The sequence below is a fragment of the Dendrobates tinctorius genome, unplaced genomic scaffold (genome assembly GCF_039654945.1).
Source record: "Dendrobates tinctorius isolate UK_male_01 unplaced genomic scaffold, ASM3965494v1 ptg000251l, whole genome shotgun sequence".
NCBI classification, from domain to species: domain Eukaryota; kingdom Metazoa; phylum Chordata; class Amphibia; order Anura; family Dendrobatidae; genus Dendrobates; species Dendrobates tinctorius.
In genome coordinates this window covers 10,305,418-10,376,628 of record NW_027361918.1, presented here as the reverse complement: position 1 = coordinate 10,376,628, position 71,211 = coordinate 10,305,418, and the positions used below count along the sequence as shown (strand labels likewise).

General features: G+C 52.1%; 1 protein-coding gene across 1 annotated transcript; it reads left to right on the top strand.

Annotated features, from left to right (window-relative positions):
• Nucleotides 1-22,474: 22,474 nt before the first annotated feature.
• Nucleotides 22,475-64,766, top strand: TMEM214 (transmembrane protein 214). Its single transcript, XM_073557861.1, has 17 exons — nt 22,475-22,733; nt 28,194-28,399; nt 29,328-29,478; nt 29,579-29,713; nt 30,113-30,195; nt 31,021-31,126; nt 31,807-31,888; nt 32,034-32,135; nt 32,377-32,518; nt 34,353-34,444; nt 57,275-57,323; nt 57,560-57,670; nt 60,502-60,619; nt 60,811-60,907; nt 60,983-61,151; nt 63,716-63,867; nt 63,971-64,766. The coding sequence occupies exons 1-17, from the start codon at nt 22,607-22,609 to the stop codon at nt 64,095-64,097; spliced, it is 2,049 nt and encodes a 682-aa protein (XP_073413962.1). The 5' UTR covers nt 22,475-22,606; the 3' UTR covers nt 64,098-64,766.
• The last annotated feature ends 6,445 nt before the right edge of the window (nt 64,767-71,211 follow it).

Below are 71,211 nucleotides of genomic sequence, written 5' to 3'. Positions count from 1 at the left end.
AAGACACTTCTGAGCAGCAACTGGCGATGTTAGAGCCCAGGGTCAATCAGGGTGTAGGCTGAGGCCTAATTTCATCAAGTTTACTGTTAGCATGGGTGATCTAGAGCAGAAAGCTCCGGGAGTGGACCCTCTGGACCGTGGCATCGAGAGACCCCGGGCGAGCTGCCAGGTGGAACCGACCCCTATACAGGGACCGTTAGGAGCAGGCCCAGGGGTTTGAGTACCACGGTAGCCGGTACCGAGAGGGGCGGTTCAGGATGGACCGGAGTAAGACTGAGACTTGAGTACGACGGCAGGAACACTGAAGGCAGGACTGGAGTAGGACGGCAGGCGCACTGGAGGCAGGACTGGAGTAGGACGGCAGGAACACTGGAGACAGGACTGGAGTAAGACGGCAGGAACAATGAAGACAGGACTGAAGTAGGACGGCAGGAACACTGTAGACAGGACTGGAGTAGGACGGCAGGAACACTGGAGACAGGACTGGAGTAGGACGGCAGGAGCAGTGGAGGCAGGACTGGAGTAGGACGGCAGGAACACTGAAGAATGGACTGGAGTAGGACGGCAGGAACACAGGAGACAGAACTGCAGAAGAGATCAAGGAACACGGGTAGCAGGGTTGAGAAGCTGCTGCGGGGAGCAGTCGAGAACAGAACTGCAGGAGCAGAGTGCACACGATGAAGCGAGGCCAGAGTGCTAGGAAACACAACGATCAGGCGCCTCCCTCAGGGGGAAGCAGCCTGATTTGGCCTCATCTGGGCAGCCATTGGTCCAAAGGTGCTTCCGGGTCAGGGCACAGCCAGAGCATAAGAAGCAGGAAGGAGGCGCGGCCGCGGCCTATGGCGCATGTGCATAGCATGCAGGGACGGCATCGGCCGCGAGCCCATCTCAGGTGACCGCTGCGGCCGTCGGGTGGAGAGAGTCTGCGGCGTCGGAGCGGAGGCCGACTGCGGCGTGGGAGCGGAGGCCGGGTGAGTATGGCGGAGCGGTGTAACAGTACCCCCCCAAGCCGCCCTCCCCGTAGGTTAGCAAGAAACCTCTTGAGGATACGGGGAGCATTGATATTCTCCCGAGGCTCCCAGGATCTCTCCTCAGGACCAAAGCCCTTCCAATCAACAAGAAGTCCTACCTCTAATCCTTTTCACAGCGAGAATGTCCTGCACTTCAAAAACGTCATCGGCACCCACCGGCTGAGGACAAGGATCAAGCGAGGAATGGAACCGATTCAGCACCACAGGCTTCAGGAGAGAGACGTGAAAGGTGTTTGGGATCCGGAGCGAAGCAGGCAACCTCAATTTGTAAGCGACTTTGTTAATACGTTCCAGAATTTCAAACGGACGGATATAGCGTGGGCCCAATTTGTAGGAGGGCAGTTTTAATTGGATGAATTTGGAGGAGAGCCAGACCTTGTCGCCAACACGATACGGAGGAGAATCCAACCTCTTTTTGTCTGCATAGTTCTTCATCTGATCAGCGGATCTCTTGAGTGATGTGTTGGTCTCAGCCAAAATCTTAGAAAATTCCGAGGAAAAGGAGTTGGCCGCGGGTACCTCAGAGGCAGGAGTTATCGGAAGAGGAACACCAGGATGTCTGCCAAAAACAATGAAAAACGGAGACTTGGCCGAAGACTCACCAGCATGGTTGTTATAGGCGAACTCTGCCCAGGGGAGCAAGTTGACTCAATCGTTCTGGTGGGCATTGGAGAAGTGACGTAAGTACCCCGTAAGCGTCTGGTTGGTACGCTCTACCTGTCCGTTGGACTGTGGATGGTAGGCCGAGAAGTCGAGGGAAACGTTCATGAGCTTACAAAGCGAACGCCAGAACTTGGAGGTAAACTGAACCCCTCGGTCAGACACAATGCGTCGAGGTAGTCCGTGCAGTCTGAAGATTTGACGAATGAAGATTTTGGCCAGCTCCGATGCTGAGGGAAGACCGGGCAGAGGGATGAAGTGAGCCATCTTGGAAAAACGATCCACCACCACCAGGATGACTGTGCAGCCCGCATAGCAGGGTAGGTCGGTGATGAAATCCATGGCGATGTTTTCCCAAGGAACCGTAGGGACGGGCAACGGAAGCAACAAGCCGGACGGAGGTCTCCGTGGCACTTTGTTTTTTGCACAGGATGGACAAGCCACAAAGTCGAGTACATCTTGGCGAAGCGTGGACCACCAGTAGTGACGTGTGATAAGGTCAAGGGTCTTCTTAGTTCCGGCATGGCCAGCCAGTTTGGAGTGCCCCCATAGAAGAACCTTTCGCTTGAGATTCTCTGGCACAAGCGTCTTGCCAGGCGGGGGAGTAAGCCAGTTCACCGGAGCCACGGTGATGATCCTAGTGGGATCAATGATATGCGAAGGTTCCTCCATGGATTCGTGTGGCTGGAAGACCCTGGACAGGGCATTGGCTTTGGAATTCTTGTTGCCAGGATGGAATCGGAGCTCGAAATCAACTCTGGCGAAAATTAGGGACCATCTGGCCTGGCGAGTGTTAAGTCTCTGGGCAGACTGGAGATAGGCCAGATTCTGTAGTCCGAGAAGATGACAAACGGATGGACAGCTCCTTCCAGGAGGTGGCGCCACTCCTCCAAGGCCGACTTGATGGCCAAAAGTTCCCGGTCGCCGATCGAGTAGTTACACTCAGATGGAGAAAAGGCCTTCGAGAAGAAGCGACAAGGGTGCAGGCGACCGGAGGCGGTTCTCTGAGACAGTACCGCCCCGGCACCCGTCGAGGAAGCGTCCACCTCGAGTACAAAAGGTCGATCGCTCTCAGGGCGATGCAGGACAGGAGCCATGGAGAAAGCCCATTTTAGGGTTAGAAAGGCCTCCTCTGCCTCAGGAGACCAATCCTTGGAAGTAGACCCTTTACGGGTGAACGCAGAAATGGGTCTTGTGATCGCGGAGAAGTGGGAGACAAATTGCCGGTAATAGTTGGCGAACCTGAGGAATCGTTGTATCGCCTTCAATCCGACGGGGTGAGGCCATTTGAGGATGGCAGACAACTTCTTGGGATCCATCCTTAGACCAGCGTCGGAGATAATGTATCCCAGGAATGGCAGAGAGGTCTGTTCGAAGAGACATTTCTCGATCTTCGCAAACAGACGGTTTTCCTGAAGACGCTGAAGCACCAGGCGGACACTCTTTCTGTGGGACGAGAGGTCCGGTGAGAAGACAAGGATGTCGTCTAAGTGTTAGGGTCGGCAGAACGCACCAAATATAAATAATAGTAGGTGCGTTCGCCGCTCGGGGTCCACCGTGCGGTAGATGACAAGACCGCTGCTGAACAATGGCAGATGCACCTAGTAGGTGCGGGACTGCGCTCGGGTTAACGTCACCTGAACGCTAAAGCAAAGGCACAGGCCCTGTTAGCGTCACAGAGACCTACGTGTGGCGTCGCAGCCGCGAACACCAATAGTTGCTGTTGCTACAGCGCAGCGGCAGAGAAAAGCCGCAAGCGTCGGCGCCGAGGACCGGGCGCTGACGGACGCTAGTGTAGGTGTGGAGCAAGTGGCGTGTAGCTTGCCACCACCCTGGAGCTGACTATTCACACTCGGTCACGACTCGTAATATCAGAGGGTAGGGGTTTCAAATGAGTCAGACACCAGTCCATACATCCATCACCATACACACACAGAATAATATGCTACACTAGCACATGGCCGAGCCGCCATGCAGGCTTTTTATAGCCATGCGCTTCCGGGACCTTCCAGTACTTTGGGAAGGACCAATCAGATCCGACATAATACCTGCACCTGTGACCCCTGCTCTCCACTGAGAGGACAAGTTGCGGGCATGCCCAGTAGCACGGCACGAGGACTTAGCCTCTGGAGCAGTTCCCTGCAAAGCAGGTTGCGCTACCATTGCTGCACCAGAGGTGGCAGCAACATCCAGGCTCACAGAACGAGTCTGAGGGGAATGCTTGGCTCGCTGTGATTGCTGAGCAGGAGTCTGAGAGGTCGGAGGAGAATGGGAGACCGCAGGATGTCTGGCTCTGAATTCCCGCTGTGCAGTGCTAGGAATCCGACGCCCAACATTACCCCCCCACCTGAGCCTCACCGCGCTCAAAGGCCACGATCAGGAGCGGTGCATGAATGTTTTCCACCAGGTCCGATCCTCGGGCCCATGACCCTTCCAGTCCACCAAATTTAATTTTTTGCCACGGACAAACCTGCGCCCCACGATGGCGTTAACCTCAAACTCATCAGACGATAAGTCTGATGACCCGGCAGATGACTCAGAAAACCGGACCATGTGAACTGGTTTGAGGAGGGACACATGGAACACGTCCGAAATGGCCAAATGTGGAGGAAGAGCCAGGCGGTAGACCACCGAGCTAAGTCGCTCGAGGACCTTGAATGGTCCAATGTATCGCGGTGCGAACTTGAGAGACTCGACCCGCAGTTTAATGTTTCGGGTGGAGAGCCATACCATGTCGCCAGGGGAGAAGCTTGGCGTGGGCCGCCGATGCGTGTCGGTGGACGCCCTCATCCTTTCTTTAGATGCCCGGATAGCATCCTGAGTGCGATCCCAAATGTCCCGGGCCTCCACTGCCCAGTCTGCCACCCTGGAGTCGGTGGAGGACACTGGCATCGGAACAGGGACGCGTGGATGTTGACCATAGTTTAGGAGAAAGGGCGTCTGACCAGTGGAATCAGCCACCGCATTGTTTAGGGCAAATACAGCCCAAGGTAGCAAGGATGCCCAGTCATCCTGCCTGGCAGAGACAAAATGCCGTAAATAGGTGACCAAGGTCTGATTGGCTCTCTCGACCAAGCCATTCGTCTCGGGATGGTAAGCGGAGGATAGATTTAGCTCGATGCTGAGTAAACTGCAGAGCTCCCTCCAAAACCGAGACGCAAACTGGGGACCGCGGTCACTCACGATTTTGTCCGGCATGCCATGTAAACGGAATACGTGCTTAATGAACAAGGTGGCCAGACCTCGAGCGGAAGGCAGGCGTGCGAGTGGCACCATATGCACCATTTTGGAAAAATGGTCGGTGACCACCCAGATGACCGTACTGCCACCAGACTTGGGCAGGCCAACTATGAAATCCATGCCAACCATCTCCCAAGGTCTATCCGCCACTGGCAGGGGAAACAACAGCCCCGCCGGCCTCTGTCTAGAGGGTCTGTTCCGAGCACACGAAACACATGCTTACACGTATTCCTTGACATCTCGAGCCATATGTGGCCACCAATATGACCTTGCCAGGAGTTCAGCGGTCCGTTTATTACCAAAATGGCCACCCACCCTGGAGGCATGTGCCCAGGCGAGGACCTCCGGCCGTAGCTGAGGAGGCACCAAGGTCTTGCCCGGTGGTACCGACTCGAGAGCAACTGGAGCCACGGTCGTAAAACTCTCCGGCGGGAGAATTAACCGAGGCTCAGCTTCTCCTTCTTCCGCTGAGACCACTGAACGTGAGAGCATCCGCACGGACGTTCTTCTCTCCAGAGAGGTAGTGGAGAGTGAAGCGGAATCGGGAAAAGAAGAGCGACCACCTGGCCTGACGGGAATTCAGGCGTTGGGCCATCTGTAGATAGACCAGGTTTTTATGGTCCGTATATACCTGAAAGGGAAACCGGGCTCCCTCCAGGAGATGTCTCCACTCAGAGAAAGCCAACTTCATGGCTAGCAGCTCCCTGTCGCCGATGGAGTAATTTTTCTCCGCCCGTGAGAAGGTTTTGGAATAGAAGCAGGGATGCTTCCGACCTTGAGCATCCTTTTGATAAAGGACTGCTCCTGCACCGACGGAAGAAGCGTCTACCTCAAGGATAAACGGCTTATCCACATCGGGACGATGTAATATGGGAGCGCCAGCAAAATGTGATTTTATAGCCGAGAAGGCCTTGGAGACATGTTCTGACCAAGCATTGGGGTTAGCTCCCTTCTTGGTGAGAGCAACCAAAGGAGCCACCAGTGTGGAAAAGTGTGGTATGAACTGGCGGTAGTAATTCACGAACCCCAAAAAGCGCTGCACCGCTTTGAGGGAATGGGGTTCCTGCCAGTCCATTACCGCTTGTAGTTTGGCAGGATCCATGGCCAGCCCCTGAGCCGAGATGATATAGCCCAGGAACGGCAAGGACTCCTGCTCAAACTGGCACTTCTCCAGCTTGGCAAATAGCGAGTTCGCCTGCAGATGGTCGAAGACCCTGCAGATGTCTCTCCGGTGGGTGGTCAAATCTGGCAAAAAGATGAGTATGTCATCCAGATAGACCACCACCGAGGTAGAGAGCATGTTGTGGAAGACATCATTGACAAAATCTTGGAAGACAGCTGGCGCATTACAAAGGCCAAAGGGCATAACCAGGTATTCGTAATGGCCATCCCTGGTATTAAAAGCTGTCTTCCATTCGTCTCCTTCGCGAATGCGGATCAGGTTGTATGCACCCCGCAGATCTAATTTAGTAAAGATCCGGGCCCCCCGCAACCTGTCAAATAACTCCTAGATCAACGGTAGGGGGTATTTGTTTTTAGCCGTGATAGCATTGAGACCTCGGTAGTCAATGCAGGGGCGTAACTCTCCGTTCTTCTTCTGTATGAAGAAGAACCCTGCACCAGCCGGTGACACCGATTTTCTGATGAAACCCCTAGCCAGGTTCTCCTGGATATATTGGGACATAGCATCCATCTCAGGGAGTGATAAGGGGTAAACACAGCCTCGGGGAGGCTCTGTGCCTGGCAGATCAATCGGGCAATCAAAGGAACGGTGCGGCGGAAGCGTCTCCGCAGACTTCTTAGAGAAGACATCCGCATACTGGTGGTAGGGTTTGGGGAGCGCGGAGAGATCCGCAGGCACTTCAGTGGAAGCCACCTGAAGGCTGCCCCTCAGGCACCTTCCCTCACAGTCCTTGCCCCAGCCCAGTATCCTCCCCGAAGCCCAGTCAATATGAGGGGAGTGGCAACGAAGCCAGGGAACTCCGAGGAGCACCTGATCGATGCCATTGGGCATAATAAGCAGGGACAGAGTCTCCTGAAGTGAGGGTGAAATAGAGAGTCTGAGTGGGGCTGTCTGATGGGTCACCTGAGACGGTAACGGTGCCCCATTTACCACCCTAATGGTCAGAGGTTGGGAGAGTAACACCAGAGGGATAGCGTGTCTCTGGGCAAAAGTCGAGGACATAAAGTTCCCCTCGGCCCCAGAATCCAGGGTGACCTCTGCCTCCCAGGTGGAGGACCCACTCTCTAATGTACCCCGGAACACCGGTTTGGGTGAAAAGGGTCCCACCTTGGATTGACCACCACCTACGGCCACTGAACGTGGTCGTCTTTTCGGCCGCTGAGGGCATGTGCCAGCCGAGTGGCCAAACTGTCGGCACTGATAACAGCGCACAGAGCTTTGCATCGGATGCGACTTAGTGCCGGTGCGAGACACCTCCATAGGCTCAGAGGAAGGGAGCTCCTGTGCGGGATATATCAGCGGCTCGGTAAAGGTGGGAGCCAAATTAACCCTACGTCTGGTTTGCGCTCGTTCCAACCCGCGCTCCGTGAAGCGGAGATCAATGCGGGTGGAAACGGCGATCAACTCCTCCAGACTTGTGGGAATTTCCCTAGTAGCTAGAGCATCTTTTACGTGCTCAGCCAGGCCTCTCCAAAACACCGGGACCAACACTTTGTCCGGCCACTCTAACTCGGAAGCCAGTGTCCGAAACTGGACAGCATGATGGCTAACCGAAAGTGACCCTTGTGTTAAGGATAACAGTTGGAGAGCCGTATCGTGTGTGACCCGTGGTCCCAAGAAGACTTGCTTCAGAGCCGCGAGGAACTGAGCAGCTCCCTGTACCACGGGATCATCACGTTCCCACAATGGCGTGGCCCACTGTAATGCCCGGCCAGACAACAGGGAGACAATAAATCCCACCTTAGCCCGTTCTGTAGGAAACCGTGCAGCCAGCAACTCCAGCTGAATGGAGCACTGACTAACGAATCCCCTACAGGAGGCACTATCACCCGAAAACTTATCGGGGAGCGGGAGGCGAGACATTGTCGGCGAGGGCAAAAGTGTGGGCGCACGTGAGACAGCCTCAGCGACTGTCTGAGCAGCAGCTAGCGCAGCATTCGCAGCTGAGTTGGTGCTCTCAATAGCTGCCAACCTGCTCTCCAGCTGCCGAATGTAGCGCTGCAGCTGCTGCACGTCTGCCATTGCCAGCCAGACCCTGGCGCTAGTGTAATGTTAGGGTCGGCGGAACGCACCAAATATAAATAATAGTAGGCGCGTTCGCCGCCCGGGGTCCACTGCTGAACAATGGCAGATGCACCTAGTAGGTGCGGGACTGCGCTCGGGTTAACGTCACCCAAACGCTAAAGCAAAGGCACAGGCCCTGTTAGCGTCACAGAGACCTGCGTGTGGCGTCGCAGCCGCGAACACCAATAGTTGCTGTTGCTACAGCGCAGCGGCAGAGAAAAGCCGCAAGCATTGGCGCCGAAGACCGGGCGCCGACGGACGCTAGTGTAGGTGTGGAGCAAGTGGCGTGTAGCTTGCCACCACCCTGGAGCTGACTATTCACACTCGGTCACCACTCGTAATATCAGAGGGTAGGGGTTTCAAATGAGTCAGACACCAGTCCTTACATCCATCACCATCAGCCCTGACCTATTCAAGCGCGCTTTGAAAACCCATCTCTTCAAACAAGCCTACCACATCAACTACTCAGCAAGCTAACTTTGCCCTGTTCCCTCCTTCCAAATATTATTCTGAATCTGCACCCTACTATTCATCTGTCTCCACACCCTTCATGCACATGATAACTGCATTTGATACTTGTCTATTGCACTTAAACACACGGGCTGATGACCGGATCATGCAGCTTTATATGAAAATCCCTATTATAATTGCCAGACCTGAATTAACAAGCATTTCTCACCTACTGTGTCCCCCCATTTCCTTGTAGATTGTAAGCTTGCGAGCAGGGACCTCACTCCTAATGTCACTGTTTGAATTGTCTTAACTTGTATTGAATTTATTGTCTGTACATGTCCCCGCTTAATTGTAAAGTGCTGCAGAATATGTTGGCGCTATATAAATAAAAATTATTATTATTATCACCATACACACACAGAATAATATGCTACACTAGCGCATGGCCGAGCCGCCATGCAGGCTTTTTATAGCCATGCGCTTCTGGGACCTTCCAGTACTTTGGGAAGGACCAATCAGATCCGACATAGGACCTGCACCTGTGACCCCTGCTCTCCACTGAGAGGACAAGTTGCGGGCATGCCCAGTAGCACGGCACGAGGACTTAGCCTCTGGAGCAGTTCCCTGCAAAGCAGGTTGCGCTACCATTGCTGCACCAGAGGTAACAGCAACATCAAGGCTCACAGAACGAGTCTGAGGGGACTGCCTGGCTCGCCGTGATTGCTGAGCAGGAGTCTGAGTGGTCGGAGGAGAATGGGAGACCGCAGGATGTCTGGCTCTGGATTCCTGCTGTGCAGTGTCAGGAATCCAACGCCCAACACTAAGTACACAACCACACAGGAGTACAAGAGATCCCGGAAAATCTCATTGACAAACTCTTGAAAGACTGCAAGAGCATTGCAAAGACAGAAGGGCACGACCAGGTACTCGTAATTGCCATCTTGAGTGTTGAAAGTGGTCTTCCACTCATCACCCGCACGGATACGGACCAGATTGTAGGCTCCTTTGAGGTCCAGCTTGGAAAAGCCCTGTGCCCCTCTGAGACGGTCAAACAGCTCTGGAATGAGTGGAAGAGAGTACCTGTTCTTGATGGTAATCTCATTCAACCCCCTATAGTCAATGCACGGCCGTAGAGTTCCATCCTTCTTTTTGACGAAGAAGAACCCAGCTCCTGCGGGCGAAGAGGATTTCCGTATAAAGCCTTTGGCGAGGTTCTCTCGGACGTAGTCGGACATGGCGGTGGTCTCTGTGGGAGACAGAGGGTAGATTCTGCCCCTTGGAGGGGTTGAACCGGGAACAAGTTCAATTGGGCAGTTAAATAGCCGGTGTGGAGGGAGGACCTCCGCTTCCTTCTTATCAAAAACATCGGCGTAGGAGCTGTAAGCTGGAGGAAGACCCGGGAGGTCTGGAGGTGATCGAGGAGCGGCCGCCAGGCGGACAGGAGTCAGACAGCGAGCTTGGCACGGGTGCCCCCAGCGGAGTATCTCCCCAGAAGACCAGTCGAGAACAAGCTGATGAATCCTTAACCATGGAAGACCGAGTAGAATGGAGTGAGAGCTTAGGCAAAACGTAAAAGGCTATCTTCTCTCGATGTAAGGCTCCGACTTGCAACTCCACCTCTTCAGTGACCAAGGTGACGGTCACCTGTAGCGGTTTGCCATCTACGGTGGCAATCTGAATTGGGTTAGATAGAGTGACTACAGGAATTTGGTATTTGTCTACCTCTTCCGGCCGAAAGAAGCTACCCGCTGAGCCCGAATCCACGTAGGCCACCTCGGAACCACGCCTCCCTCCTGAAACCAAAAGCACAGAAATCGTAAGGGGTTGAGAGGAATCATCATCACCTAGGAAGGCCTCTCTTATCTGACCTAGGTGGAGTCGTTTCCCTGTCTCTTGGGACAGGAGCGGACATAGTGTGACGAATCACCGCAATAGAGGCACAGACGTGGTGCCCGTCTCTCTCTGACGCAACTTGGTCAACCTGAGACAATCTATCTGCATGGGCTCACCCGAAGAGAAGGAAGACCCGACCAAACGGGAGCTGGTAGACCGGGTGAAAGGAGACACTGACCTGGAGGACCGCCTGTCTCTCGCTGACTACCGAGTGCGCTCCAGGAAGCGCAGGTCAATGCGGGTAGCCAGTGAGATAAGGTCCTCTAAGGTGGATGGGGTATTTCGACCTGCGAGTTCATCCTTTATTCTACTAGAAAGACCGCGCCAGAATGCTCCCACCAAAGCCGCGTTGTTCCAGCCGAGCTCGGAGGAGATAGTGCGAAAGCGAATAGCGTACTGTCCGACCGTGAGAGAGCCCTGGTGTAAGTTAGAGTGACTCAGTGAGAGAGGCTAACCGACCTGGCTCATCGAAAACCTTACGAAACGTATCCAGGAAAACCGGAAGTCTCGAGACGACCGGGTCGTCACGTTCCCAGAGCGGGATTACCCAAGACAGGGCCTCTCCCTCCAGATGGGACATGATGAAGGCCAATTTGGCCCGAATCGAGGGATACTGCTGCGGCAGCCATTCAAAGTGGAGACTACACTGATTTAAGAACCCCCTGCAGACCATGGGATCCCCGGTGAAACAAGGTGGCTTGGCGAGGCGGGGCGTCAGGAGAGCAGTAGACGCGGGAGAAGTCAGCACTGCAGTGGCAGCCTGGAGGGCCGACAAGCGACTATCAAAGGAGGCCATGTAGGACAAAATGTGGGCTTGAGTATCTTGCTGCTGACCCAGCTCCTGTTGGAGACTGACCAGCTGAGTGGCGTTTCCAGGATCGGCCACCTGTAAGGCCGACAAACGGATGTCCATCGACTTCATGACTGACATAATGCGCCTGATTCTCCCGTAGGAATAGCAACTCTTTCTGGGTAGCAGCTGTAGTACCGGCGGAGTTCATGGCCTGATCGTACTGTTAGCGTGGGTGGTCTAGAGCAGGAAGCTCCGGGAGTGGACCCTCTGGACCGTGGCACAGAGGTACCCCGGGCGAGCTGCCAGGTGGAACCGACCCCTATACAGGGACCGTTAGGAGCAGGCCCAGGGGTTCGAGTACCACGGTAACTGGTACCGAGAGGGGCGGCTCAGGATGGACCGGAGTAAGACTGAATACTAGCAAAATCGTTGGCACAACCCTTTGTAGACCGGAGTGGTGCACAAGTAGGATCCCAATCCGTGAGTGACGATATATATAGACTTGGCACACACCCAAGAGATGATGTTGCAAAAAGGTGATTTTAATAGATGGCAGTACATACATACAAACGTTTCGGTCAAGGACCTTCATCAATGTACATGAGAATGTACTGTGAGCTCTTATTGATTGGGCTTTAAGATAAACCAGTACTGCAGGGAGGTAACTGTAGAAGTCCCACGTGCTATTTTGTGGCGTGTGGACACGGTAGGATCCGCGGCGGATACCGCGTCCACACGCCACAAAATAGCATGCCTTCTATTAAAATCACCTTTTTGCAACATCATCTCTTGGGTGTGTGCCAAGTCTATATATATCGGAGTAAGACTGAGACTTGAGTAAGACGGCAGGAACACTGAAGGCAGGACTGGAGTAGGACGACAGGAGCACTGGAGGCAGGACTGGAGTAGGACGGCAGGAACACTGGAGACAGGACTGGAGTAGGACGGCAGGAACAATGAAGACAGGACTGGAATAGGACGGCAGGAACACTGTAGACAGGACTGGAGTAGGACGGCAGGAACACCGGAGACAGGACTTGAGTAGGACGGCAGGAGCACTGGAGGCAGGACTGGAGTAGGACGGCAGGAGGACTGGAGTAGGACGGCAGGAATACTGAAGACAGGACTGGAGTAGGACGGCAGGAACACAGGAGACAGAACTGTGATGTACAATGTCTGTGAGGTATGGGGTTTTGTCTACAAAATATGATGTTTTCTGTTGTAACTTTCCAGAAAAATCCAGCCCTCTATGCCAATGCAGGCTGTCAGCTCATGCAGCACCTTCCCCCCTCCTCTTTTCGCCCATGGCTCACTCACACACTGACCAGTGCCCCCTGCCTGGGCTAGCTCTGAAACCTTAAACCAACTTCCTCTCGAAGAGCAGGGGGAAGGGATCCCTTTGTTCGGAAAAACACAGGCTGTATGCCGGTATATGGGAAACATAAAAGTCATATTACGAAAACCATACCAAGTAGAGATATGAAAATCATATTTTTGTAACCTGAGCGGTCCCAGCTTCGATACCGTGTCTCTTTCGAAGTTCCACCCTGCCCAGAACAGCTGCAGAGTCCGTGCTGACAAGAACTCCAGATGAATGGAGACGTGTGGCTCCTCCCCCCTTAAAGCCGCATGGTCTGCCTAAGGAACAATATGGAACTGTGAGTGTAATCTCTTTGTTTTCTCCACTTTTATTTTATACCTGTACTGTACATATTTTATGTCTCAATTTTATAGCAACTTTTATCTGTAATCACTGTCCTCTTTCGGAAAATAAATGAAATTATTTAGATCTGTCTCCATGCTCTAAGAATCGAACTATACGCCTTTGATAGATAATCGCTACTAATTCAAGGGGTTTGCCACGGACCCTCTTAATTTAACACTGTGAATTAAGTAACCGTGACTGGTGGCAGCGCGTTGTGTACGGCTATTACGGCTTGCTGGCAGTCTAGAAGGGTCTTATATTGCTGAGTAAGGGGCTTCAGCCACAGCATTGATAATTCCCTTACTGCAGAAGCCTAATTGCCGGTTCACAACAGGCAGCCCGTCCGGCGACTAATTATCCTAGGTGCAGTTCCATGACTGACCTGAGGGTAAGGGGGGCGCCGGAGAGCTGCGAGTTCCAAAGTGGAACTGAGAAAGTGGGATATACATAAATCCCCGCAGTACTTGGAAGATTGATAGCAGTGGTGGGGCATCCAAATTAAACTCCCCCTGCGGCAAATTGTAGAGCGAGATTAGCTTGCTGGATATTTTTGGTCACATGGTGCCAGTGTTGGGATAACTAAGATAAGCCCCACTGCGCCTGTGATAGCCGTGTGCCGGCATTGTGTCACGCCCCTCCGTCCGCTGATACACCCGTGTCAGTGGTGGGACTGTGACATAGTGGTGACACAGGGTCCGCTGTCCGTCGCGTTTTGGTGGCAGCGGGACCCCCGTTAGTCGTCGCCCGTAAGTGGACGAACGGCCGTGGGCTGTTCGTCACATATTGGTGGCAGAGCGGTGGGATAATCCTAGAGCATTAGTGATTTGGTTTGAGCAATCATTCCTCTCACTAAAGACCTGCACGGTTCCTGCGGGAATCCTGCATCATAGGTTTTGGAGAACAGACTCAGTGGTTACTAGTCCTGAGACATTAGTGTGTACTTGCAAGTATCCCCCTCCCGTTTCTTCGTTTTTCTTTTTCTATCTTTTATTTGGCAACCATGGCGGCGATGACAGTGGAGTGGTATCAGAAGCAGAAAAAGGACACCCTTGCTGGGTTATGCACGTACCGAGGCATAGACGCCGCAGGAGGAACCAAAGATCAAATGATCGCGGCTCTAGTGCAGCTGGACAACGACCAGAATCCAGCGAGCGCAGAAGTTGGCCCAAGTTGCCATGGGGCTGCAGCAGAGGCTCCACTCCTGAGCGCTGGCCCCACATTCAACCAGAACGGGGTGGACCCCTATCTGCAAATGGCCTTGGACGAACTCCCCGCCGAAGACAGGGATGGGCGGGTGAGGCTGATCCAGCAATATCGGCAGGAGGCCCAAGCCGAACGTGAGCGCCAAGCTGAGGCTGAGAGAGCCGAGCGCCAGGCGCAGAGGGCCCATGAACTGGAGGTACTCCAGCGGGGTGGGAATGCCCCCACAGCCCGAAGCAGTGAGCCCAGCAGCGTCCAGACTCCTAAACCCCGGCCAGAGCATTTTCCCGTGATGGAAAAGGATGGGGACTTGGACACATTTCTGCGAGCCTTTGAGAAAGCCTGCAGACAGTACCAGCTGCCTAGAGACCAATGGGCAAGGTACTTGACCCCAGGGCTAAAAGGCAAAGCCCTGGAGGCATTTGCTTCTCTTCCGCCAGAAGCCGATGACGACTATGACGCCATAAAGCAGGCGCTGATCGCCAAATACCGGCTGACACCTGAGGTATACCGAAAGAAGTTCCGACACCTCCAACGTGGCCCACACGATAGCTACAGTGATGTGGTGCAAGGACTCAGGACCCACTTTGACCAGTGGATCCATGGACTGTCCGTTGAAACCTTTGAGCAGCTACGGGACCTGATGATCAAAGACCAGTTCCTGCATCTCTGCCCAGCTGAGGTCCGACAGTTCATCCTGGACCGCGAACCAACGAACGCGGACAAAGCGGCGCAGATCGCCGACAACCACGAGGCCAACCGGAAGCCCGAGACGCGGAGGCCAGTCGCCACCAGCTGGAAAGGGGGTAAGCCAGCAACCAACCCCAATGCCCCAGCTAGCCGTCCCTCCGGAGGCCCTGTCCCTGTTGCCAACAACAGGCCGGCTACTGACAGTCGCCTGTGTCACCACTGCAAGCGGCCTGGTCACTTCTCTTACACCTGTCCGAATAGGCCGAAGAACCCCCCAGCCAAGGCCCCCGGGCCCAACGCCTCTGTTCTTTTGGTGGGAGGTGTGGTTGGGAGGGCTGACGACAACGTTCAACCTGTTCAGGTGGGGGCCCGTCTTGCTACAGGCCTCAAGGACACCGGGGCTGAACGAACCCTCATCCGTCCTGGACTGGCGGCCCCTGAAGAGTTTGTTGAGGGGAAAACCCTGACTGTCACCGGGATTGGAGGCACCCGTTGTCCCTTGCCAGTGGCACGAGTTTTTCTTGATTGGGGTGCCGGGAGCGGGTTGAGGGAGGTGGGAGTGTCTGAAAATTTGCCCACTGATGTTTTATTGGGGACTGACTTGGGGAGGATGGTTGCATACTATGTCCCTGACACCCTTCCCCAAACTGATAATAAGGGTAACGTTAACCCTGATGATGTTGATGATGGGAAACTGAATGTGTTACCTGCTAATGCCTTGATGAGTAATGATGCAACTAACAACCATTCTTTCCCCAGGTACGATGCTGATGCTGATGTGAATGTACCAAAGCAAGCTGATAACCATTCTTTTCCTAGGAATGATGATGTTGATGTATCTGTGCCGACTGAACCCGTTAACCCTTTCTTTGAAGCGGTAGATGTGTCCACAGGTACCGAAGTGCTCAGCCCCGTCACTCTGCGGAGTGAGACGGCTGAGGAACCCCTGGCAGGAGTAAGCAACGGTGCTCAAGGAAATGGGGAGGTGCATGGGGACCATGAGGAAGGTAATGCCATGCAGCTGACCAGTGCCACCGAGGAAGGTAACTGGCCCATAAGTAGCACTGCTCCTGAAGTGTTGGGGGTGGATGGGGAGGTAGAGCCCAGGGCAGCACCAGCTGGTGGGTCTGAAGAAATCCCCAGGGAGACAGCATACATAGCAGCTGTCACACGCAGTCAGAGTGCCCAGATCGCAGGTAACGCACTGTCTTCTGGACCCTCTGCTGCTACAGGAGAGACTGAACCAGAGGTGAACCCAGAGCCGGTTCCAGAGGGCCCCAGTAAAGGAGGTACCCTGACGTCACTTCTGGCAGCCTCCAGCATGGAGTTCCAGGCTGCTCTGCACTCAGATGCCAGCCTGGAGAAATTGAGAGGTCTCGCCGAGACGCCCACCTCCAAGTCTGATAAGGAGAGGGTGTTCTGGGAACGAGGAAGGTTGTACCGGGAGACAGTACCCGGAGATCCTAAAAAGGAGTGGTTGAGGGAAAGACAGCTGGTCGTCCCCTATCAGTTCAGAACCGAGTTGTTGCGGATTGCCCATGAGATTCCACTCGCTGGACACTTGGGGATCAGCAAAACAAAGGCACGGCTGTCTCAACACTTCTATTGGCCCAAGATGGGGACAGATGTAACACACTACTGCCGCTCCTGCGCCACCTGTCAAAAAGTGGGTAAGGCGGGGCCTGCTCTTAAGGCTCCCCTTATTCCTTTGCCGGTGATAGAGGAGCCTTTCCAGAGAATCGCGGTGGACCTTGTAGGACCGCTGTCCGTCCCCAGCAGCTCCGGAAAGCGATACATTCTCACCGTGGTAGACTACGCTACCCGGTACCCAGAGGCAGTAGCTCTGTCTTCAACCAGGGCAGATAAGGTGGCTGACGCACTGGTGACCATCTTTTCAAGGGTAGGATTTCCCAGGGAGATGCTTACCGATCAAGGGCCCCAATTCATGTCTCGCCTAATGGAGGCTCTCTGTGAGAAAATGCAGGTGACGCACCTGGTATCGAGTCCGTATCACCCACAGACTAATGGTTTGTGTGAACGTTTCAACGGTACCCTCAAACAGATGCTCCGCATACTGGTTGAGACCCAAGGGCGCGACTGGGAGCGGTACCTCCCACACCTGCTGTTCGCTTACAGAGAAGTTCCGCAGGCCTCGACCGGGTTCTCCCCCTTCGAGCTCCTGTATGGCAGGCGAGTCCGGGGACCCCTTGGGTTGATAAGAGAATCCTGGGAAGATGAGCCAAACCCCACAGAAGTGTCCATCGTGGATTATGTCATGCGCTTCCGTGACAAGATGCAGACCTTGACGCAGTTGGTGCATGACAACATGACGCAGGCTCAGGCTGACCAGAAGCACTGGTACGACCAGAACGCCCGGGAGCGGACCTACCAGGTGGGTCAAAAGGTGTGGGCGCTGGTCCCTGTACCAACGGATAAGCTTCAGGCAGCCTGGGAAGGCCCATACGTCGTCCACCAACAGCTCAACCCGGTCACCTACGTGGTCACGCTTGACCATGCTCGGGGTAGGCGCAAGGCCTTTCACGTCAACATGCTGAAGGCGCACTACGAACGTGAAGCTTGCGTCCTACCGGTCTGCAATCTGCCAGAGGATGGGGAGGAAGATTCCCTCCTGGACATGCTGGCCCAGGCCAAGGCCAATGGGTCCATTGAGGACATGGAGATAAGTGGTTCGCTCACCGTGTCCCAGCGGTTGCAGTTGATGGCCACCCTGGAACTCTTCCGGCCCGTGTTCACCAACCGTCCTGGGAGGACGGAGTTAGCGGTTCATGAGGTGGACACCGGGAATCATGCCCCATTACGGCGAACACCTTATCGGATCTCTGAAACGGTGCAACAAGTCATGCGCCAAGAGATCGATGAGATGTTAAGGCTGGGGGTGATTCGACGGTCAAAAAGCGCGTGGGCTTCACCTGTAGTCCTCGTGCCTAAAAAGGATCGAACCACGCGGTTCTGTGTGGACTACAGGGGGCTCAATGCCATCACAACCTCTGATGCCCACCCGATGCCGCGCATCGAGGATCTGCTCGAGCGGTTGACAAACGCCAACTACATATCCATCATGGATTTGAGTCGGGGATACTGGCAGATTCCCCTGAGCCCTGAGGCGCAGGAGAAATCCGCCTTTATCACTCCCTTTGGACTGTACGAGTCCACGGTCATGCCCTTCGGCATGAAGAATGCCCCTGCCACTTTCCAGCGGATGGTCAACCACCTGCTTCGGGGACTGGAGGAGTACGCCGTGGCATACTTAGACGATATTGCCGTCTTCAGTTCCACCTGGGAGGAACACCTTCAGCACCTCCAGGAGGTGCTCAAGCGTCTTCACCAGGCAGGCCTGACCATCAAGCCGGGGAAGTGCCAGATAGGCATGCACAAGGTCCACTACCTGGGGCACCGGGTAGGCGGGGGTTCCATGAGTCCGGAGCCAGAAAAAGTGGACGCAATCGTGTCCTGGCCCACCCCCAGGACCAAGAAACAGGTGAAGTCCTTCTTGGGCACTGCAGGGTACTATAGGCGGTTCGTACAGGACTATAGCGCCCTTGCCAAACCCTTGACTGACCTCACCAAGCAGAGGCTACCCCAAACAGTCAACTGGACAGATGACTGTGAGGCGGCTTTCCAAGCTTTGAAAGCCGCCCTGTGCAACTCTCCAGTGTTGAGAGCAGTCGACAGCAGTCGCCCGTTTCTGGTACAGACCGACGCCAGCGAGTTTGGCCTCGTTGCTGTGCTTAGCCAGGTCGACTCGGGGGACCAAGAGCACCCCGTGTTGTACCTGAGCCGGAAACTTTTGCCGAGGGAAGTGGCATACTCGACCATCGAGAAGGAGTGTCTGGCCATGGTGTGGGCACTGCAGCGTTTGCAGCCCTACCTGTATGGGCGCGCCTTCACGGTGGTAACCGACCACAACCCTCTGAGCTGGTTGCACACAGTGTCCGGAACCAATGGAAGGTTGCTCCGCTGGAGCCTTGCCCTTCAACAGTACGACTTCACTGTAAAACACAGGAAGGGCAGCGAAAACGGCAATGCCGACGGGTTGTCCCGCCGGGGCGAACCCGCTGAGGTGCGCATGGCCGATTACCGAGAGGTAATGCCTCCTTAGCGCCCTCTTAAGGGGGGAGGTGTGATGTACAATGTCTGTGAGGTATGGGGTTTTGTCTACAAAATATGATGTTTTCTGTTGTAACTTTCCAGAAAAATCCAGCCCTCTATGCCAATGCAGGCTGTCAGCTCATGCAGCACCTTCCCCCCTCCTCTTTTCGCCCATGGCTCACTCACACACTGACCAGTGCCCCCTGCCTGGGCTAGCTCTGAAACCTTAAACCAACTTCCTCTCGAAGAGCAGGGGGAAGGGATCCCTTTGTTCGGAAAAACACAGGCTGTATGCCGGTATATGGGAAACATAAAAGTCATATTACGAAAACCATACCAAGTAGAGATATGAAAATCATATTTTTGTAACCTGAGCGGTCCCAGCTTCGATACCGTGTCTCTTTCGAAGTTCCACCCTGCCCAGAACAGCTGCAGAGTCCGTGCTGACAAGAACTCCAGATGAATGGAGACGTGTGGCTCCTCCCCCCTTAAAGCCGCATGGTCTGCCTAAGGAACAATATGGAACTGTGAGTGTAATCTCTTTGTTTTCTCCACTTTTATTTTATACCTGTACTGTACATATTTTATGTCTCAATTTTATAGCAACTTTTATCTGTAATCACTGTCCTCTTTCGGAAAATAAATGAAATTATTTAGATCTGTCTCCATGCTCTAAGAATCGAACTATACGCCTTTGATAGATAATCGCTACTAATTCAAGGGGTTTGCCACGGACCCTCTTAATTTAACACTGTGAATTAAGTAACCGTGACTGGTGGCAGCGCGTTGTGTACGGCTATTACGGCTTGCTGGCAGTCTAGAAGGGTCTTATATTGCTGAGTAAGGGGCTTCAGCCACAGCATTGATAATTCCCTTACTGCAGAAGCCTAATTGCCGGTTCACAACAGGCAGCCCGTCCGGCGACTAATTATCCTAGGTGCAGTTCCCTGACTGACCTGAGGGTAAGGGGGGCGCCGGAGAGCTGCGAGTTCCAAAGTGGAACTGAGAAAGTGGGATATACATAAATCCCCGCAGTACTTGGAAGATTGATAGCAGTGGTGGGGCATCCAAATTAAACTCCCCCTGCGGCAAATTGTAGAGCGAGATTAGCTTGCTGGATATTTTTGGTCACATGGTGCCAGTGTTGGGATAACTAAGATAAGCCCCACTGCGCCTGTGATAGCCGTGTGCCGGCATTGTGTCACGCCCCTCCGTCCGCTGATACACCGGTGTCAGTGGTGGGACTGTGACATAGTGGTGACACAGGGTCCGCTGTCCGTCGCGTTTTGGTGGCAGCGGGACCCCCGTTAGTCGTCGCCCGTAAGTGGACGAACGGCCGTGGGCTGTTCGTCACAAGAACTGCGGAAGAGATCAAGGAACACGGGTAGCAGGGCTGAGAGCAGCCGAGAACAGAACTGCAGGAGCAGAGTGCACACGATGAAGCGAGGCCAGAGTGCTAGGAAACACAACAATCAGGCGCCTTCCTCAGGCGGCCGTCGGGTGGAGAGAGGCTGCGGCGTAGGAGCAGAGGCCGACTGCGGTGTGGGAGCGGAGGCCGGGTATGGTGGAGCGGTGTAACATTTAATATCTGTTGTAGACTACTACTGATTTCAAACGTGCTCCAACTAGGCCTCTGGCTCAACTCTGTCTCTAGTATTTCCCCTGGCCTCCAACCCCGCCAGTTGCTGCTCAGAAGTGGCGACTGCACAATCAACACTTGTTCCTGTGTTACTGGGGTTCAGTAACGTCAGCTGTTCCCCTGATGTGTGTCTGGCAATGTCTCCTGCTCTGTCCACATTCCCACTACTATTAGTCTTGGAGACGGGAGTGCGAGGTTCTGATTATTGAGGATACTAACCTCAGGTCATCAGCAGAACGGAGGGCGCGGGTAGGGTGGTATACTGAAACAAGGGAGGAGATGTAGGGTGGTGCTGAGCCATGGAGGGCTTTGTGGGTGAGGGTAATAAGTTTATACTGAATTCTGGAGTGGATGGGTAATCAGTGTAAGGACTGGCACAAGGTAGAGGCATCGATGTAACGATTGGTGAGGAATATGATCCTGGCTGCAGCATTCAAGACAGATTGGAGAGGGGAGAGTTTGGTAAGAGGGAGACCGATTAGAAGAGAGTTACAATAGTCCAGACGAGAATGAATAAGTACTTAGAGGAGCTTGCATGGAGGGGGCAGTGGATTGGGGTCACAGAAGGCAGGGTCTGTGCTGCACAAAACCAGCGGCGGTGGGGTGGTGCTGCAGGCCCTGGGTGATAGGAAAGGGTGTCCCAGCACTGCAAGGCTGAGAGTCTTTGGCTGGAAGAAATTATCTGGCTTCAGGAAGATGGCCGCCTCAGGCGGCGCATGCGCAAATTGCGATCTCGGCTGAGGTCCTGCAGCCTCGCGCCACTTCTGCTGCTGTGAATCCCGCTCCACAGTTCCTCATCATCATCCCTCCATTCCCCACACAGCCCTTAATCATGCCCCCTATTCCCCACACAGCCCCTCAACATCCCCCATTCCCACACAGCCTCTCATCATCCCCTATTCCCCACACAGCCCCTTATCATCCCCCATTCTCCACACAGCCTCTCATGATCTCTCCATTCCCCACATAGCCCTTCATCATCATCCCCCATTCCGCACACAGCCTCTCATGATCCCTTTATTCCCCACATAGCCCTTCATCATCATCCCCCATTCCCCACACAGCCCCTTATCACCCCCCATTCCCCACACAGCCCCTTATCACCCCCCATTCTCCACACAGCCCCTTATCATCACCCCCCATTCCCCACACAGCCCCTTATCACCCCCCATTCTCCACACAGCCCCTTATCACCCCCCATTCCCCACACAGCCCCTTATCACCCCCCATTCTCCACACAGCCCCTTATCATCACCCCCCATTCCCCACACAGCCCCTTATCACCCCCCATTCTCCACACAGCCCCTTATCACCCCCCATTCTCCACACAGCCCCTTATCACCCCCCATTCTCCACACAGCCCCTTATCACCCCCCATTCTCCACACAGCCCCTTATCACCCCCCATTCCCCACACAGCCCCTTATGACCCCCCATTCCCCACACAGCCCCTTATCACCCCCCATTCCCCACACAGCCCCTTATCATCACCCCCCATTCTCCACACAGCCCCTTATCATCACCCCCCATTCCCCACACAGCCCCTTATCACCCTCCATTCCCCACACAGCCCCTTATCACCCCCCATTCCCCACACAGCCCCTCATCATCATCCCCCATTCCCCACACAGCTAGAACACTAGTTGCCATGACATCTCCACAAGCATGAGGCATAGCTCCATAGCAACCGATAAGCCAACATCTGCATCACGTGACCTGCCGCCCGCCCCGCCCTCCTGGCATCATGTGACCTGCCGCCCGCCTGCCTCTCTCCAGTGCACAGTCTCCCGGCTGACGTGGCGTAGTCGCTCGTCCACTCCGCAGCCCGCGCTCTGTCAGGGCACCGGCCAATCAGAGCAGACGACGTCTTCACTTTTAGGGAATAGGCGGGGCTAGAAGGCTGGCGCTCCCGGAAGTGACGCAGTTCTGGAGCGCAGTGATCAGACATGGCTTCCGGAGCTGCCGTGGACGGGAAATGGAAAGTGGTCGGGAAGAGCAAGAAGAATGGGGATCGGAGGAGAGCGCTGGGCGAGAGCAACCTGCCCCCGACCGTGGCCGCCATCACCGCGGGGGGTGAGAACCACAAGCCCCAGCAACCCCAGAGTGCGCAGAGGCACTGACAGCTGGATGACAGGAGGGAGCGCACCACAAGTCCCAGCAACCCCAGAGTGCGCAGAGGCACTGACAGCTGGATGACAGGAGGGAGGGAACCACAAGTCCCAGCAACCCCAGAGTGCGCAGAGGCACTGACAGCTGGATGACAGGAGGGAGGGCACCACAAGTCCCAGCAACCCCAGAGTGCGCAGAGGCACTGACAGCTGGATGACAGGAGGGAGGGAACCACAAGTCCCAGCAACCCCAGAGTGCGCAGAGGCACTGACAGCTGGATGACAGGAGGGAGGGAACCACAAGCCCCAGCAACCCCAGAGTGTGCAGAGGCACTGACAGCTGGATGACAGGAGGGAGGGAACCACAAGTCCCAGCAACCCCAGAGTGCGCAGAGGCACTGACAGCTGGATGACAGGAGGGAGCGCACCACAAGTCCCAGCAACCCCAGAGTGCGCAGAGGCACTGACAGCTGGATGACAGGAGGGAGGGAACCACAAGCCCCAGCAACCCCAGAGTGCGCAGAGGCACTGACAGCTGGATGACAGGAGGGAGGGAACTACAAGTCCCAGCAACCCCAGAGTGCGCAGAGGCACTGACAGCTGGATGACAGGAGGGAGGGAACCACAAGTCCCAGCAACCCCAGAGTGCGCAGAGGCACTGACAGCTGGATGACAGGAGGGAGCGCACCACAAGTCCCAGCAACCCCAGAGTGCGCAGAGGCACTGACAGCTGGATGACAGGAGGGAGGGCACCACAAGTCCCAGCAACCCCAGAGTGCGCAGAGGCACTGACAGCTGGATGACAGGAGGGAGGGAACTACAAGTCCCAGCAACCCCAGAGTGTGCAGAGGCACTGACAGCTGGATGACAGGAGGGAGCGCACCACAAGTCCCAGCAACCCCAGAGTGCGCAGAGGCACTGACAGCTGGATGACAGGAGGGAGGGAACTACAAGTCCCAGCAACCCCAGAGTGCGCAGAGGCACTGACAGCTGGATGACAGGAGGGAGGGCACCACAAGTCCCAGCAACCCCAAAGTGCGCAGAGGCACTGACAGCTGGATGACAGGAGGGAGGGAACCACAAGCCCCAGCAACCCCAGAGTGCGCAGAGGCACTGACAGCTGGATGACAGGAGGGAGGGAACCACAAGCCCCAGCAACCCCAGAGTGCGCAGAGGCACTGACAGCTGGATGACAGGAGGGAGGGAACTACAAGCCCCAGCAACCCCAGAGTGCGCAGAGGCACTGACAGCTGGATGACAGGAGGGAGCGCACCACAAGCCCCAGCAACCCCAGAGTGCGCAGAGGCACTGACAGCTGGATGACAGGAGGGAGGGAACTACAAGCCCCAGCAACCCCAGAGTGCGCAGAGGCACTGACAGCTGGATGACAGGAGGGAGGGAACCACAAGCCCCAGCAACCCCAGAGTGCGCAGAGGCACTGACAGCTGGATGACAGGAAGGAGGGCACCACAAGTCCCAGCAACCCCAGAGTGCGCAGAGGCACTGACAGCTGGATGACAGGAGGGAGGGAACCACAAGCCCCAGCAACCCCAGAGTGCGCAGAGTCACTGACAGCTGGATGACAGGAGGGAGGGCACCACAAGCCCCAGCAACCCCAGAGTGCGCAGGGGCACTGACAGCTGGATGACAGGAAGGAGGGCACCACAAGTCCCAGCAACCCCAGAGTGCGCAGAGGCACTGACAGCTGGATGACAGGAGGGAGGGAACTACAAGCCCCAGCAACCCCAGAGTGCGCAGAGGCACTGACAGCTGGATGACAGGAGGGAGGGAACCACAAGCCCCAGCAACCCCAGAGTGCGCAGAGTCACTGACAGCTGGATGACAGGAAGGAGGGCACCACAAGTCCCAGCAACCCCAGAGTGCGCAGGGGCACTGACAGCTGGATGACAGGAGGGAGAGCACCACAAGCCCCAGCAACCCCAGAGTGTGCAGAGGCACTGACAGCTGGATGACAGGAGGGAGGGCACCACAAGCCCCAGCAACCCCAGAGTGCGCAGAGGCACTGACAGCTGGATGACAGGAGGGAGCGCACCACAAGTCCCAGCAACCCCAGAGTGCGCAGAGTCACTGACAGCTGGATGACAGGAGGGAGGGAACCATAAGTCCCAGCAACCCCAGAGTGCGCAGAGGCACTGACAGCTGGATGACAGGAGGGAGGGCACCACTCGTCCCAGCAACCCCAGAGTGTGCAGAGGCACTGACAGCTGAATGACAGGAGGGAGGGAACCACAAGCCCCAGCAACCCCAGAGTGCGCAGGGGCACTGACAGCTGGATGACAGGAGGGAGGGAACCACAAGCCCCAGCAACCCCAGAGTGCGCAGAGGCACTGACAGCTGGATGACAGGAGGGAGGGCACCACAAGTCCCAGCAACCCCAGAGTGCGCAGAGGCACTGACAGCTGGATGACAGGAGGGAGGGAACCACAAGTCCCAGCAACCCCAGAGTGCGCAGAGGCACTGACAGCTGGATGACAGGAGGGAGGGCACCACAAGCCCCAGCAACCCCAGAGTGCGCAGAGGCACTGACAGCTGGATGACAGGAGGGAGCGCACCACAAGTCCCAGCAACCCCAGAGTGCGCAGAGGCACTGACAGCTGGATGACAGGAGGGAGGGCACCACAAGCCCCAGCAACCCCAGAGTGCGCAGAGGCACTGACAGCTGGATGACAGGAGGGAGCGCACCACAAGTCCCAGCAACCCCAGAGTGCGCAGAGGCACTGACAGCTGGATGACAGGAGGGAGGGCACCACAAGCCCCAGCAACCCCAGAGTGCGCAGAGGCACTGACAGCTGGATGACAGGAGGGAGGGCACCACAAGTCCCAGCAACCCCAGAGTGCGCAGGGGCACTGACAGCTGGATGACAGGAGGGAGGGAACCACAAGTCCCAGCAACCCCAGAGTGCGCAGAGGCACTGACAGCTGGATGACAGGAGGGAGGGAACCACAAGTCCCAGCAACCCCAGAGTGCACAGGGGCACTGACAGCTGGATGACAGGAGGGAGGGAACTACAAGTCCCAGCAACCCCAGAGTGCGCAGGGGCACTGACAGCTGGATGACAGGAGGGAGGGAACTACAAGTCTCAGCAACCCCAGAGTGCGCAGGGGCACTGACAGCTGGATGACAGGAGGGAGGAAACTACAAGTCCCAGCAACCCCAGAGTGCGCAGGGGCACTGACAGCTGGATGACAGGAGGGAGGGCACCACAAGTCCCAGCAACCCCAGAGTGCGCAGGGGCACTGACAGCTGGATGACAGGAGGGAGGGCACCACAAGTCCCAGCAACCCCAGAGTGCGCAGGGGCACTGACAGCTGGATGACAGGAGGGAGGGCACCACAAGTCCCAGCAACCCCAGAGTGCGCAGGGGCCCTGACAGCTGGATGACAGGAGGGAGGGAACCACAAGCCCCAGCAACCCCAGAGTGCGCAGAGGCACTGACAGCTGGATGACAGGAGGGAGGGCACCACAAGTCCCAGCAACCCCAGAGTGCGCCGGGGCCCTGACAGCTGGATGACAGGAGGGAGGGAACCACAAGCCCCAGCAACCCCAGAGTGCGCAGAGGCACTGACAGCTGGATGACAGGAGGGAGGGAACCACAAGCCCCAGCAACCCCAGAGTGCGCAGAGGCACTGACAGCTGGATGACAGGAGGGAGGGCACCACAAGTCCCAGCAACGCCAGAGTGCGCAGGGGCACTGACAGCTGGATGACAGGAGGGAGGGAACTACAAGTCCCAGCAACCCCAGAGTGCGCAGGGGCACTGACAGCTGGATGACAGGAGGGAGGGCACCACAAGTCCCAGCAACCCCAGAGTGCGCATAGGCACTGACAGCTGGATGACAGGAGGGAGGGCACCTCAAGTCCCAGCATCCCCAGAGTGCGCAGGGGCACTGACAGCTGGATGACAGGAGGGAGGGAACTACAAGTCCCAGCAACCCCAGAGTGCGCCGGGGCCCTGACAGCTGGATGACAGGAGGGAGGGAACCACAAGCCCCAGCAACCCCAGAGTGCGCAGAGGCACTGACAGCTGGATGACAGGAGGGAGGGCACCACAAGCCCCAGCAACCCCAGAGTGCGCAGAGGCACTGACAGCTGGATGACAGGAGGGAGGGCACCACAAGCCCCAGCCTGCCCCGAGCTCCTGCACCATAGGGTGACATCGTCTTCACACCACAAGTCCCAGGAGGCAGCAGTGTTAGGTCAGGAGGCTGGGACTTGTGGTTCCTCAGGGTCTGGGATGCGATGTTTGCTCTGCAGGTGCAGGGACCGGACTGTGACGGCTGAGTGTGGCGAGGACTAGAAGTCCCAGCAGGGGCCGGGCGGTGAGGGCGGAGTGCGGCGAGGACTAGAAGTCCCAGCAGGGGCCGAGCGGTGAGGGCAGAGTGCGGCGAGGACTAGAAGTCCCAGCAGGGGCCGGGCGGTGAGGGCAGAGTGCGGCGAGGACTAGAAGTCCCAGCAGGGGCCGGGCGGTGAGGGCAGAGTGCGGCGAGGACTAGAAGTCCCAGCAGGGGCCGGGCGGTGAGGGCAGAGTGCGGCGAGGACTAGAAGTCCCAGCAGGGGCCGGGCGGTGAGGGCAGAGTGCGGCGAGGACTAGAAGTCCCAGCAGGGGCCGGGCGGTGAGGGCAGAGTGCGGCGAGGACTAGAAGTCCCAGCAGGGGCCGGGCGGTGAGGGCAGAGTGCGGCGAGGACTAGAAGTCCCAGCAGGGGCCGGGCGGTGAGGGCAGAGTGCGGCGAGGACTAGAAGCCCCAGCAACCCCAGAGTGCGCAGAGGCATTGACAGCTGGATGACAGGAGGGAGGGCACCACAAGCCCCAGCCTGCCCTGAGCTCCTGCACCATAGGGTGACATCGTCTTCACACCACAAGTCCCAGGAGGCAGCAGTGTTAGGTCAGGAGGCTGGGACTTGTGGTTCCTCAGGGTCTGGGATGCGATGTTTGCTCTGCAGGTGCAGGGACCGGACTGTGACGGCTGAGTGCGGCGAGGACTAGAAGTCCCAGCAGGGACCGGACTGTGACGGCTGAGTGCGGCGAGGACTAGAAGTCCCAGCAGGGACCGGACTGTGACGGCTGAGTGCGGCGAGGACTAGAAGTCCCAGCAGGGACCGGACTGTGACGGCTGAGTGCGGCGAGGACTAGAAGTCCCAGCAGGGGCCGGGCGGTGAGGGCTGAGTGCGGCGAGGACTAGAAGTCCCAGCAGGGGCCGGGCGGTGAGGGCTGAGTGCGGCGAGGACTAGAAGTCCCAGCAGGGGCCGGGCGGTGAGGGCTGAGTGCGGCGAGGACTAGAAGTCCCAGCATGCACCATCTGAGTCCTGGTTGGGGGAGGGCCTGTCTCTGGTTAACCCTCGCACACTCTCCTCCTTGCACAATGGGAGGGCTCCTCAGCGCTGACCTCGTCTCGTCTCTTGCAGTCCCCGTCCAGCCGTCGCTGTATGAACAAGGATTTGAGAAGATAATGAAGAAGCAGCAGAACAAGGAGCAGGTTCCCCCGCGCAGCAGCTCCGAGCCCCAGAAGAAGCCGCCGAGCGCCGGCAAGAGCTCCAAGAAGACGTCTCTCGGGGGCAGCACCTCATCAACTCTGAAGAAGCGGACCACACTGGAGGAGGCGCTGCAGGCGGTGAGTGACCCACATAGGGTGGCGCGAGTCACCTCCAGAGCTGCAGTCACTATTCTACTGTTACACTGGGTCTTATCCTCCAGAGCTGCACTGACTATTGTACTGTTACATCATGTGTTATCCTCCAGTCACCTCCAGAGCTGCACTCACTATTGTACTGTTACATCATGTCTTATCCTCCAGTCGCCTCCATAGCTGCACTCACTATTGTACTGTTACATCATGTGTTATCCTCCAGTCGCCTCCAGAGCTGCACTCACTATTCTGCTGTTACATCATGTCTTATCCTCTAGTCACCTCCAGAGCTGCACTCACTATTCTGCGGGGGGGATGTCGCCCCGTGCTGCTGGCGGGGGGGGGGGATGTCGCCCTGTGCTGCTGGCGGGGGGGGGATGTCGCCCTGTGCTGCTGGCGGGGGGGGGGGGATGTCGCCCTGTGCTGCTGGCGGGGGGGGGGATGTCGCCCTGTGCTGCTGGCGGGGGGGGGGATGTCGCCCTGTGCTGCTGGCGGGGGGGGGGATGTCGCCCTGTGCTGCTGGCGGGGGGGGGGGGGGATGTCGCCCTGTGCTGCTGGCGGGGGGGGGGGGGATGTCGCTCTGTGCTGCTGGCGGGGGGGGGGGGATGTCGCTCTGTGCTGCTGGCGGGGGGGGGGATGTCGCTCTGTGCTGCTGGCGGGGGGGGGGATGTCGCTCTGTGCTGCTGGCGGGGGGGGGGGATGTCGCTCTGTGCTGCTGGCGGGGGGGGGATGTCGCTCTGTGCTGCTGGCGGGGGGGGGGATGTCGCTCTGTGCTGCTGGCGGGGGGGGGGATGTCGCTCTGTGCTGCTGGCGGGGGGGGATGTCGCTCTGTGCTGCTGGCGGGGGGGGGGATGTCGCTCTGTGCTGCTGGCGGGGGGGGGGATGTGACCCGCTCTTGCTGCTTTCTCTCCAGCTGGACCTGGCGGAGATGCAAATGGCGATGGAGAAGAGTCAGACCATGTTTCCTGAGAATCCCCAGATCTGGGTGAAGGACCTGGTGGGCTACCTGAACGACAAGCTGCAGACCCCCAAGAACGAGCTGGTGCCGAGCCACCAATCCCACGGTTAGCAGTGTGCCTGCTGCGAGTAGTGCGGTCCACTCCACTGTGAGGTGGTGCGCCTGTCGCTGGTGGAGCAGGGTTTATGGTGTCGTCCTCTCCTCAGATTACCCCTACTGCCTGGTGAGCCGGGAGCTGAGGGGCGTCATCCGCACGCTGCTCCTGAGGGCGCCCACCGAGATGGAGATGTTCCTGGACTACTGCATATTCGCTATGCTGCAGCAGGTGGACAAACCCGCAGGTGACGCGTCTGGCATTCAGATGGGCGGGGTGGTCCGGCATGGGGATAAGGGGGGAGGGTGGCGGACGGGTAGGGTGGTCTGGCGTGCAGATGGTGGGCGTGGAAACAGCTGTGGGGGAGGTGCGGTCTGGTGGTGGCCGGTGGTCGGTCTGGCGGGGGTTGGTCTGGTGGTGCCCGGGTTTTGTCTGGCGGTAGCACGGGTGCGGTCTGGCGGGGGTCTGTCTGGCAGTGGCCGGGGGTGCGGTCTGGATGTGGCCAGGGTCGGTCTGGCGGGGGCGGTCTGGCAGAGAGGCCCGGCCAGTGCTTCTTGTGTATGGGTGAGGATGGCACCGCTTTGTGTCGCTGGCTGCTGGTGCTTGCAGATTGTGTAGTGACTTGTGTCTTCTCTTCTGTACTCAGGGGAGTCCGTCCACGGCTTTCGGATCTGTATCCAGGCCATTCTACTGGACAAGCCCAAAACCGTCACTGTTAACCTAAAGAAGGTAACTGAGCACGGGGCTACCATTGGATGGGTGGGATTGGTCTCATTTCTCGCAGCTTGTCACAGTTGTTCCCCATTGGATGATGCTTTGTGTTCCTCTCTGCACTTATACATTGTAACAAACTATCAGAACAGAGCTCTTCAGCTCACCAGGATTGGGCTCAGTTGTAACAAACCCTCAGCTGCGGTGCGGGCAGATCACTTAATGAGCTTGTCCTTTTTCCTTTGTCCTTGGGGGCGGCGTGCTCCCCATCCCCCGGTCCAGCGCTGAGGCTGTGCTGTTGCTCCCGGTGTCCACTATTGGCACTCTCAGCTCAGCAGCCAATCGGTGAGCTCCGCAGGTCCAGGGGGCTTTCTCTCTGCTGAGCTCGTCGATTGGCTGATGACATGACGTCAGTGCCGTAGCCGATACTGTACGCGGAGGCAGCAGTGGAGAGCCAGCACTGGACCAGGGTAGGGGGAGGAAAGCGCGGTTGTCATTTTATCACACTGCAACCGGGGATGAAAGGCGACAACCCCCGTAATCCTGCCTGGTAGATTGTCTCCTCTGGGCGTTGGGGCTGATGCACACTAACAGTTCCAGGATGGCGCGGGCGCCCCGTGGTTGTCGCTGTCGTCCTCCATGCAGCGGCCGGAGCTTTCTGCCGTCTCCGTCTTCTCTACCCCAGAGCCGCTGTCTGCAGGTGATGTCCCGTCATCCTCAGCGCGGCTCTGCAACTCCATGCCTTTTACATCGGGAATCTGTGCTGCAGTACCAGACACGACCTGTGCACTGGGGTGGCGCTGTCTCTGATTTAATGTGTCGCCCCTCTCTGTCTCTCCTCAGTACCTGGAGATGCTGCGCGCTCAGCAGAACCGGCCGGCACGCTGTCTTGCCATGATGTGGGCTGTGGGGCAGGCGGGGTACGCCGATCTAACAGAGGGACTGAAAGGTGGGTGCACTTTGGAGGGAGGGGCGCAGGGCGGGCTGTACAGCACAGAGCGGACTACAGATAGGGCAGAGCGGGCTATAAATCGGGCAGGGTGGTCTTCACAGCACAGATTGGGCTACAGATCGGGCAGGGCGGGCTGCACAGCACAGAACGGGCAGGACGGGCTGCACGGCGCAGGACGGGCTGCACGGCGCAGGGCGGGCAGGACGGGCTGCACGGCGCAGGGCGGGCTGCACGGGGCAGGACGGGCTGCACGGCGCAGGAAGGGCTGCACGGCGCAGGACGGGCTGCACGGCGCAGGACGGGCTGCTCGGGGCAGGGCGGGCTGCACGGCGCAGGACGGGCTGCACGGCGCAGGGCGGGCTGCACGGCGCAGGGCGGGCTGCGCGGGGCAGGGCGGGCTGCGCGGCGCAGGGCGGGCTGCGCAGGGCGGGCTGCACGGCGCAGGGCGGGCAGGGCGGGCTGCACGGCGCAGGGCGGGCTGCGCAGGGCGGGCTGCACAGCACAGAGCGGGCTACAGATCGGGCAGGGCGGGCTGCACAGCACTGAACCAGGAGGTGAAGAGCCGCGTAGCACAGAGTGGGGACATTTGGAGCACAGCATGGAGCGTAGCGGGTGGGGGCGCAGCGCGGTGTGGGAGTGTCATCTCCTTCTGACTCACGCCGGTCTCTTCCTTGCAGTCTGGCTCGGCTTCATGCTGCCCGTGCTTGGGATCAAGACGCTCTCGCCCTACGCCATATCCTACCTGGACCGCCTCCTGCTGTGAGTGACGCCACCTGCTGGGTGTGTTGTTGGGGCATGCTGGGAGTTGTAGTCTATTACCAGTCTGGTATATTTCCGCAGTCGGGGGCTGCAGGGTTCGGGGCAGTGTGCCGCAGCGCTGTGATATCTCGCGGTTTCCCCTCAGATTGCACTCTAATCTCACCAAGGGGTTCGGGATGATCGGCCCCAAGGATTTCTTCCCGCTCCTGGACTTCGCCTTCATGCCAAACAACTCGCTGTCCGCCAGGTAGGAGACTACAGAGGTGCGGGGGATGGGGCTGATGGCAGATGCCCCCTGCTGGTCCTGTGTGGGACTTGCAGAGGTTTCCTGGCAGCACTTTATCTCCCTGATCGGAGGTAGAATGTGAGGAAATGTTAGAAATATCCTTGCAGCTTCGGCTGTGAATGCAGCATGCGGAGCCCTGGTCCAGGCGCTGCAGTGTCGGGGTCAGGGGTCCTGTTCTCTCACACTCCCTATTATATTGCAGCCAGCAGGAGCAGCTCCGAGACTTGTACCCCCGACTGAAGGTGCTGGCGTTTGGGGCGACCCCAGAGAGCACACTGCACACGTACTTCCCTTCCTTCTTGTCCAGAGCGACGCCGAACTGCCCCGACCTCATGAAGAAAGAGGTACGTGGTCCAAGTCAGCAGTGCGAGCGCAGCAGTGAGGGCGTCCGGCAGCAGTGTGAGCGCAGCAGTGAGGGCGTCCGGCAGCATTGTGAGCGCAGCAGTGAGGGCGTCCGGCAGCAGTGTGAGGGCAGCAGTGAGGGCGTCCGGCAGCAGTGTGAGGGCAGCAGTGAGGGCGTCCGGCAGCAGTGTGAGGGCAGCAGTGAGGGCGTCCGGCAGCAGTGTGAGCGCAGCAGTGAGGGCGTCCGGCAGCAGTGTGAGCGCAGCAGTGAGGGCGTCCGGCAGCAGTGTGAGCGCAGCAGTGAGGGCGTCCGGCAGTAGTGTGAGCGCAGCAGTGAGGGTGTCCGGCAGCAGTGTGAGCGCAGCAGTGAGGGTGTCCGGCAGCAGTGTGAGCGCAGCAGTGAGCGTGTCCGGCAGCAGTGTGAGCGCAGCAGTGAGCGTGTCCGGCAGCAGTGTGAGCGCAGCAGTTAAGGCGTCTGGCAGCAGTGTGAGCGCAGCAGTGAGGGTGTCCGGCAGCAGTGTGAGCGCAGCAGTGAGGGTGTCCGGCAGCAGTGTGAGCGCAGCAGTGAGGGTGTCCGGCAGCAGTGTGAGCGCAGCAGTGAGCGTGTCCGGCAGCAGTGTGAGCGCAACAGTGAGGGTGTCCGGCAGCAGTTAAGGCGTCCGGCAGCAGTGAGAGCGCAGCAGTGAGGGTGTCCGGCAGCAGTGAGGGTGTCCGGCAGCAGTTAAGGCGTCCGGCAGGAGTGTGAGCGCAGCAGTGAGGGTGTCCGGCAGCAGTGAGGGTGTCCGGCAGCAGTGAGGGTGTCCGGCAGCAGTGAGGGTGTCTGGCAGCAGTTTAGGCGTCCGGCAGCAGTGTGAGCGCAGCAGTGAGGGTGTCCGGCAGCAGTGAGGGTGTCCGGCAGCAGTTAAGGCGTCCGGCAGCAGTGTGAGCGCAGCAGCGAGGGTGTCCGGCAGCAGTGAGGGTGTCTGGCAGCAGTGTGAGCGCAGCAGTGAGGGTGTCTGGCAGCAGTGTGAGCGCAGCAGTGAGGGTGTCTGGCAGCAGTGTGAGCGCAGCAGTGAGGGTGTCTGGCAGCAGTGTGAGCGCAGCAGTGAGGGTGTCCGGCAGCAGTGAGGGTGTCCGGCAGCAGTGAGGGTGTCCGGCAGCAGTTAAGGCGTCCGGCAGCAGTGTGAGCGCAGCAGCGAGGGTGTCCGGCAGCAGTGTGAGCGCAGCAGTGAGGGTGTCTGGCAGCAGTGTGAGCGCAGCAGTGAGGGTGTCTGGCAGCAGTGTGAGCGCAGCAGTGAGGGTGTCTGGCAGCAGTGTGAGCGCAGCAGTGAGGGTGTCTGGCAGCAGTGTGAGCGCAGCAGTGAGGGTGTCAGGCAGCAGTGTGAGCGCAGCAGTGAGGGTGTCCGGCAGCAGTGTGAGCGCAGCAGTGAGGGTGTCCGGCAGCAGTGTGAGCGCAGCAGTGAGGGTGTCCGGCAGCAGTGTGAGCGCAGCAGTGAGGGTGTCCGGCAGCAGTGTGAGCGCAGCAGTGAGGGTGTCCGGCAGCAGTGTGAGCGCAGCAGTGAGGGTGTCTGGCAGCAGTGTGAGCGCAGCAGTGAGGGTGTCTGGCAGCAGTGTGAGCGCAGCAGTGAGGGTGTCCGGCAGCAGTGTGAGCGCAGCAGTGAGGGTGTCCGGCAGCAGTGTGAGCGCAGCAGTGAGGGTGTCCGGCAGCAGTGTGAGCGCAGCAGTGAGGGTGTCCGGCAGCAGTGTGAGCGCAGCAGTGTGTGTGTCCGGCAGCAGTGTGAGCGCAGCAGTGTGTGTGTCCGGCAGCAGTGTGTGTGTGTCCGGTAGCAGTGACAGCTGCTCCTCTCTTTGTTGCAGCTTCTCCACAGTCTGTACGAGTGTCTGCACTTGGACCCGCTCAGCTTCAGCGTGTGGAGGCAGCTGTACACCAAGCACCTGTCACAGTCCAGGTGAGTGTCCGGCCCCCAGAGCGGAGCGTGCGTCACCCTGCAGGGGGCTGTCCATGTCCTCAGCCCGGGGTCTCGGCTCACACACGATGCTGTGCCCCCTCACACCTTCTCCACATTTTTTCATGTTACAACCAGAAACTTTTATTGGGACTTTTTTGTGAGTAACAAGTATAAGTGACGTGTGAGGAGAGCGATCCAGGGTGTACTAATTATTATATAAATATAAATCTGATCATTGTTCCTTGCATTAGTATTCAGCCCCCTGAGTCACTGCTATGTAGGACCGGCTTTCTCTGCAGTCTTTTGGGGTCTGTCTCTCCACCTTTCTCTGCAGTCTTTTGGGGACTGTCTCTCCACCTTTCTCTGCAGTCTTTTAGGGACTGTCTCTCCACCTTTCTCTGCTGCAGTCTTTTGGGGTCTGTCTCTCCACCTTTCTCTGCTGCAGTCTTTTGGGGTCTGTCTCTCCACCTTTCTCTGCTGCAGTCTTTTGGGGTCTGTCTCTCCACCTTTCTCTGCAGTCTTTTGGGGTCCGTCTCTCCCACCTTTCTCTGCAGTCTTTTGGGGTCCGTGTCTCCCACCTTTCTCTGCAGTCTTTTGGGGTCTGTCTCTCCACCTTTCTCTGCTGCAGTCTTTTGGGGTCTGTCTCTCCACCTTTCTCTGCTGCAGTCTTTTGGTATCTGTCTCTCCACCTTTCTCTGCTGCAGTCTTTTGGGGTCTGTCTCTCCACCTTTCTCTGCAGTCTTTTGGGATTTCTCTCTCCACCTTTCTCTGCAGTCTTTTGGGATCTCTCTCTCCACCTTTCTCTGCAGTCTTTTGGGATCTCTCTCTCCACCTTTCTCTGCAGTCTTTTGGGATCTCTCTCTCCACCTTTCTCTGCAGTCTTTTGGGATCTCTCTCTCCACCTTTTACAATGCAGTCTTTTGGGATCTCTCTCTCCACCTTTCTCTGCAGTCTTTTGGGGTCTGTCTCTCCACCTTTCTCTGCAGTCTTTTGGGGTCTGTCGCTTCAGCTTTCCCTGCAGTCTTTTGGGATCTGTCTCTCCCACCTTTCTGTGCAGTCTTTTGGGATCTGTCTCTCCACCTTTCTGTGCAGTCTTTTGGGGTCTGTCTCCACCTTTCTCTGCAGTCTTTTGGGGTCTGTCTCTCCACCTTTCTCTGCAGTCTTTTGGTGTCTGTCGCTTCAGCTTTCTCTGCAGTCTTTTGGGATCTGTCGCTTCAGCTTTCTCTGCAGTCTTTTGGGATCTGTCTCTCCACCTTTCTCTGCAGTCTTTTGGGGTCTGTCTCTCTCCACCTTTCCCTGCAGTCTTTTGGGATCTGTCTCTCCACCTTTCTCTGCAGTCTTTTGGGGTCTGTCTCTCTCCACCTTTCTCTGCAGTCTTTTGGGGTCTGTCTCTCCACCTTTCTCTGCAGTCTTTTGGGGTCTGTCGCTTCAGCTTTCTCTGCAGTCTTTTGGGATCTGTCGCTTCAGCTTTCTCTGCAGTCTTTTGGGGTCTGTCTCTCCACCTTTCTCTGCAGTCTTTTGGGGTCTGTCTCTCTCCACCTTTCCCTGCAGTCTTTTGGGATCTGTCTCTCCACCTTTCTCTGCAGTCTTTTGGTGTCTGTCTCTCCACCTTTCCCTGCAGTCTTTTGGGGTCTGTCTCTCCACCTTTCTCTGCAGTCTTTTGGGGTCTGTCTCTCCACCTTTCTCTGCAGTCTTTTGGGGTCTCTCTCCCACCTTTCTCTGCAGTCTTTTGGGGTCTGTCTCTCCACCTTTCTCTGCAGTCTTTTCGGGTCCGTCTCTCCACTCTGCAGTCTTTTGGGGTCTGTCTCTCCACCTTTCTCTGCAGTCTTTTGGGGTCTGTCACTTCAGCTTTCTCTGCAGTCTTTTGGGGTCTGTCACTTCAGCTATCCCTGCAGTCTTTTGGGGTCTGTCTCTCCACCTTTCTCTGCAGTCTTTTGGGGTCTGTCTCTCCAGCTTTCTCTGCAGTCTTTTGGGGTCTGTCTCTCCCACCTTTCTCTGCAGTCTTTTGGGTTCTGACCTTTTTCTGCAGTCTTTTGGGGTCTGTCTGTCTTACCTTTCTCTGCAGTCTTTTGGGATCTGTCTCTCCACCTTTCTCTGCAGTCTTTTAGGGTCTGTCTCTCCACCTTTCTCTGCAGTCTTTTGGGATCTGTCTCTCCACCTTTCTCTGCAGTCTTTTGGGATCTGTCTCTCCACCTTTCTCTGCAGTCTTTTGGGATCTGTCTCTCCACCTTTCTCTGCAGTCTTTTGGGGGTCTGTCTCTCCACCTTTCCCTGCAGTCTTTCGGATCTGTCTTTCCATCTTTCTCTGCAGTCTTTTGGGGTCTGTCTCTCCACCTTTCTCTGCAGTCTTTTGGGATCTGTCTCTCCACCTTTCTCTGCAGTCTTTTGGGATCTGTCTCTCCACCTTTCTCTGCAGTCTTTTGGGATCTGTCTCTCCATCTTTCTCTGCAGTCTTTTGGGGTCTGTCTCTCCACCTTTCCCTGCAGTCTTTGGGATCTGTCTTTCCATCTTTCTCTGCAGTCTTTTGGGGTCTGTCTCTCCACCTTTCTCTGCAGTCTTTTGGGGTCTGTCTCCCCAGCTTTGCACATTTAGAGGTGACATTTTGCCCCCTCGCTCTCGCTCAGTGACATTGGATGGAGACATCTGTGATCAGTAATTTCCGCGTCTGGTCACAGATTCTCTGGGATTTGGGTCTGGACGGTGACTGCGCCGCTCACACACAGGAATCTGCTCTGATCTAAACCTCCATTGTGGCTCTGGCGGGATGTTTGGGGTCATTCTCCTGCTGGAAGGTGAACCTGCACCCCAGTCTCCAGCCATTTGCAGCCTCTAACAGGATTACCCTGTATGTAGCTCTATCCATCTTCCCACCAACTCTCACCATCTTCCCTGCCCCTGCTGAAGAAAAGCCTCCCCACAGCAAGATACTGCCACCGCCATGTGTGACCATGGGGATGGTGGTTTCAGGGTGATGTGTAGTGTTAGTTTTCTGCCACTGTCAAAGGTATTGATTTGTCAGGATTTTCTTAATCCCTGAAATCACAGGCCTGGAAGGTCATGAGTACCACCCGCTGTGATCTTTAGAGCGTACCGCTCTCTGCTGCCCCCTATCATCCGGACAATTACACGATTGGCCGACTATCAGTGGAGAAGGCCTCAGCCTGTTCGCACCGCTAGGCCGGCTATCAGAATATTAGTGGTGAGCTCACGGCATATACACCTCCAGACTCCAACACATGGAATATGTGTACACACCCCGGTACGGTCACAGCCAGCTCACCGACAACCCCAGGCTACTCGCCGCCACCACCACTCTGTCTCGGTTGAATGGACCCCGTACGGTTGCTTATGGCTTTGAGGCGTAGTTTCCAGAACAGAAGGAACAGAACTATTCAATTTTATATTCCAAAGGGAGGCAGTGTGTATGAAAAACATACAAGAGATTTTACAAGGTGGAAAAAATACAGCATATAGAGGTACAGAAAGTAAAAGGGATAATCAGGAGAACTGACTACACCGATCACAGAGACGATCCAGTTTAGCCGAAGGAGATCCCAAGAGGGAAAAAAACACCAGATTCCCGTGCTGCTATATTTCAACCATCAAATAGAGGAAATCCAGTAGATTGTAGAAATTGGTTCCAATATCAGTACTTTATTTATGGTACATACAGAGACAACGCGTTTCGAGGTCCATTCAGTGACCTCTTCTTCAGGTCGAATGTACATTCGACCTGAAGTTCTGATATTGGAACCAATTTCTACAATCTACTGGATCTCCTCTATTTGATGGCTGAAATATAGCAGCCCGGGAATCTGGTGTTTTTTTTCCCTCTTGGGATTTCCTCTTTGAGCAATGGAAGCAGACGCTGTCTGTCTACACCAACCTGCAGCTTCATTGCATGTGACTAAGCGCACAACTATTGAGGGTGAGTACCCTGCACTATTTAATTTATATCTGCACTGGTAAGGCCCTATGGGCGCGCTTTTGTGTTTTATTTTATCTTTACATACATGACATGTAACGCTGTACGAACACTGATAATTGGGATCGATCTTTTATCAGACCCCGAGTCCCACCCACACACCCCCTCTATGATGACCTCACAAGGGCCGGTGTTATGATTGAGTCACCGAGGAGGAAAAAACAAAACACAAGCTCAGCCCAGAAAATCAGAGAGGTTGGAAACTAGTGGATTGCAGACCCCTAATCCTATCACACAACTAGCAGTAGCCGTGGAGTGTTCCTACGGTGATCCTAGACACCTCGTCACAGCCGGAGATCTAAATAAGCCTAAAGAGAGAAAAGAGAAAAACTGACTGCCCTAGAGCAGACCCCAAAGCAATAGGCAGCCCCCAACATATAATGACGGTGAAGCAAGATGAAAACACTAACACAGATAGAAAGATAGGTTGAGCAAACGATGGGGCCCAAGCTAACTAAAAAGGACAGGACAGAAAAGCTGCTGTCTGCAATCCGAAAAAACCCTGCTAAAAATATTAGCAACACAACTGATAAGCAAAAAGTATCCTGAAGTCACTAGACTTCAAACCCTATATCAGCACTCAGAATATTCTGAAAGCAGAGCAGAAGAGAACACTGATCAAGGAATAAGAATCCAGCACACCCCCAGCCGGGGATGGCTGAACTCAAAAAAACAAGGTATACAAAAACAAAACTAATAAGGTCAGTAGCAGAGCAAAAACTTATCTTTGGGAAGCAGGAATCAGACTGGTCTCCAAGAATCCAGCAGAGAAATCACCAGCCACTCAGAAAGGCGTCGGCTGCCTTATATCCAGTCTGAAGTTCCGGTTACCCAGTCACAATCCACCTGATCAGGTGTTTGGTTTCTTTCATCCAAATCAGCCTCACTACCTTCCTTCACCAGAAGAGGGAGATCCTCGGACACAAAAGGTGAATGAACAGATGAGCTCACAACAGGCCGGGTTGTGGGCCGGACTCAGCCCGTCATAATTTTAAGAAATCGCAATTTATGTAATAACTCCTCTTAGTGCGATCACAGGAGATCCAGCCTGATGCCATCTGTTGTATCGGGATTTTATCTACGCTGAGAGACCAATCATGGCCGAGCTGCTGGGGGTTATATGGCCCCTATGGGTTTGGGGCTGTTTGATCGGGTTTATAGTTAAGAGAAAATGTACGTCTCATTAATATTGGATGGATAGAAATTCCAATATTCTGTATTTCTCTCCCGGAGACTCACTGTCTGCAGGGACCATGGCTGTGTGTAAAGGGGGCGAGATCTTCCTTTGATCCCGTCAGATCCTAATAACCTTTTCCTGTCTCTCTATCTATGGACAATACTCGTCCTCTTCAGTCACCCGGGAATAAAGAGGACTCCTCCTCGCATTGTAATTAATCTGCTTCACATCTGTCACTGCCATTTTACATAAGGACAGGCTTGAGTGCTAGCTCCTGGGGACAAATGGTAGATGAAAGAAAAAGGGCCTATGAGCAGGGCTGCCACTAGGAATTTTGGGGCCCCATACTGGCAAAATTTTCACGACCCCCTTGAGACTCCGCCAAGGCTCCACCCCAGCCTTGCCTCCACCCCTCAAACTGTCCACAGTCAAAAGATTGTTTAAATCTGCCACGACGACAAGGTAGACGCTTATGGCCGGGCCCTACTCTACTCTAACCTATTAAACATTTGTTACATTATCCAATACAATTTAGGTAAATTTTTATTTATTTTTCAATTTTTAAAATGACCAATAATATCACATAAAGGGGACAAATACCAGCGCACCTTGACCAGACACCATATTACCACCACAGTGACCGAATAATGACACATACAAGGAACAAATATCACCACACCATGTCCAGACCACATAGTGACCAAATAATAGAACATACAAGGAACAAATGCCACCACAAAATGTCCAGACCATATATTGCCACCATATGATAACCAATAATGCCACATACAATGATCAAATACCACCACACCATGACCAGACCACATATTAGCACCTCATAGTGACCAAATAATAGCACATACAAGGAAAAAATACCGCCACACCATGGTCAGACAGTATTTTACCACCACATAGTGACAATACTACAATGCTGATCAGTATTAAAAAAACATTAAAAAAATACTAATGTCAGCATAAGTGCCATTATACACAGGAGGTCTGTACTTAGTATGCAGTGTTTGTGTACAGGTAATACAGTGATCATGGTGACATTGTACACACGACTGCTGTATATAGTATTCAGTGTATAGTGTCAGTGTACAGGTAACACACTGACTCACAAGTGATGTCTCTATGTGAAGTCCATCATCTTTGCTTTTAATCTTCATCCAGCACAGACTGACATCACTTCTTCCAGCCAGGGCTCATCTCTGCAGGAAATAACACAGTTATCTATAGCACCGCTTGCAGAACACATTACTTATTTTTTTCCCAAATTCTAAACTACACCAGATGAAGAAAAAAAGGCGACATAGTGTGGCTCTGCACAGTAACAGGACTGCCCACCCATTTAAAACAGTATCCTCAAAAAATAAATACATCACTGCAGTAATAATATCCCTTAATTAGCCCCTATGGTAATAACCCCCATTCTGGCCCTTGTGTGTCTCATTTCTGGCTACAGCCATATGTTCCTGCCCCCATGTGATGTCCCATCCTGCCCCATCTGTCCCATGATCCTGCCCCATCTGTCCCATGATCCTGCCCCATCTGTCTCCATCTGTCTCCATCCTACCCCATCTGTCTCCATCTGTCTCCATCCTACCCCATCTGTCTCCATCCTGCCCCATGATCCTGCACCATCTGTCTCCATCCTGCCCCATGATCCTGCACCATCTGTCTCCATCCTGCCCCATGATCCTGCACCATCTGTCTCCATCCTGCCCCATGATCCTGCACCATCTGTCTCCATCCTGCCCCATGATCCTGCACCATCTGTCTCCATCCTGCCCCATGATCCTGCACCATCTGTCTCCATCCTGCCCCATATTCCTGCTCCATCGATCTCCATCCTGCACCATGTCTACAGTCTTCCCAGTGTCTCCATTCTGCCCCCTTGTCTCCATTCTGCCCCCTTGTCTCCATTCTGCCCTCTTGTCTCCATTCTGCCCTCTTGTCTCCATTCTGCCCCTTATCTCCATTCTGCCCCATGTCTCCATTCTGCCCTGGGCAACATTGGAATGCAGGCCCCCTGCTGCCCTGTTGGAATGTGGACCCCCCCTGGGGTGGGGCCCTGTTAGAATTCTGCGGCCCTCCCCTGCCTGCCCTGGGCCGTTGGTGGAATGCTGTGGTCCCCCCTGCCTGCCCTGGGCCCTGTTGGTGGAATTCTGTGGCCCCCCTGCCTGCCCTGGGCCCTGTTGGAGAAATGCTGTGGGCCCCCCCTGCCTGCCCTAGGCCGGGGCCCTGTTGGAATGCTGCGCCTCACCTGCCTGCCCTGGGCCCTGTTGGTGGAATGCTGTGGGCCCCCCTACCTGCCCTGGGTCCTGTTGGTGGAATGCTGTGGCCCCCCCTGCCTACCCTGGGCCCTGTTGGAGAAATGCTGTGGGCCCCCCCGCCTGCCCTCGGCCAGGGCCCTGTTGGAATACTGCGCCCCACCTGCCTGCCCTGGCCCTGTTGGTGGATTGCTGCACCCCCTGCCTGCCCTGGGCCCTGTTGGAGGAATGCTGTGGCCCCCCCTGCCTGCCCTGGGCCCTGTTGGAGAAATGCTGTGGCCCCCCCTGCCTGCCCTGGGCCCTGTTGGAGAAATGCTGTGGGCCCCCCTGCCTGCCCTCGGCCGGGGCCCTGTTGGAATACTGCGCCCCACCTGCCTGCCCTGGCCCTGTTGGTGGAATGCTGCACCCCCCGCCTGCCCTGGGCCCTGTTAATGTAATGCTGTGGCCCCCCTATCTGCCCTGGGCCCTGATAATGGAATGCTGTGGCCCCCCTACCTCCCCTGGGTCCTGTTGGTGGAATGCTGTGCCCCCCCGCCTGCCCTTGGCCCTGTTGGTAGAATGCTGTGGGGGCTCCCTGCCTGCTCTGTTCACTGTTGGTGGAATGCTGCGGCTCCCCTGCCTGCCATGGGCCTTGTTGGTGGAATGCAGCGGCCCCCCCTGCCTGCCCGCCCAGGGCAGTGTTGGTGGAATGCTGCGGCTCCCCCTGCCTGCCCTGGGCCCTGTTGGTGGAGTGCTGCGGCCCCCCCTGCCTGCCCTGGGCCCTGTTGGCGGAATGCTGTGGCCCCCCCTGCCTGCCCTGGGCCTTTTGATGGAATGCTGTGGCCCCCCTGCCTCCTCTGGGCCCTGTTGGAATGTTGCGGCCCCCCCAGTGCCTGCCCTGGGCCCTGCTGGTGGAATGCTGCGGCCCCCCTTGCCTGCCCTGGGCCCTGTTGGTGGAATGCTGTGAGCTCCCCCTGCCTGCCCTGGGCCGGGGCCCTGTTGGAATGCTGCAGTCCCCCCCCCCCCTCCCTGCTCTGGGCCCTGTTGGTGGAATGCTGCGGCCCTCTGCCTGCCCTGGGCCCTGTTGGTGGAATGCTGCGGGCCCCCCGCCTGTCCTGGGCCGGGGCCTTGTTGGAATGCTGTGGCCCCCCTGCTCAACCTGGGCCCTGTTGGTGGAATGCTGCGCCCCCTCCCTGCCTGCCCTGGGCCGGGTCCCTGTTGGAATGCAGGCCCAGACCCACTGCCGCCACACCACCGGAGACAGAGAGACTCTGAAAGAGTACTCACCCTGCTCACCTGCCACCTCCACCTGCACGTCCAATCCGCACGCCGCTGCCTCTACTCTTCTGGTCTGGTCTGCGCCTCACCTTGCTGTCCGCCATCTTCTGCTCCCACGTGGCACAGCGCACACTGCTCTGCTCCGAAATGAGGAAGTGCAGCAGAGAAGCGTTTGACATCACGTGAGGCTGACTGGACCATGATGCACCGGGCCGTAGCTTAAAGCTACAGTGCCTGCCCATTTCCTTTCACTGGCTGGGAGTTATGAATATAAAGCGGCGAAGCTTGAACAAAATGTCGGGGGCCCCAAGCATGGAACGGGCTGCCAGCGTGCTCGGGCCCCCCTTATCACCAGGCCCCATACAGTACTAAGGGCTGTAATGCCCTGATGGCGGCCCTGCCTATGAGGGACCTCAAGGATTTGTAATATTTTCTATGACGGCTACACACAGCGTTTTCCTTTGGTGTCATCTGCTGCTCTTCCATAAAGACCAGATTTGTAGAGTATACTACTTATTAGTTGTCCTGTGAGCAGAATCTCCCCTCTGAGTTGGTCGTACTAGTGCTTCTGGTCAGTCTGGGTTTGGGCCATATTGTCATGCACCAGCCGCATCAAGACCATCTTCTTGTCCTGGAAGCGCACAACATATTCGATGACCGTAACTCCAGGGGTGGTCAAGTCCCCTTCTCATAACCTTTCTCACCAAAGCCAGGGGCCTCCGCACACACAGCTCATACAGGAGCTCAAAGGGGAGAACTCCGTTGAGGCCTGTGGAGCCCTCCCGATAGGCAAATAACAGGTGTGGGAGGTACCGCTTCCAGTCTCTCCCAACATCTTAAGCATCTGCTTCAAGGTGCCATTGAACCGCTCACACAGACCATTAGTCTGTGGGTGGTATGGGCTGGCCACCAGATGTTGCACATGTATTTGCTTACAGAGGGGCTCTATCAGCTACGACATGAACTGAGTCCCCCAGTCAGTGAGCATTTCCTGGGGAAACCCCACTTGGGAGAAAATCTTCAGTAAGGAGGCGGTAGCCACCTTGTCGGCCCGAATGGACGACAAAGCTACTGCTTCCGGGTACCGGGTGGCATAATCTACTATAATCAGTATGAAGCATTTCCCGGAGCGGCTGGGAATGGACAGCGGTCTAGTGAGATCCACAGCTACCCTATTGAAAGGCTCTTCAATGATGGGCAGACTTACCAGTGGGGCTTTTGGGTGCGGACCTGCCTTCCCCACCCTCTGACGAGGTGTCACACGAGCGGCAGGAGGCAGCCACATCGGCCCCCATTTTAGGCCAGTAGAAATGCTGGGCTAGCCTGACCTTGGTTTTAGGAATCTCATTTGCGATCCCCGACAATTCCGCCCTGAACGGATAGGGTACCACTAACTGTTGTATCCTGGGCAACGGTTCTGGTGAACCCTGCTGGACTGTTATCCGGTACAGCGTCCCTGGTCCCAGACCGCCCGCTCGCAGTCTGACTCCATGCCGCCTGCTCCTTAAGAGCTTTCAGGCTGTCATCTGCTTCTAACGCCGCCTGAAACCCCTGCCTAGACTTGGCCAGAATAGACGAAACTGTCACGTCTTCCGTCACCTGTCTCCTGGCCTCCATCTGACTCGGCAGGTCGGAGGTGGGGAAGCCACCAGACCTCCATGAGGCTCTGGCGCTCCCACTCCTGGTGATAGCGGCCACGACCAGTACAACCATGGGTAGTGTCTACTTCCCCTCGGCTCCTGACCAAGTCGCCGGGTCAGGTTGACTTACCTGGCCTCCTGACATCTGCAGCTTCACGGCGCTCTGGGGCCTTCCGCTCTGCAGCTTCACGGCGTGCTGCAGCCTCCCACTCTGCCTGGCGTTCCCACACTGCCAGGAGTTTCACAGATTGCCTGGTCCTGAGCGTTGAGACTGGCTGCTTGCAGGAGGGCATGCAATCCTGCTTGGCTCGGGTGGGCAAGTGAGGGGCAGCCCACTGCAGGACTGAGCATGGGTGGCAGGCTCCTTGGGGAACCTTGTCTGGACTCCCCATCGCCTTGAACAACACAGTCAGCTACCATAGCATCGGCCATCCCCTGGGTTTGGGCCCCGGTGCCTCTGGCCATCCTTGCACTTGCACTCTTTGGTTACTGACACAGCGCTGGGACCCGTGCACCCACACACCTTATATTATTTGCACTCTGACAGTCTAGTGCTGGGCTGATCTTAAGCCCTCAGCAGCAAAAGCTACAGCTGATAATCTCTAGTGTCTGGGAGTAGGGGTCCCACACACACTCTGGATCCCACCGCTGTGCCACCACTTGTAAGGAAAATACACATTCGAGAGGGAGCCGGGGGATACGGATATCACCCCGCCTTCACCAATCTGTGACGGAGCTTACACAGTCACAGCTCTCTGGCACCCCCTTACCCTCAGGTCAGTCAGGGAACTGTACCTAGGATGAGTAGTTGCCGGAGAGGCTGCCCTGTCACGTACTGGTTATCGGGGCACTCTGCAGTGAGGGTGGTATATATATCACCAGTCCCAGGCCGGGAATATATATATAAACCTCCAGTCTGTCGCTGCCAGGATCCCCCAATAACACCAGGACGGTATGCTGCCGCCAGTTCCTCGTTAGATATAAGCCTGGTCCGTTAACAAGCTTATATTGGGTCAGAAACCAACCCCAGGTAGCGTATAAGCACTAGCCGGACTCACAGACGTGGGAATTCGGGTTTCGAGATAAAAGAGCAGCCTGTTGTGAGTTCATTCTCTGGTTCCCCTTCTGGACTCCCTCTGGTGGTGTCGGGAGGTGCTGCGGCTGGTTTGATCAGTGGAGATCTGCCACCTGAGAATAAGGATGACGATTGGATCTCAGGATTCTCAGATTGGATTTAAGACAGCCGACGCCCTATTCAGTTGCTGGTGATTCCTTCTGGCTTGTCAGCTCTTGGTTTTCAGCTCTGTTCCAGTCATCTAAAGCTAAGTTTTTCTGCTAATGTTCACACTTGATTTTGTTTGTCTATTCAGTTTTTTGTGTGTTTAGCCTGCCCCGGCTGGGGGCTGAGCTGAATTTCCACTCTTATTTATTAGTATTTTGCCAATTGGCTTTTTGTCCCTTACTAGTTTGGTCTCTTTTTGCTCTGTCTCAGAATATTTCAGAGTGCTGATATAGTAGGAGAAGTCTAGTGACTTCAGGGTTAATTTTGCTATCAGAAGTGTTGGACATTATTTTTGTAGGGTTTTTTGCAGGTTGCAGACAGTGTCTTCCCTTTCCTTTCCTGTCTAGTTAGTTTGGGCCCCATCATTTGCTCAGCCTATTTTCCTGCCTGTGTTTGTGCCTTTATCTTGTTTCACCGTCAATACATGTGTGGGGGCTATCTATTCCTTTGGGGTCTGCTCTGGGGCAGTTAGTTTTCCTTTTCTTGCTTTAGGCTTATGTAGTCTTCCGGCCGTGACGAGGCGTCTAGGTTCATCGTAGGCACGCTCCACGGCTACTGCTAGTTGTGTGGTAAGATCAGGGATCTGCAATCTGCATAGTTACCAACCTCTCTGGTTTTCTGTTTTTTTCTTAGCTTGTTTTGCCTTTTTCTCCTCGGTGACCCATTCATAACAGAATCACCAGCCATACCGCAGATTCTAGGGTACTCAAAAGCAGGAAAGAATTATAGAAAGAAAGAAAAAAAAAAAAAAGTGTTAGAATTTTTTTTTTCTTTTATATGTATATTTTTTCCTCTTTTTCTCTGGGGCCGTAGGAGGAATTTTTTCTTAATGGAGATTAAGCAATTGTCTGATCGTGTGGAGCAGCTCACTGCTGAAGTGCGGGGAATTTCCGCCTATCGTTCATTCACATGCTGCTGAACCAAGGATCCCTACTCCTGATGTGTTTTTTGGGGATCGGTCTAAATTTTTGAATTTTAAGAATAATTGTAAATTATTTCTTGCCTTGAAGCCTAACTCATCGGGGAGCTCTGCGCAGCAGGTTAAAATTGTCATCTCTTTGCTGCGCGGCGATCCCCAGGATTGGGCGTTTTCTTTGACACTTGAAGATCCTATTCTGACTAATGTGGGTGCATTTTTTCATGCCTTGGGGTTGTTCTATGATGAAACTAATGTTATTGATCAAGGTGAGAAAGCCCTGTTGGCATTGAGCCAGGGTCAGGATTCTGCAGAGTTATACTGTCAAAAATTCCGAAAGTGGGCGGTCCTTACTACATGGAATGATAGTGCATTGGCAGCTCTCTTTCGGAAGGGTTTGTCAGAAACCGTAAAAGATACTATGGTGGGATTTCCTGTTCCCTCTGGTCTGGATGATTCTATGTCATTAGCCATTCAAGTTGATCGGCGTTTACGTGAATGCAAAACTACATGGGAGGCGCTGCCACCTTTTGAACAAGTGTCTGAACCTATGCAATGTGATAGAGTTTTGTCTAGGGCGCAACGTCAGGAGTTTAGAAGGCGTAATAAGCTGTGTTTTTTCTGTGGAGACGCCTCTCATACTATTTCTGTCTGCCCTAAACGAGAGAAACGTTTTGCACACACATTTGCTGTGGGCAGTGTACAACCTAAGTTCCTTTTGGCGATTACTCTGATCTGCTCCTTGTCCACATTTTCCACGAAGGCTTTTGTGGTTCAGGAGCGGCTCTGAATCTGATGGATTTGGACTTTGCTAAACGTTGTGGTTTTTCCATGACGCCTCTGCGGACGCCTATTCCTTTGAGGGGTATTGATGCCACTCCTTTGGCGGAGAATAAACCTCAGTTTTGGACCCAGGTGATAATGCGAGTTGCCCCAGACCACCAAGAAATTTGTAAATTTCTGGTGCTGCATAATTTGCATGATACTATTGTTCTGGGTTTTCCCTGGTTGCAAACTCATAATCCAGTTTTGGATTGGAAATCTGTCTCTGTGGTGAGTTGGGGTTGTCAGAGTGTTCTTAGGGACGCTCCTGTTTTCTCCACCTCTCCTCAGTCTCATGATATTCCTGATTATCTGGCCGATTTCTCTTATGTATTTAGTGAGATTAAGTCTGCGTCTTTGCCTCCTCATAGGAGTTATGACTGTGCAATTGAGTTGATGCCTGGGTGTAAATTTCCCAAGGGTCGGCTTTTCAACTTATCTGTACCCGAGCATGATGCTATGCGATCCTATATTAAGGGGTCGTTGGAGAAGGGTCATATTAGACCATCCTCGTGTCACCTTTAGGTGCTGGGGTTTTTTGTGGCCAAGAAAGATGGTTCATTAAGACCTTGTATTGATTATCGTTCCCTTAACAAGATGACTGTTAAATATCAGTACCCGTTACCTCTGATGTCTGATTTATTCTCCAGAGTTAAGAGTGCCTGCTGGTTTACTAAGCTTGACCTCAGGGGGGTATATAATCTTATTCGCATCAAGCACGGGGATGAATGGAAGACGGCGTTTAATACTCCGGAGGGACATTTTGAGTACCTGGTGATGCCTTTTGGGCTCACTAATGCCCCTTCTGTCTTCCAGTCCTTTATGAATGATATTTTCCGTGACTTTGTGGATAAGTTTTTGATCATCTATCTGGATGATATTCTGATCTTTTCTAGTGATTGGGATTTTCATGTGGAACACGTCCGGACTTTGTTCCGGATTTTGAGGGAGAATTCCCTCTTTTAAGGGATCGAAATGCCTCTTTGGTGTACAGAGGATTTTATTTTTGGGATTTATCTTATCTCCATCGACTATTGAAATGGACCCAGCCAAGGTACAGGCCATTTATGATTGGGTTCAGCCTACTTCTTTGAAGGCCCTCCAGAAGTTTTTGGGTTTTGCTATTTTCTATCGTAAATTTATAGGTAATTTTTCTGGTATTGTCAAACCACTGACTGATCTGACCAAGAAGGGCGCTGATGTGCTGAATTGGTCTCCTGAGGCTGTCTCAGCATTTCAGGAGCTTAAGCGGAGATTTACTTCAGCTCCAGTTTTACGGCAACCTGATGTCTCACTTCCATTTCAGGTGGAGGTAGATGCTTCTGAGATTGGTGCAGGAGCTGTTTTGTCCCAAAAAGACCCTGTGACTTCTAAGATGAATCCCTGTGCCTTCTTTTCTCGAAAGTTCTCCCCATCTGAACGCAACTATGATGTGGGGAATTGGGAGTTGTTGGCCATGAAGTGGGCATTTGAGGAGTGGAGACATTGGTTGGAGGGAGCTAGACATCAAGTTGTGGTCCTCACGGATCACAAGAATTTTGATTTATCTGGAGTCGGCCAAACACTTGAATCCTAGACAGGCTAGATGGGCCTTGTTTTTCACGCATTTTAATATTGTGGTCTCTTTTCTTCCGGGCACTAAGAATGTTAAGGCAGACGCCCTTTCTAGGAGTTTCTTTGCCTATTCTCTTAGTGTGACCGAGCCTACTACTATCCTAGGTGAGGGGGTAGTTTTTTCTGCCATTTCACCCGATTTGAGACGCACCCTGGAAGAATTTCAGGAGTATAAACCTGAGCGTTGCCCTATGGGAAAATTGTATGTTCCTGACCAGTGGAGAAAGAGAGTGATGTCTGAAATTCATTGCTCCGCATTGGCTGGTCATCCAGGTATTTTTGGTACCAGAGATTTGGTGAGTCGGTCCTTTTGATGGCCTGCCTTATCTCGTGACGTCAGGAATTTTGTACAGTCTTGTGGGACTTGTTCTCGGTCTAAACCCTGTTCTTGTTCTAGTGGGTTGCTGATGCCCTTGCCGGTGCCCAAGAGGCCATGGACCCATATCTCAATGGATTTTATTTCTGATCTTCCTGTCTCTCAGAGAATGACTGTTATCTGGGTGATTTGTGATAGATTTTCGAAGACGGTCCATCTTGTACCACTCCCAAAGTTGCCATCTTCTGCTGAGTTGGTGCCCTTGTTTTTACAACAGGTGGTTCGGTTACATGGGATTCCTGAGAACATTGTGTCCGACAGAGGAGTCCAGTTTGTTTCCAGATTCTGGAAAGCCTTTTGTTCCAATCTGGGAATTCAGTTATCCTTCTCCGCGTTTCATCCCCAGACCAATGGACAGACTGAGAGAACAAACCAGACCTTGGAGTCTTATTTGAGATGTTTTATATCTGCTCATCAGGATGATTGGGTCTCATTTTTGCCCTTGGCCGAATTCGCACTGAACAATAGAGCTAGTTCTGCCACTTTGATGTCACCGTTTTTCTGTAATTTTGGGCTTCATCCTCGATTCTCTTCAGGGCAAGTGGAATCTTCGTCCAATAGATTGGTTCATGCTTTTCACCGGGCCCATCCTGATCGGCCTGGTGGCGTGGATGAGGGTTCGGTGACCCCTCCTCAAGGGGGGGGTACTGTTGTGAGTTCATTCTCTGGTCCACCAGTGGTGAGTTCGCCTTCCAGACTCCCTCTGGTGGTGACAGGAGGTGGTGAGGCTGATTTGGTCAATGGAGATCTACCACCTGATGGTGGTGATGACGATTGGACCTCAGGAATCTTAGATTGGATTTAAGACTGCCGACGCCTAAAATCAGTGCTGGTGTTTGCTTCAGGCTACTCAGGTCTTGGTTTTCAGCTCTGTTCCAGTCTTCTCAAAGCTAAGTGTTTTTGCTAATGTTCACACTTGATTTTGTTGGTCTATTCAGTTTTTCGTGTGTTCAGCCAGCCCCGGCTGGGCTGTGCTGAATTTCCACTCTTATTTATCTGTATTTGCCAATTTGCTTTTTAGTCCCTTATTAGATTGGCCTCTTTTTGCTCTGTCTCAGAATATTTCAGAGTGCTGATATAGTGGGAGAAGTCTAGTGACTTCAGGGTTAATTTTGTTATCAGAAGTGTTGGACATTATTTTGTAGGTTTTTTTGGCAGATTGCAGACAGTGTCTTTCCTTTCCTGTTCTTTATAGTTAGTTGGGCCCCATAGTTTGCTCAGCCTATTTTCCTGCCTGTGTTTGTGTTTTCATCTTGCTTCACCGTCAATACATGTGTGGGGGCTGTCTATTCCTTTGGGGTCTGCTCTGGGGCAGTTAGTTTTCCCTTTTCTTGCTTTAGGCTTATGTAGTCCTCCGGCCGTGAAGAGGCGTCTAGGTTCATCGTAGGTACGCTCCACGGCTACTGCTAGTTGTGTGGTAAGATCAGGGATCTGCAAGCTGCATAGTTACCAACCTCTCTGGTTTTCTGTGGCTTAGCTTGTTTTGCCTTTTTCTCCTCGGTGACCCATTCATAACAGCAGCCCAAAATTAACTGATATTTTAATTGGTGAAAGGCGCACTATATAATAAAAATATATAGAGAGTCATTTACAGATGTTACAGTCAGAGGTACAGATAACAGTAGGGTACAGGTTGGGGGACAGCAGTTAGCTGCATGGGTCACGTTACTGTTATCACTTGTGGATGGAGGGAAGCTCTCATAGCCACAGGCACCTTCTTAGTTTCTGGTCCGTCTCCACACGTGACGTGGCTTCCATGGCAGAACAATGACGAAGGCTAAAGGTGTGTAGCTAGCTTTTAGCCCCTAGCTCGCCCCCTCCCATATATGCCACCGCCTCTCTGGGTTAGACCGAATTCTCCTCCTTTGATCTCCTAGGTGAATTAATTCCCAGTATCTAGGATGGGTCATAACTTCCTAAAGGGAGATCCAAACGGGACGACTAAAGGTTCACCGGGTTTGTTGGGCTGGACCGATGCGGAGAGTCCAAACTTATGTCTTGTAAGTGGTTCTGGAGAGCCATTGTTGATAGCTCGGTATCTGGGACAGCTAGAGAATTATGAGACACTGGCATGCATGCGGACAGCTCCCAGGGTTCTGGTGGCATATTGGACTTAACCCTGAGATAAACGGTACTCTCATAATTCATCTCTAGGTGTCGGTGCCCAAGTGTCTGGATCATTCCCTTGATGGCTAATTGATTTTGTCCGCCTTGCACAAAAGACAGGGGGTCCTAGCTCGGCTCCTCCTTTCCTTCATCATCATCATCATCATCATTATTATTATTATTTATTTATATAGCACCATTAATTCCATGGTGCGGTACATGAGAAGGGGGTTTACATACAAAGTAACAGATATCGTTAACAGTAAACAAATTTACACTGACAGACTGGTACAGAGGGGAGAGGACCCTGTCCTTGCGGACTTACATTCTACGGGTTATCACGTGGCCTCTAATTCTCCGGCCAAATGGCGAAGGTTCTGTTCTTGTAGGGATCTGTGTACTTTTCCCAAGGGTGGGGGGCCACTTGTAAGGATTGGAGGAAGATCTCTGGACAATATATTGGGCCTGAATTAATAAATCCAAAATGGAGTCTCCCTCGTCCCTCACAGATTGGTTATAGGGAATAAAGTTCTGTGTCAAATATGACTCCCAGACAGCGTTCTGCTTGGAGTTATGGTAGAACCCTGCAAGGTAATTACTATGTCAGGTAGAGTTATGTTAGTAACGCGAGGAACACAAGAAGTTCAGTTTTAGATGAAGGGTAGGACATTATGTAAGAGACAGCTGACAGATAATCCTTGGTATTTTATGTCTGGTTGATGGGTTGAACAGTGCTCTGTGAGATGTTCAGAGCTCGGGCTATTCTTTGTAACCTAACCCTGCTTTATTCTTCTCCACAACTTTATCCCTGACCTGTCTGTTGGGCTCCTTGGTCTTCATGATGCTCTTTGATCCCTGATGTTCTTACACAGACCTCTGAGGCCTTCACAGAACAGCTGTAGTCATACTGAGAAGAAATCACACCCAGAAGGACACAATGTACTAATTATGCAACTTCTGGAGACAACTGGTCACTCAGGATTTTTTTTTAGGGGCATCAGTATACAAGGGGTTGAACACTAATGCACCTCACAATTTTCAGATTTATATTTTTATAATAATTAGAAACCCTGCATCATTTCCTTTACACTTTACAAATCCTTATTGCTGCGTGTTGGTATCAGATAAAATCCCAATAAAATACATTTACGTTTGCGGGTGTAATGTGATGAAATGTGGAAAAGTTCACTGGGTATAAAGACTTTTTGCAAGGCGCTGTATAGAGATCTGTCCATTCTAGATATGATCATCATTCTGTTCCTGCAGATGGAGGCTCAGGATGAAAGCAGATTTTTGCTGTCTGTCTGCAGAACATGTAGTACAGCGAGGAGTCAAGCTACTCCTTCCGCTTGCTCCTCCTTCCTTCCTCTTCCTCCTTCCTTCCTCTTGTCTCCTCCCTTCCTCTTGTCTCCTCCTTCTTCTCTTTCTCCTTGCGTCCTCTTGTTCCTCTTGCTCCTCCTTCCTCTTGCTCCTCCTTCCTCTTGCTCCTCCTTCCTCTTATTCCGCCTCCTTCATTCCTCTTGCTCTGCTTCCTCCTTCCAGGTCATTCCATATCAAGTAATCCAAATATGAATATTTTTTTTACCTGACGTCTTTAGATTGTTTTTTATTTTTATGAAGTACAACATTAGTTAATTACAAATTAAAAGTTTTGAATTTTTTTTCTTCATCAGTTAAATTTTTACAGACTTCTAAAGTTTTGAAAAAGCGCGAATTTTGGCCTGGTATGGCTTTCCATTTGTTGTTATATCTCGGGTTAGAATTAAGATAAGGAGGTGGGAGAGGCATCATTTTTCTCAGAACGGTACCGGCTTTCATTTGATATGTCACAAGACTTTGTTTCTGTATATTTTGTTTTTGAGAAATTTAATTCAAAATTTTGATGCACAATTGTGAAAAAAAACGTATGTTGTAAAACTGTGAAAAATGAATGCTTGTTACTTGTGTTCTTGTTTACGAGACATGAAACCTTTTTGTTCCCCTAGAGATTTGGCTTTTCTGGCCATTCTATTGCTAACGTTAAATTCATGTTCCATTCTTTTGCATGTCCAGCTCTTCGGTAGTGTAGTCAGTATCATGAACTGTTCACTTCTGCTGTGGGTGGATTTAAAGTTATCCTTAAGCTGCAGAATGATCTCTGAATCAGTGTCATTTGTTCCTTCACCTTCTACTGTTTCACCTGCCAGCTCAAGGGTCAATTTTTTTGTGACTTTTTCTAATTTTTTTTTGTCAATAACCTGGATAATGGATTTTTTTTTTTTTTTTTGCAATGGGCGATTCTTCAATGTTAGAAAGTGATTTATTCAAATATTAAATCAGGATTGATAAAATCCTCTGTGTTGGAAGTTACAGGTTCTTAGAAATTTTCTGCCTGCTGGGTATTCTTCTCTTTTGCAAGTTGCTCTCTATAACTGTCACAAATTTTCCTGCCTGCTGTCAGGAACACCGCACTGCACTTGCTCACTGAGCCAGTGTGCGTGTCCTGAGTAAGAGAAACTGTGCTCTAAGGTAGCTGTGGAGCGGGGCAGCAACGGTGAAGATGCGTGCTAGACCAGCAGGACCTGAAGCATGTGACTGCTGGGGGCGTGGCCTAAACTCCAGAGAGCTAGGAGCTGAAGGAAAACTCCTAGAAGGGTAACTACGGGACAAAGTTACCAAGGGGCATAGACAGAGACATAAACAGATCAGGCCGGGATCCAAGCACGAGATAGCACGACAATTACCAAAGGATTAGACAGAACGGATAGTCAGGATGTAGCCAAGAAGTCAGAAACCAGAGAAACAGATAAACAGTACAGAATCAACCGGCAAACTCACAATGGGGAACAGAACCGGGTCAGAACCATATAAGCAAGCTATAAGACAACGAACAGGCACACAGGGGTCACCACACTCGGCCAAAGGCAAAAGTATAACTGACAGGGATTGGAGTTACCCAGGGCTATAAAAAGCTGTCCCTGAACCGAAGAGAGGCCATAATAATTAACCCCAGGTGTGCAGGTCAAAGCCTGCACTGAGCTCAAGACATTAACCCCTGATGTGCAGGTCAAAACCTGCACTGGGATCATGACACCTGCATTGATTGATGGATTTATATGAAGCATCCAATCTTGTACCGGCCAAAGTCTTGTTGTGTGTCCAGTTTTTTCAAAAGGATTGCAGCAGCATATATTATAAAGTTCCTTGAGAAGTAGCAGCCCTTGCTGTGTGAGAAAAATACAGTTAATATTAAGCAAGATGGGTAATAAAAATATGTACAGTACACTTGAGCTATAACGGTGTTACTCTAAAGTGAGTATTAGGGCTCGGGCACACACAGCTTTTTCTGTCTGCGGATAAACGCTGCAGTTTTGGCAGCATTTTTCTACCGAGTTTTCACTATATCTGCATTAGTCTTTTTTAATCACTAGTGAAAACGATGGCAGCTTTTTTAATATAAATAGTGATAAATGCTGCACTTATTGCAGCGATCAAAAAGTAGTGCAAGCAGGGATTTACTGGGATGATTTAGCGAATCCTGCTTTGAGCAGGGGGTTGGACCAGATGGCCCAGGAGGTCCCTTCCAACTCTACGATTCTATGAAAATACGGATTCTATGAAATACTCAAAAAGCACTGCATGTGTTTAACCCCATTGAAATCAATGGGAGGCATTTGTCTGAACGATGATCACTCAGAATAGCGCTGTGTGTGTATTAGCCCTTAATAAGAAAAGCATTAAACTATTAATATAAAGTTACTCAAACTTTCAACACACTCACCAATATTGGAGCACACCGACTCCCTTGATGCCGCAGAGACTATTGTTTGTTCAGGAGTGAGCATGTCAGGACATGAAAGCTCGGAAGCTCTGTGTCACGGGGTCCTTCTCTGGTATCACACAATCAATAGAGCAAGCGAAGAGTGAACAATTCCAAGACATTTATTCAGGCAAAAATACGAAAAGGTCCATATTCAGTCCACCACACAAAGGATAAGATAGTCCAGAATAAGAATGCAGTCCAGTATCAGGATAAAATGTCCAGGGAAACGAGATTCCCCAACTCTAGCACCAGAGGATAAAAATGGGTCCTTCTCTCTGAAATGCAGCCTTTTCACGATCTTGTCTCTACCGGAACTGACTTGTCCAGCTGCCGTTCTTCCCCCCACCCCCTTCCTTGTCCAGGGGTAGTCAAGCAAGTTGCCTCCCAGAGGAGAATAAAGGGCCTTAGGGATTAATGCACTACAGGGGGTCATCAAGAGACAGATACAGTGAGGCTGTAGGCTTACAATGTAATAAGAAAAACACTATGAAAATAACTGGAATTGTTAAAAATGGGAATATATAAAAAATGACATCCACATAACATATCACACCATCACACTCTGTCTTCCTGACTGCGGTAGGCGGATAGACCACAGGTTGAAGAGATCTGAATCCAAGATTTTCGAATTGACACTGTAATAAATATATTTTTAAATATAATCCCATCGCGATCCCAACTTGAATTTTGGTACAGATGTGGCTATGAGCATAGCAGGCACATGTGCATTTTTTGACATTTTTTAATTAAACGTTTTTTTCGAAAATTCGTTTTAAAATTTTGCATTCGCATGGGTAAAATATTAACAAACATACTCTTGTGACATATCTGGTAAAAGCCTGTACAGTTCTGGGTAGAATGGTGTTTATTTTGTTTCTCTTATCTTTTTTCTAGCCTGAGGTATGAGGAGAAATGTAAAGGCAGGCAACACCGAAATATGCACTTTTTTCGAACTTTGAAAATCAAAAAAAATAAAAAAATCTAGAATTTTTTTTCTTCACATTTTGCATTCTCTGACAAACTATTACCAAATAACAAAATCTGAAAATAATTAAAAATATAGAGGTAAAAATCATTGGTTCACTTGACATGGAATGACCCTTCCTTCCTCTTGTTCCGCTTCCTCCTTCCTTCCTCTTGCTCCTCTTATTCCCTCCTTCCTCTTGCTCCGCTTCCTCCTTCCTTCCTCTTGCTCCGCTTCCTCCTTCCTTCCTCTTGCTCCTCTTATTCCCTCCTTCGTCTTGCTCCGCTTCCTCCTTCCTTCCTCTTGCTCCTCTTCTTCCCTCCTTCCTCTTGCTCCTCTTCTTCCCTCCTTCCTCTTGCTCCGCTTCCTCCTTCCTTCCTCTTGCTCCGCTTCCTCCTACCTTCCTCTTGCTCCGCTTCCTCCTACCTTCCTCTTGCTCCGCTTCCTCCTACCTTCCTCTTGCTCCGCTTCCTCCCTCCTTCCTCTTGCTCCGCTTCCTCCCTCCTTCCTCTTGCTCCGCTTCCTCCCTCCTTCCTCTTGCTCCGCTTCCTCCTTCCTTCCTCTTGCTCCTTGTTCTCGGACTGTCTGATAGTGGTCCCTGCCATCTTGTTTTTCAGTTTGCTCCTCCAGCATCTGGTCAAATCCTGGGACACAACGTCTAAACCGGTGAGTTAACCCCTTGTGTGCCAAGGACGTATATTCATAAACTCTTCATAGTATTGGTGTGTCTTATTGGGCGTTGTGTGCCCATTAAAGGGGTTCCCAGTTGGAGTATCAGTCCACAGCGCTGGCGGCTCTGTGTGGCAGTCGTCATTGTAGGACAGGTACACCTGCGCTCATCACTAGTTACTAATTTACTGTGTGAATGCCCTGCTCCTCTCACCTCTGTCACAATATTACAGATGAGGAAGTCTGTGATGGAGACGGTGCAGTCATTCTGTGTGACCAATGAAGAATTTACCAAAAAATCACCAAATTCAAAGGAGCTGGAACTGTGCGACTCTGCGTGTCAGGTGAGGGTCACTGTGTGCATACATTACATTACTGATCCTGAGTTACATCCTGTATTATACTCCAGAGCTGCATCACTATTCTGCTGGTGCATTCACTGTGTACATACATTACATTACTGATCCTGAGTTACCTCCTGTATTATACCCCAGAGCTGCACTCACTATTCTGCTGGTGCAGTCACTGTGTACATACATTACATTACTGATCCTGAGTTACATCCTGTATTATACCCCAGAGCTGCACTCACTATTCTGCTGGTGCAGTCACTGTGTACATACATTACTGATCCTGAGTTACATCCTGTATTATACACCAGAGCTGCACTCACTATTCTGCTGGTGCAGTCACTGTGTACATACATTACATTACTGATCCTGAGTTACATCCTGTATTATACCCCAGAGCTGCACTCACTATTCTGCTGGTGCAGTCACTGTGTACGTACATTACATTACTGATCCTGAGTTACATCCTGTATTTTACTCCAGAGCTGCACTCACTATTCTGCTGGTGCAGTCACTGTGTACATACATTACTGATCCTGAGTTACATCCTGTATTATACACCAGAGCTGCACTCACTATTCTGCTGGTCACTGTGTACATACATTACATTACTGATCCTGAGTTACATACTGTATTATACACCAGAGCTGCACTCACTATTCTGCTGGTGCAGTCACTGTGTACATACATTACTGATCCTGAGTTACATCCTGTATTATACCCCAGAGCTGCACTCACTATTCTGCTGGTGCAGTCACTGTGTACATAGATTACATTACTGATCCTGAGTTACATCCTGTATTATACCCCAGAGCTGCACTCACTATTCTGCTGGTGCAGTCACTGTGTACATACATTACATTACTGATCCTGAGTTACATCCTGTATTATACTCCAGAGCTGCACTCACTATTCTGCTGGTGCAGTCACTGTGTACATACATTACTGATCCTGAGTTACATCCTGTATTATACCCCAGAGCTGCACTCACTATTCTGCTGGTGCAGTCACTGTGTACATACATTACTGATCCTGAGTTACATCCTGTATTATACCCCAGAGCTGCACTCACTATTCTGCTGGTGCAGTCACTGTGTACATAGATTACATTACTGATCCTGAGTTACATCCTGTATTATACTCCAGAGCTGCACTCACTATTCTGCTGGTGCAGTCACTGTGTACATACATTACTGATCCTGAGTTACATCCTGTATTATACCCCAGAGCTGCACTCACTATTCTGCTGGTGCAGTCACTGTGTACATAGATTACATTACTGATCCTGAGTTACATCCTGTATTATACTCCAGAGCTGCACTCACTATTCTGCTGGTGCAGTCACTGTGTACATACATTACTGATCCTGAGTTACATCCTGTATTATACCCCAGAGCTGCACTCACTATTCTGCTGGTGCAGTCACTGTGTACATACATTACATTACTGATCCTGAGTTACATCCTGTATTATACCCCAGAGCTGCACTCACTGTTCTGCTGGTGCAATCACTGTGTATATACATTACTGATCCTGAGTCACATCCTGTATTATACTCCAGAGCCGCACTCACTAGAGTTGAGCGACTTTGGTCGGATCGGGTTTCATGAAACAAAATTTGTTTCAGATGAAACTGGTCCGACTAAGGAAAAAAAAGTCGGAGTTTCGTCCGAAACCCGACCCCAATGCAAGTCAATGGGGAATAAAAGTCGGCATTGAGTAGATGAATGTCATCCCCCATTGACTTGCATTGGGGTCGGGTTTCAGACGAAACGCCGACTTTTTTTGCCCTAGTCGGACAAGTTTCATCTGAAACAAATTTTGTTTCATGAAACCCGATCCGACTAAAGTCGCTCAACTCTAGCACTCACTATTCTGCTGGTGCAGTCACTGTGTGCATACATTACATTACTGATCCTGAGTTACATCCTGTATTATACCCCAGAGCTGCACTCACTATTCTGCTGGTGCAGTCACTGTGTACATACATTACTGATCCTGAGTTATATCCTGTATTATACCCCAGAGCTGCACTCACTATTCTGCTGGTGCAGTCACTGTGTACATACATTACTGATCCTGAGTTACCTCCTGTATTATACTCCAGAGCTGCACTCACTATTCTGCTGGTGCAGTCACTGTGTGCATACATTACATTACTGATCCTGAGTTACATCCTGTATTATACCCCAGAGCTGCACTCACTATTCTGCTGGTGCAGTCACTGTGTACATACATTACTGATCCTGAGTTATATCCTGTATTATACCCCAGAGCTGCACTCACTATTCTGCTGGTGCAGTCACTGTGTACATACATTACTGATCCTGAGTTACCTCCTGTATTATACTCCAGAGCTGCACTCACTATTCTGCTGGTGCAGTCACTGTGTGCATACATTACATTACTGATCCTGAGTTACATCCTGTATTATACCCCAGAGCTGCACTCACTATTCTGCTGGTGCAGTCACTGTGTACATACATTACTGATCCTGAGTTATATCCTGTATTATACCCCAGAGCTGCACTCACTATTCTGCTGGTGCAGTCACTGTGTACATACATTACTGATCCTGAGTTACCTCCTGTATTATACCCCAGAGCTGCACTCACTATTCTGCTGGTGCAGTCACTGTGTACATACATTACATTACTGATCCTGAGTTACATCCTGTATTATACACCAGAGCTGCACTCACTATTCTGCTGGTGCAGTCACTGTGTACATACATTACTGATCCTGAGTTATATCCTGTATTATACTCCAGAGCTGCGCTCACTATTCTGCTGCGTCCTGTTAGCTTGTTGCTTGTGGTTTTGCAGTCTCTCCTGAAGATGATGAAGGGACGCGGCATGCCCTGGTTGCGGATTTTCCTGGTCGCGCTCGTGTTCACATCCGGGTTTGTGGTCCATGACGTTCGGACGCACGGCTCATTCCAAGGTCAGTGATGTTCTTCAGGCAGAGACCGGGATTGACCCTGAGCTGATGATGGAGGGAGTTTGCTTGTACCGGTCCGTCCTGTGAATTCTCGTGCTGCAGATGATACTGTAACGACACTGCAGCTGTGGAGTCACATATATCCCGGTCTGGCTGTGGTGCTGCTACGCTCACTCTCTTCCCTTTGGTTTCAGCGTCCACCACAGTGGGCGTGCTGCAGCAGACGGGTCTCCTGACCCTCTCCCAGCAGGCGTGGAGCTGCGCCTCGTTCTGTGCGGTGCATTGTCACAGGTGGGTGCTCCCTCCAGCAGTGTGAGCAGTGCTGTCTCTGCCCTGTACAGTACCTCCCTGCCTGTCTCTTTACAGCTGGCTGCTGCGCAGTGTGCCGGTCTACTACTCTCAGGTCGTGGAGGTGCTGGGACCAGTCCTGGAGCTGGGCTGGGAGAAGAGCCGGGACGGAGTCATAGTGGTGACGCAGAAATGCTCCTCGCAGCTGGCGCACATCAGGAACAACCTGCCCTGGATTATGGAATGGGTAAGGAGCTGATATGTGCCGTCTGCCCTTGCCAGATCAGCAGGGGTTAATGGGTAACTCCCCAGATCCGGAGCTGGCGGAGGCGCCACGTACCGCTGGAGAATCTCCTCTGCTTTCATTCCAGATCTGCGGATTCGTATCTTCAGCTCCTTTACAGACCTATATGTCTCCATGGTAACAGACTACGAAGGATCTGTGTAGTCTGATCCGGCATTCAGTCACGTGCTGTGTTCTCTGCTGATGGTCAGGAGAGTTGTCGGTCAAACAGGTCCAGTTTTCTACTGCCGATCGCATTGTTCTTCCAGGGATAAACCCACTGTCCGACGTGTCAGCTGGCGGCTTGCTGAACAGTTGTCAGGAGCATCAGTCCGCCGACAGCCATCTGCTGTGTGGGACCAGCTTTACTCTACAGCCCTCGGTTACTCAGCAGAGGGGATAGCAGGAGCTTTTCATCAAGTTATCGCTCCTTTTTTCACTTGCAGCTTTGTAATCTCGGAACTCTACTGCTTTCTGTGATCCACAGGAGGGGATGCCAGGGCTTTTGCTCATGTAATCACTCTTCTCTTGTTACTAGTCACAGCCTGGTAATCCCATAACTCCCTATGTTCCTCAGTAACCCACAGGCAGGGATGCAGGAGCTTTTCCTCATTACTCTTCTCTTGATACTAGTCACAGCCTGGTAATCCCATAAGTCCTATGTCTCTCAGTGATCCACAGGAGGGGATGCAGAAGCTTTTCCTCTTATTACTCTTCTCTTGTTACTAGTCATATCCTGGTAATCCCATAAGTCCCTATGTACCTCAGTATCCCACAGGCGGGGATGCAGGAGCTTTTCCTCTTATTACTCTTCTCTTGATACTAGTCACATCCTGGTAATCCCATAACTCCTATGTCCCTCAGTGATCCAGAGGAGGGGATGCAGAAGCTTTTCCTCTTATTACTCTTCTCTTGTTACTAGTCACAGCCTGCTAATCCCATTACTCCTATGTCCCTCAGTGATCCACAGGAGGGGATGCAGAAGCTTTACCTCATGTTATCACTCTTCTCTTGTTACTAGTCACAGCCTTGTAATCCCATAACTCCCTATGTCCTTCAGTGATCCAGAGGAGGGGATGCAGGAGCTTTTCCTCTTATTACTCTTCTCTTGTTACTAGTCACAGCCTGGTAATCCCATAAGTCATATGTCCCTCAGTGATCCAGAGGAGGGGATGCAGAAGCTTTTCCTCATGTAATCACTCTTCTCGTTACTAGTCACATCCTGGTAATCCCATAATTCCTATGTCCCTCAGTGATCCAGAGGAGGGGATGCAGAAGCTTTCTCCTGTAATCACTCTTCTCTTGTTACTAGTCACATCCTTGTAATCCCATAACTTTGACCCTCAGTGATTCAGAGGAGGGGATGCAGGAGCTTTTCCTCTCATTACTCTTCTCTTGTTACTAGTCACAGCCTGGTAATCCCATTACTTTTATGTCCCTCAGTGATCCACAGGAGGGGATGCCGGAACTTTACCTCATGTTATCACTCTTCTCTTGTTACTAGTCACAGCCTGGTAATCCCTTAACTCCCTATGTCCTTCAGTGATCCAGAGGAGGGATGCAGGAGTTTTTCCTCTTTCCTCTTATTACTCTTCTCTTGTTACTAGTCACATCCTGGTAATCCCATTACTCTTATGTCCCTCAGTGATCCAGAGGAGGGGATGCAGAAGCTTTTCCTCATGTAACCACTCTTCTCTTGTTACTAGTCACAGCCTGGTAATCCCATTACTCCTATGACCCTCAGTGATCCAGAGGAGGGGATGCAGAAGCTTTACCTCTTATTACTCTTCTCTTATTAGTCACAGCCTGGTAATCCCATTACTCCTATATCCCTCAGTGATCCACAGGAGGGGATGCTGGAGCTTTTCCTCTTGTTATCACTCTTCTCTTGTTACTTGTCACAGCCTGGTAATCCCGTAGCTCCTATGTCCCTCAGTGATCCACAGGAGGGGATGCAGGAGCTTTTCCTCTTGTTATCACTCTTCTCTTGTTACTTGTCACAGCCTGGTAATCCCGTAGCTCCTATGTCCCTCAGTGATCCACAGGAGGGGATGCAGGAGCTTTTCCTCTTGTTATCACTCTTGTTACTTGTCACAGCCTGGTAATCCCGTAGCTCCTATGTCCCTCAGTGATCCACAGGAGGGGATGCAGGAGCTTTTCCTCTCGTTATCACTCTTCTCTTGTTACTTGTCACAGCTTGGTAATCCCATAGCTCCTATGTCCCTCAGTGATCCACAGGAGGGGATGCAGGAGCATTTCCTCAAGTAATCACTCGTCTTACTTGCCATAGCTCGTTATTCTCATTTGTTGCTTTTCCCCGTGTTATCACTCCATTTCCCAATTACATCCTAGTAATGTGTCGACTCTCCAGACCTCGGTGACAATACACAACATCTGCCATCTTTCATTTTGAAGCTTTTTAGGCTTGAGGAGACTTCTGTTGTAGATTGGACTTTCATGACTTAATAAGCGATTATTCAGAGAAGATGCATGGTGTCTCTGTAACCTTTTGTTCTTTCTCCTGACAGCTTCATTCCCACATCCCTGAATCCGTCTTCCATCTGCTGGAGTATCTGAGAGACCTGCTACTCCTCCTCTACCACAATTACCTCCTGCCGGCGTTGCAGTATGGTGTGGCTGCTCTCCAGCGGACATGGCAGCAATATGTGGACTCCTGCAAGTACGTAACCCTGCCCCTGCCTGCTTTATGGGATGGTGGGGTGATTCTTGGTGAGCGCCTGTTCTGTCCATCAATGCATCAGATTTTTCGTTTTTCCTTGCAGCGGTGAGGTGACGTGGGACTGCACGAAGGGTCATCTGAGCAACATCACCCAATCCTCTTTGACGTTCCTGCAAAACACTACCCTGGCCATTAAGGACTGGGCCGTGGCCATGGTCTCCAGTCACTAGATCAGGGACGAATACCTGCAATGACTTGACCATCGGCTTCTCTCCCTCCCCTGCCATGAGTTAGCGGGTGACATCACACCTGCAATGGGGACCAGGATTGTGACTGATGCAGATAATTTGGGATCAAAGACACAAACCTTCCCTTTCTTCCCCCTGACTCTTGTAGTCCAGGGTCGGTCCGGGAACTGGCTGCTCGAGTGATTGACTGGAATCTATGCAGGGGGTCTTCTGAGTCTCCTCAGAGATTTGCTCCAGAAGTCTTGATGAGACTGTGGGGTTCTTCTTGGTAACTTTGTGATGACATTCGCAGGAAGTTTATCCTTTTTCTGTGGTCATACTCTTTGTTTTTGATTAGATTGTGCTCTGTGTCCAGCGATGATCGCCTCTGGTCAGGTTCTCACACTCGTCATTTTGGTTCTTAATTCATCATCCATGTTGCTCTCATCCCAGGGAAGACAAGATGGAGTCTGAGTCTTTTTAGCCCTTTTTGTTTGTTTGTTGGTTTGTTTGTTTGTTTTTGGGTTTTTTTTTTGGGGGGGGGTGGTAATCTCACTAAGTATCTGTATGTCAGGTCTTGTCTTGTTAGACGCCAGCAGTGCGTTATGACCCATCCTTCTGTATCATTCTATGCATTTCAATAAACTCTGCAGTATTCCTGGAGACAATAAAGGAGGTGGTGTGAGGATCGTCACAGCTTTGCTTCTTACAGGGTGGTATATGCTCATTACTTATAAACAAAGTGCCCATGGTCGGGGCAGTCCAGTGATCGGTGGGGGAGGGAGGTCAGCTGGCTCAAAGTATAAGGAAGACCTTATGCTTCTAAGAAAAACATAAGTAGATGTCATTATTAGATTTGACGATTTGTCAGCGTATTACAGGATTAAGAATATTTATTTTTTTAATTAGCTGTGTACAATGTCCTTGTGTAATATACAGCTCCGATAAAGGAGGACTACTACTAAAGATTTAATCTGAAAGAGGAGGACATGGCTGCTTCTAGACTGTCCATCTTCTAGGGGTGGGACAGGGCTGCTTCTAAACGGTCAATGTTCCAGGGGTGGTACGGGGCTGCTTCTAAACGGTCAATGTTCCAGGGGTGGTATGGGGCGGCTTCTAGACCGTCTATCTTCTAGGGTTGGGATCGGGCTGCTTGTTAAACGGTCAGTCTTCTAGGGGTGGGACGGGGCTGCTTCTAGACTGTCAATCTTCTAGGGGTGGGACTGGGCTGCTTCTAGACTGTCAATCTTTTAGGGGTGGGATGAGGCTTCCGGTTTGGCTTTCTTATTACATACATATAGGGCACACTGAAGAGAAGATGTGGCAGCTTTTACCTCTGTAGCTTCATGCATCATTGTATCAGTAGGTAACATAGTTTTGAAGGCTGAAGGAAGACCTTATGTCCATCTAGTTCAGCCTATTTTTAGTGTAGCTGTTCTGCATTGTTGATCCTGGGGAAGGCAAAAAACCCACAGAGTAGAAGCCAATTTTCTCCATAGGGAAAAAAAATTCCTTCCCCTAAGCTGGGTCAACCATCTACCTATAATATTCTGTTATTCGTAACCTTCTATACTGTTACTCACAAGAAAAGCCTCCATTCCTTTCTTACATTCATTCAGTGAGTTGGCCATCACCACTTCCTCAGGAAGAGCATTCCAGAGCCTCACTGCTCTTACCGTGAAGAACCCTCTTCTATGCTGGGGCAGAAATTGTCTTTCCTCCAAACGAAGAGAATGCTCACCTGCACAGATCTGTCTCCCTTCCCAGGCAGGAAGTCTGACAAAGCTGTCAAGATAGTGAGACAGTGGAGAGCCTGACTTGAGCTTCTATCTTAAAAGGCCAGCTTTTATTACTATATTAGGGCGGTTTCACACATCCAGATATTTACGGTAGCGGAGATATCAGTGGCCTTGTGGCACATCAGTACCACGCGGACGGCTGCCAGGGAAGTAATGCTACTGTAACCGCTGTTCCCCTTCTTGTGCTGAATGCGGCTGCCATTCTCCCTGCTCTGCTGGCAACAGCGCGAGCAGAGAAGAATGAATGAAAAAAACAAAACAAAACGTGGGGTCCCTCTTATTTTTTTTAAACAACCCGGCAAATCTATAGAGGTGCGGGCTGCTTTTCTCATGCTGGTAAGGTGCCATGAATATGGCCCCCCCCCCCCCCCCAGCCTAAAAGCAGCAGCCCATCAGCTGCCGAGAAAAGGCACATCTATTAGATGCTCCTATTCTGGAGCTTTGTCGGGTTCTTCCCACTTGCCCTGTTGCGGTGGCAAGTGGGGTTATAAGGGGTTAATGTCATCTTTCTTTTGTAAGGTGACAATAATCCTGGCTTAGTAATGGAGAGATGTCAATAAGACTCCTATCCATTACTAATCCTATAGTAACTAAAGGGTTAATTAAACACTAAGAATAAAGTCTTTGAATGAAATAATACAGCCTGAGAATAGAAGCCTGCACCTGTTCGTTTTGCCAGATTGGTTCAAAATATAAGGGGGACCCCACATCATTTACTTTTCATTCATTCTTCCCTGCTCGTCCAGCACCACAGGCAGGGGAACAACAGTGCTTACAGTAGCGCTACTTCCCCAGCAGCCGTCCGTGCTCACGGAGGACAGTGTACACTGTTCTCCGTGTGCACGTTGTTACCATCGCTGCCGCCCGGGTCCCTGCCGTCACCTGTTCTTCAGCCGCTGCTTCTGTGTCCAGGCGCGCTGTCCCTGTGCGGCCCCGCCACGCTTCTCCCTGGCTTCCAGTCGCACGCTCCGTGGGGAGTCCCTGGCGCATGTGCCCTGGGTCAATTAGAGCTCGGGCGTGCGTGGCACCAGGCTCCTATTGACACTAGGTGTCCTAATCCGGAACTCCCCAGCCAGCCAATCGGGGTGAGCGTTAGGGTATTTTAGGCTGCCTCCTCTTAGTGGAGGCGCCTGATTATCATATAGGTCCCACCTATTATCCCAGGCCCCTTTGTGTCTTTGTGTGCTGCCTGCTATCAACTAGCGTGCTCATCTACTCTGTTTCTCCTTTTGCTGCCGGTTGTTTGGAGACCTTTCCCAGTGTCATCCAATGTCAGCCGTCCTGTGCCCTGTCCTGCCTGCCTTCCTGGGTCCTGGTCCTCACTCCGTCCTGTGCCCTGTCCTGCCTGCCTTCCTGGGTCCTCGTCCCTGGTCCTCAATCCGTCCTGTGCCCTGTCCTGCCTGCCTTCCTGGGTCCTCACCCCTGGTCCTCAGTCCGTCCTGTGCCCTGTCCTGCCTTCCTGGGTCCTCGTCCCTGGTCCTCAGTCCATCCTGTGCCCTGTCCTGCCTTCCTGGGGCCTCGTCCCTGGTCCTCAGTCCGTCCTGTGCCCTGTCCTGCCTGCCTTCCTGGGGCGTAGTCCCAGGTCCTCAGTCCATCCTGTGCCCTGTCCTGCCTGCCTTCCTGGGTCCTCGTCCCTGGTCCTCAATCCGTCCTGTGCCCTGTCCTGCCTGCCTTCCTGGGTCCTCGCCCCTGGTCCTCAGTCCGTCCTGTGCCCTGTCCTGCCTGCCTTCCTGGGTCCTCGTCCCTGGTCCTCAATCCGTCCTGTGCCCTGTCCTGCCTGCCCTCCTGGGGCCTTGTCCCTGGTCCTCAGTCCGTCCTGTGCCCTGTCCTGCCTGCCTTCCTGGGGCCTTGTCCCTGGTCCTCAGTCTGTCCTGTGCCCTGTCCTGCCTACCTTCCTGGGTCCTCTTCCTCAGTCCGTCCTGTGCCGTCCTGCCTACCTTCCTGGGTCCTCATCCCTGGTCCTCAGTCCGTCCTGTGCCCTGTCCTGCCTGCCTTCCTGGGGCCTCGTCCCTGGTCCTCGGTCCGTCCTGTACCCTGTCCACCCTGCCTTCCTGGGTCCTGGTCCTCAGTCCGTCCTGTGCCCTGTCCTGTCTTCCTTCCTGGATCCTCAACTCTGGTGACCTCCTTCTCCCTTTGGTCCCTCTTGTCTCCTTACTCGATTACCTTCTGAGCCGTCCGTCTTGTATCGGTTACTGTGGACTCATAGACCTCTGGGCTTGCCCCTAACGATCCTTGTATTGAGATCGGTCCTCACCAGGTCAGCTTGCCCAGGGGTAAGTCTGTTCCACAATCCAGAGGGGCCATTCCAGGTAGCTCGCCTCTCCGTGGAATCGCACACGTGTTGCGGCCCGTGTGTCTGGGTCAAAACGGTCATGTCTCTGTGTTTTGCTCAAGGACACACAGGGCAGCATTATAGTAGTTATATTCTTGTATATAGGTGGCAGTATTATAGTAGTTATATTCTTGTACATAGGAGCAGTATTATAGTAGTTATATTCTTGAATATAGGAGCAGTATTATAGTAGTTATATTCTTGTACATAGGGGGCAGTATTATAGTAGTTATATTCTTGTACATAGGAACAGTATTGTAGTAGCTATATTCTTGTACATATGAGCAGTATTATAGTAGTTATATTCATGTACATAGGGGGCAGTGTTATAGTAGTTATATTCTTGTACATAGGGAGCAGTATTATAGTAGTTATATTCTTGTTTATAGGAGCAGCATTATAGCAGTTATATTATTGTACATAGGGAGCAGTATTATAGTAGTTATATTCTTGTACATAGGGGCAGTACTATAGTAGTTATATTCTTGTACATAGGGGGCAGTATTATTGTAGTTATATTCTTGTACATAGGGGCAGTATTATAGTAGTTATATTCCTGTACATATGGGGCAGTATTATAGTAGTTATATTCTTGTACATAGGGAGCAGTATTATAGTAGTTATATTCTTGTACATGGGGGCAGTGTTATAGTAGTTATATTCTTGTACATAGGGGCAGTACTATAGTAGTTATATTCTTGTACATAGGGGGCATTATTATAGTAGTTATATTCTTGTATATAGGGGCAGTATGATAGTAGTTATATTCTTGTACATAGGGAGAAGTATTATAGTAGTTATATTCTTGTACATAGGAGGCAGTATTATAGTAGTTATATTCTTGCACATAGGAGCAGTATTATAGTAGTTATATTCTTGTACATAGGGGCAGTATTATAGTAGATATATTCTTGTACATAGGGGCAGTATTATAGTAGTTATATTCTTGTACACAGGGGCAGTATTATAGTAGTTATATTCTTGTACATAGGGGGCGGTATTATAGTAGTTATATTCTTGTACATAGGGGGCAGTATTATAGTAGTTATATTCTTGTATATAGGAGCAGTATTATAGTAGTTATATTCTTGTATATAGGAGCAGTATTATAGTAGTTATATTCTTGTACATAGGGGGCAGTATTATAGTAGTTATATTCTTGTATATAGGAGCAGTATTATAGTAGTTATATTCTTGTATATAGGAGCAGTATTATAGTAGTTATATTCTTGTACATAGGGAGCAGTATTATAGTAGATATATTCTTGTATATAGGAGCAGTATTATAGTAGTTATATTCTTGTACATAGGGGCAGTATTATAGTAGTTATATTCTTCATAGGGGGCAGTATTATAGTAGCTATTATTCTTGTACATAAGGGGCAGTATTATAGTAGTTATGTTCTTGTATATAGGGGCAGTATTATAGTATATTCTTATACATAGGAGCAGTATTATAGTAGTTATATTCTTGTACATAGGGGCAGTATTATAGTAGTTATATTCTTGTATATAGGGGGCAGTATTATAGTAGTTATATTCTTGTACATAGGAGCAGTATTATAGTAGTTATATTCTTGTACATAGGAGCATTATTATAGTAGCTATATTCTTGTACATAGGAGCAGTATTATAGTAGTTATATTCTTGTACATAGGGGGCAGTATTATAGTAGTTATATTCTTGTACATAGGGGGCAGTATTATAGTAGTTATATTCTTGTATATAGGGGCAGTATTATAGTAGTTATATTCTTGTACATCGGAGCAGTATTATAGTAGCTATATTCTTGTACATAGGAGCAGTATTATAGTAGTTATATTCTTGTACATAGGAGCAGTATTATAGTAGTTATATTCTTGTATATAGGAGCAGTATTATAGCAGTTATATTCTTGTACATAGGGGCAGTATTATTGTAGATATATTCTTGTACATAGGAGCAGTATTATAGTGGTTATATTCTTGTACATAGGAGCAGTATTATAGTAGTTATATTCTTGTACATAGGGGGCAGTATTATAGTAGTTATATTCTTGTTCATAGGGGCAGTATTATAGTGGTTATATTCTTGTACATAGGAGCAGTATTATAGTTATTATATTCTTGTACATAGGGGGCAGTATTATAGTAGTTATATTCTTGTTCATAGGGGGCAGTATTATAGTAGCTATATTCTTGTACATAGGAGCAGTATTATAGTATATTCTTGTATATAGGGGCAGTATTATAGTAGTTATATTCTTGTATATAGGAGCAGTATTATAGCAGTTATGTTCTTGTACATAGGGGCAGTATTGTAGATATATTCTTGTACATAGGAGCAGTATTATAGTAGTTATATTCTTGTACATAGGGGCAGTATTATAGTAGTTATATTCTTGTTCATAGGGGGCAGTATTCTAGTAGCTATTATTCTTGTACATAGGAGCAGTATTATAGTATATTCTTGTATATAGGGGCAGTATTATAGTAGTTATATTCTTGTATATAGGAGCAGTATTATAGCAGTTATGTTCTTGTACATAGGGGCAGTATTGTAGATATATTCTTGTATATAGGAGCAGTATTATAGTAGTTATGTTCTTGTATATAGGGGCAGTATTATAGTATATTTTTATACATAGGAGCAGTATTATAATAGTTATATTCTTGTACATCGGAGCAGTATTATAGTAGTTATATTCTTGTACATAGGAGCAGTATTATAGTAGTTATATTCTTGTACATAGGGGCAGTATTATAGTAGTTATATTCTTGTACATAGGAGCAGTATTATAGTAGCTATATTCTTGTACATAGGAGCAGTATTATAGTAGTTATATTCTTGTACATAGGGGCAATATTATAGTAGTTATATTCTTGTACATAGGGGCAGTATTATAGTAGTTATATTCTTGTACATAGGGGCAGTATTATAGTAGTTATATTCTTGTACATCAGAGCAGTATTATAGTAGTTATATTCTTGTACATAGGGGCAATATT

Excerpts from the sequence above, each read along its gene's own strand:
- TMEM214 (XM_073557861.1), top strand. The coding sequence starts at position 22,607 with ATGGCTTCCGGAGCTGCCGTGGACGGGAAATGGAAAGTGGTCGGGAAG. Across the intron at positions 32,136-32,376 it reads AACAACTCGCTGTCCGCCAG|CCAGCAGGAGCAGCTCCGAG; the intron begins GTAGGAGACTAC and ends ATTATATTGCAG. Across the intron at positions 60,620-60,810 it reads GACGCACGGCTCATTCCAAG|CGTCCACCACAGTGGGCGTG; the intron begins GTCAGTGATGTT and ends CTTTGGTTTCAG.